At 38.0% G+C, this 72,089-nt stretch overlaps 2 protein-coding genes and 1 long non-coding RNA gene across 28 annotated transcripts; 2 read left to right on the top strand and 1 right to left on the bottom strand.

Annotated features, from left to right (window-relative positions):
- The first annotated feature begins 25,493 nt into the window (after positions 1 to 25,493).
- Positions 25,494 to 31,081, top strand: LOC145072541 (uncharacterized). 26 transcript variants are annotated; one of them, XR_013691065.1, is made up of 10 exons: positions 25,494 to 25,809; positions 25,915 to 25,998; positions 26,072 to 26,125; positions 26,474 to 26,779; positions 26,862 to 26,982; positions 27,122 to 27,210; positions 27,450 to 27,501; positions 28,837 to 29,177; positions 29,919 to 30,032; positions 30,670 to 31,081. It is a non-coding gene; the product is annotated as an uncharacterized LOC145072541 (long non-coding RNA). The 26 variants fall into 26 exon arrangements; XR_013691064.1 differs by having other exon boundaries at positions 25,494 to 25,799; positions 26,474 to 26,530; positions 26,654 to 26,779; positions 27,122 to 29,177; XR_013691055.1 differs by having other exon boundaries at positions 26,474 to 26,530; positions 26,669 to 26,779; positions 27,122 to 29,177.
- Positions 31,082 to 33,025: 1,944 nt separating this feature from the next.
- Positions 33,026 to 35,462, top strand: LOC145072625 (oleoyl-acyl carrier protein thioesterase, chloroplastic-like). The gene is made up of 7 exons (XM_079019082.1): positions 33,026 to 33,539; positions 34,014 to 34,147; positions 34,248 to 34,361; positions 34,457 to 34,552; positions 34,637 to 34,724; positions 34,825 to 34,893; positions 34,979 to 35,462. Exons 1-7 carry the CDS (start codon positions 33,177 to 33,179, stop codon positions 35,261 to 35,263), a joined length of 1,149 nt encoding a protein of 382 aa, XP_078875208.1. The 5' UTR covers positions 33,026 to 33,176; the 3' UTR covers positions 35,264 to 35,462.
- Positions 35,463 to 68,464: 33,002 nt separating this feature from the next.
- LOC145074383 (uncharacterized) lies at positions 68,465 to 70,304 on the bottom strand. Its single transcript, XM_079020770.1, has 5 exons — positions 70,132 to 70,304; positions 69,374 to 69,629; positions 69,237 to 69,294; positions 69,002 to 69,129; positions 68,465 to 68,913 (listed from the first exon to the last, which is right to left on the bottom strand). The coding sequence occupies exons 2-5, from the start codon at positions 69,617 to 69,619 to the stop codon at positions 68,680 to 68,682; spliced, it is 666 nt and encodes a 221-aa protein (XP_078876896.1). The 5' UTR covers positions 69,620 to 69,629; positions 70,132 to 70,304; the 3' UTR covers positions 68,465 to 68,679.
- Positions 70,305 to 72,089: the final 1,785 nt, after the last annotated feature.

Raw genomic sequence — 72,089 nt, 5'->3', positions numbered from 1 at the left:
TAGAGATGCGACACATACCCTCTTAGCACATGGTCGAACCCTCGCAAGGCTGCCACGGATGCCTTACTTCGGACCTAGACCTCGGTCCAGTAAGAAGCTGCAGCAAGCCTTCGCACGCACAGCCCACATGCGATCCCTCCCCTGCGAGCCTCAAATCTTCGCCACCTAGAGGCTTCTCAGACATCCGATCAGCAGCTCCTCCCTATAAATAGAAGGCTGCGAGCCTTTTCGGATATTTTTAAGAAATTGCCATTTTTAGCCCCTTTTTCCATATTTTCTTCATCTTAACATTCCCCAAAGCCCCGGTATCGATTATAACCCCCGGAATACGCCACGAAGTGCCCGTGAAGCCTGGAAAATTTATCTTTTCGGTTTTGAAGCCCGACCCTCGCAGAGCCCAGTTTCTCAATAAAACTCCCGGTTTTATTAGAGACGATCGTTTTAGGAAACGAATTGCTGCCCGATTTTCATTAAATAAAGTGAGTGTGTAGTTACTTTCACCTTACACATAGATATGAAGTATTTTACATAAAATACATGTTGTGTGAATATATATTGTTTGTTTATTTGAGATGGGTGTTAAAGGAATGATTTATACATGTTTTTAAATAATTTAAACTGTATATGTATTTTTATCTACGAAAAATGTTGGGTAAAACATGGGTAGATGAAATAGTGGGTGTGATAAAAGGTGAGTTGGATAGATGAGATGATCAGTGATAGAGATCATGAGTTGAGAGTGAGTGGTGAAATGAGATCATGAGTTGATAGTGACGGGTGAATCCCTTACCCAAACGTGTGGCGTGAGTGGTGAAATATAAGAAAAGCCCTTACCCAAACGTGGCCCCCGTCATTCAGCAGAGTATGGATGACAACCATGGACTATTCTAGACAGTCTGTGGAACGCTAGCAGGCCCGCAACCTGTAGGTGTAATGAACTATATGTTCATTTGTTGTACTCTAAAAACCCATTGACATGTATTGCAGGGGGGAATACCTGTAAATAATATTGTCGATAAATGAGAGCTATGGACTTAGCACATGTTGAATAAACCTTGGCAGCTATGGACTTGGTGTCCGTTGTATAAACCCCGGTGATGATGTGACTTTGTGTCTATTCCTTAGGATGAATCCTTATGAAGGAGTGATAGTTGATTCTTAGGGTAAACCCTTAAGAAATAAATAAGATAATGGGGTTAGGGTGATTCGGTTGATTGATTGTTGTTTAAGCATATTAAATTATATATTGTGGGTTGAAAACCCTATATGCTCACTAGACTTCCAAGCCTGACCCACTCAGGTGTTTATATTACAGGTAGAGGACCTCGAGCATAGTCGAATGATGATGATGAGTTATTTTGGATTATAGGCCAGTAGTTATAAGTAACTATTGTAAGGCTTATAATGTCTTGTTTATGCTTTTGATCTGTATCGGAACATTACATCCCGAGTTTTTGATATAAAAGGAAATTATATATTTCTTAAAGAAAGGTTTTGACAAAATTTTATCATATTTTGTTTTGGGGACCAATTCCGCAACATCTTTTATAAAGATTTCTCTGATTTGATTTTAAAAAGCATAAATTAAATCAGTCTTTTCTGGCCGTGAATTTGGGGATGTCACATCTATACCATTTGTAAGGCCTCAATATCGAACCTTTTTGGTTCATTCTTAGTAGATCTAGGTTTTTTTTTTTGCTTATTTGAGTCCTTTGAAGATTTTGAATGGTCTAATGAGATAAACTTTGCAACTTTATGGCCCATCTAGGTCCCTTGAGCCTTATATCTTGCAGATCTAGTTTTTGGTTGAGATTTGTGGATCTTGCTTGGAATTTAAGGTCATTTCTCTTCATAATGACCTAGTTAAGCAGAGGACATGCATGGGTCATGCATGTCTAAAAAGTTGTCATTTTTATGAGCCACTAGGGTCCCTAGAAGCCTCATGTAAAGTTTAAGCTAAAGGTTTAACAGATGAAAAGCTTATGTAAGTAAGTTGTCTTCAGTCAGTGCCCACAATGTGGCTATCTGGGTGCCATGACGTGGTGGATCAGGGTTTCCATGACTGTTTTGTCTGGAGTGAGCCACGACGTGGCGGCATGTATGCCATGAAGTGGAAATTAGGTTATCCGTGACTGAGTTGTTTGTGATTGATGTTTGTATCAGGCCTGCGTTCATTAGCCATGACATGGCCAAGGTTTGGCCATGACCCAAGAGTCAGTTGATGATGATTTTGACTGTTGACTTTGACCTTAATCGTTTGCTTTTGACCTGGTTGACTTTTGGGAAAATATCTAGTATTAGAAGGTAGACTAAGGGTTTACCTTGTATGGTTTATTAGGAGGTATGTAGCACCCACTTTTCCTCGGTATAAGCTTATAATTGTGGATTACGTCGGTGAGGTGAGTCTTCTTACTATACTATGTAGGATGCTAGTTGTCTTTTTGATACTTGCATGGAAGACCAGGATGTGGCCCCTGGAATATGTATAAAAGACCAGGATCTGGCCCCTGAAGATTGTATGAAACACTAGGATCTGACCCCTGTCACACCCCAAAACCAGAACAGCGGAAACGTTTTGGGGTGGATGACGTCATGTCAAGTATCACAACACATGCATTATAGTAATCAAAGTACAACAAAACATTGCATTAATAGTAATAGTTTTACATGGTTTACTTTACAATACAACAAGGTAATACAAGTAATAGAATAAATACAACGTGGTACTAAGCTATCTTCATCAACGGCTCCTAGAATGTACCTGTCTAATGCTAACCTGAGAATACAAGTTATTTGAAAAGCGAGTATCAGCATTTTTACAAATGCTGGTGAGTTCATAAGCATTTAGTGACGTTTTTATTCAAATAACTTTAATAAAAGTAGTAGTTTAAAAGGTTACAGTGTATTAGAGTTCTTTCCAGAAAATCCTATATTTTCTTTAATAAAAGCAGCCTTCTACCAAGACTGGACAGAGTTACGTGGTAAAAAGTAGTTTTCCCTTAATCGCTATCATTATAAAAATACAGAATTTGATTATTAAAGAAAGCAAGAGGAGTCAGGGAAATACATATGCCTCAGCAGTGAGGACTGCTGACTAAGGCAAAGGAATCATAGACTCCAGGAGAGTATCAAACGAACGACACGCCTGGTTCAGTCTAACAAAAGAAGACACAGACCCTAGAAGGTACCAAATGAAAGGTACAGCTGGTAAGGTCTAAAACAGTTAATACAGACCGCAGACAGTATCAAATGAAAGATACATCTTGCAAGGTCAAAACAGAGAATACAGACCGCGGACAGTATCAAATGAAAGATACATCTTGCAAGGTCAAAACAGAGAATACAGACCGCAGACAGTATCAAATGAAAGATACATCTTGCAAGGTCAAAACAGTGTGACTCTTAAAATGAGTTACCAGCATACAGCGTAAATTGCCGGTGAAATACCGTTACCTTAAGACCATGAATTATAAGGTAACCCGGGATACTCGTAACCATACTAACCGACACTATAGTACCAGACACCCTACAAGTGTCTAGAGAATATGACATTTGTCACCCCTTGGCTTGGTAGGCCGTGGACTGTAGCTAGCAGTCAGGGTGCAAGGGTGTCAATCCCGTATAGATCTATACACACAATGTCTGCTCTCCCTACAGGAGACTCTGGTTACCAACTAGACGACGGAGAAGGCCGTGTCCTGAAGATGCATCCCAAATAATGGGTAGAGACTTCCAAATAGTGGGTAGTGGGTTTCTAATGTAAGTGTTGAACTAGAGGTAGAGACTCATAACTGAACTGACTGAAGTAAACCCATATGTCTATGCTTGTGTACATAGTATATAACTAATGAATCAAACGACCTTCGGATGGACATCCGATCCCACCAGACCACATCTCAACGAAGAAAAGGAAATAGGGCGGACAAGCCTTCCTAAGTCCTTCAATCATTATTTATATGCATCTATACAAGCACAGACATACATCTAACTACGCTTGAGTGTGTATCAAGTGGAATCATATCGTGAAGTATAAGTGTACAGTGTGGAATAACCGACTTGTGAAGTATAAGCGTACATTGGTATATCCGAGTCGTGAAGTATAAGCGTACAGTTTGGGATAATCGAATCGTGAAGTATAAGTGTACCAAGTATAAGTGTATCACGAAGTGGAAACGACAACTGGTGAAGTAAAAGCGTCTATCAAGTATAAGTGGCTACAAGTATAAGCGATATAGAGACAATAACCGGTATAAGCGTATCACGAAGGAAATGCGTTATCAAGTAGGAGTTTTAAATAAGTAAAAGCGAAGCAGCATTAACTAACAAGTAAAAGTATACGTCGTGAAAGGGAACTTCGATGAAAACCTTGGGAAAACCTTTATACTCCGGGAAAATCACATTTGGTATTCTTTGGTAAAATAAGTTTGAAAAACTTTATAAATCCTTGGAACCTTTATAAACCAGTTTAAAATGAATTTAAATAAAACAGTATAAGTAAGAGTTTTGAAACAAAAGAAAACCTTTTTGAAACCATCATAGTATCCTACTCGGTAAAACAGTGTACAGTGTGGTAAAATCTTGTGCATGCGGGTTATCAATCACATATGATTGACATGATAACTGGCATGTTTAACTTGTATTCCCCCCCCCCTATAAAACGTGTAAAAACATTTAAAAGGTTCATTCAGGGGTATGAACTCACCTGGTGTAAGTGGATCCGACAAAGGCGCCGGTTGGGTGCTCGGTGTCAAGTAAAGACTTGGACACACTTAGTGACCTATTTAACATATGATAACATATGTTTACATACAATTAGTACATATAATACTAATTAAACAAGTATACGCACCCTAAAGAGCAGAAAACACTTTGGTTAAGTGTTTGGGGTGTCCCGGGTAACAACTAAGGGCTCAAATGGCTTAGGAATGGAGTTTGTTATCTGAGAGTAAACTCTCTACACTTAGTTTACGGCCCAGGGACAACTCTCCATGAGTTTACGGCCATAAACTCATGGTGAGGGGTTCTAGTGTGTTTTAAGGCTCTATCTTGTTAGTGGAATTTTGCTAGGTCCAAATCCAAAAGGCATGAGTGAGTTTAGGGTCTTTAAGGGCACCATTATGGAGTTTACGGCCCATGAACCATCCCTAAGGGAGGTCACGGCCGTGAACTCTCATTCCTTGAGTTTATTGAAGTTTCAAGCCCTTATTACACTCCTAGCATTTTATAATGAAGTGTGAGGCCATTTAGGGAATTAAAACTAACATTTTGGCATGTTTGAGGGTGTTTACGGCCTTGACACATGTCTGGGCCATAAAATTCTTTTGTCCCCTTAAATATTTGTGTTTGGATGATCTAAACCCGAAATGATAAGCCCCTAATTTATGTATTAAGTCCAAGGGTGTTTTAGGAGTGTGTTTGGGGCATTTTGACAAGGTTTAGAGGTGTTTACGGCCTAAGCATGTGCTTGGTCCGTAAACTCTCTTTTATGCCTCATTTTGATTGTTTTAAATGATCAAACACTCCTAGGCTAAATCCCGAATTAGTTTCCAAGCCTTTAGGGACATTTTCGGGTCATTTTGGCCTTGATTAAGGGGTTTACGGCCTAAGGAGGATCTTAGGCCGTAAACTCCATTCTAACAGCTTCTAAGTCTGATTTTTAAGCTATAAACACGAATCATAATGTTTAGAACAAGCTAGGATAAGCGGACTTACGATTTGGAAGCGTTTGGTTGCGGATTTGGCTCGAAAACGGGTCTAGTGAGAGAGTATAGAGAGAGAGGGTGGAAAAGGCTCCAATGGAGTTTACTCCCCCTTATATATGGGTGGGAGTTGGAGCTCAGTAAAATTCTACCCGATACTGTCGTTTAATGGGGCTTTTGGTCGCACCCGATTTAGTGGTCGTAATAATAAAAACTAACTTTTCCATTTGAATGAAAATGTGTATTACGAGTTTCTATTTCACTTATCACGACTTAACGACATAAAGATATAAATAAATGAAACATTTATTTATTTGACGACCTCTAATTAACGGAATTTTTATACAGTGGAATATTCCGTTAACGGTAACGGGGTAATGTAACGGAATAACTTTGGGTTGTCACATCATCCCCCCGTTAGAGGGAATTTCGTCCCGAAATTCAGGTCTAAGCAAGGAAGTAGTTATGAATGACCACGTAGAGGCAGGAGGATACTCCCTATTCTGTTTGTCCTCGCATTCCCTTGTGAATCTTTGGTCTGCGTTTGTCGTTTCAACAAACCTTCACCTACGGGATGCGGATTTCCGTCTCGGTAGCTAGTGGGTTCCGACTGGTGTATCTACGAGGTTAGGGTTCTCAATAGTCTCTATCAAGATGAGTGGGATACGAAGAGTGACGTCGGGAAATCACATATCAAGTCTAAGAAGTGGATCGATCGGGTGTGATTCTGGTGGAATATCCAAAAGTAGTAGTGGTCTGACGAGGGTTGGACCAAATCTTTGAGGATTCTCAGATGGTCCTAGGCTCTCGGAAGGGTAGAGCCTTTCAGGACATAGAACATAGTGTACTTCTATGGCAAGATCATCACTGGCGTGATCGCCATTATGAAGTTCCTAATGTTCTCACTCGTACTGGATGTGTAGTCTTTCAGGTTGTTTCTTAGGAAGCTCGGGTGGTCTTTGGTTTCACGTTTCCTGTCAACTGGTTGTTATAGACTTTCTAGATCGTCGAGTGGGTTACGTGACTATGGTTATCTATTTTCTATAGAGTGTCTATCTCAAGCTTGTGTAAAACGAACTTGCACTAAAGAATCTTGAGATACGGAAACCCTGAAGGTCGGGGAGATAGGGTTTCACCAGACGAGTGTTGGACTATCTTAGGAGGTGGTTGTACTATTTTTGCGTGAGATAGTATTCGTGGAACACTTAATAGTCCAATGAGTCTCGTGAGACGTGCCCTAATTTCCAAGGCGTTGGTTTATTCTAGTGCTAAAAGCGCATGCTCTTGCATAACCCCTCGACTAACACCAAGGCTGGTGTCAAGTCTATAATCTCTTCGGGATCTGGGTCATGAGGCTCAACGCACTACTTTCTCACTTTGATCAAGTATTCCTGGCTGTGGAGGTTATCCTGTGGTTCTCGGTATTCTAGTGTTTACTTCGGAGAATGAAGTTTATCGTCTACGGGGCGACAACGATTCCCTCCATACGAGAGGGTGGAGGATGATAGGCACTACTCGTCTGTAATAGGGGGGGCAAAGTGCCTGAGTAGTGCGGGCACCTACTGCAACTACTCTTCCGAAGGTTCTGAGTTTTCTCGGTCTAGGTCAAATCTAGTGAGTATAGGTTCCCATCACTCGGAACTTTAATCTTTTCATCCACTCTTCTTAGAGTTTACTTTATCGCAGCTCTCGGATTTCCGGGATATTCGCCGCGATACTTAATTCGGGGGATTAAGCGTGAATGGATGGTCGTAGTCAATGCCCTTGTCTCTTACGATTCAGGTTTCTTTATCAACCGAGGGTGTTAGCTACTAGGTTGGCTCAAGCAGAATGACAACAACTTCGGATTTGTGGTCATTATAGTAGCTCAATCTGTAGGGGTTCTCTTGACTTTAACTCCCGTTCCATGGGATAGGATGAAGGGTCTTTCTAGGGAATCTACTAGATATGCTTCGGGTGGTTATCGTCTTCTAAAATGCATGCAGTGCCTTTCGCTTCGGTTCTTATCTGTCTAAGGAGGGTTGGTTAACAGCGCGCGGTACCCCTCTCCTGGGTACTTCGGAAGGTTTGAGATAAGAGGGACGACTGACGGATCGCATTAAGTTTGATTATTTGTGTTATGTTTTAGGTTCGGAAGAACCTTTATTTGCCGACATGGCTACGAAGAAAGTTCTTTTTACACAACACTAAGGATGAACACATGGCTGCACGAAGTCGAACCATGACCAGTAGAGTCGTCGAAGTTGGCACATTTCGACATGATATATAATGAAGATCGATAGAGTCATGTGCCGAACAGGCACACAAGTCCTAGGCGTCTCGGGTTTCGTCCTATGTATCACTACTGCGGATACTTGGACCGATAGAGTCGACGCGGAACTATAGAGAGTTCTAAGTGTCTGAATAGAGTACCTTTTCATGAATGGATTCTCACGAGGCATTTCTAAATCCACAACCAAACGAGGAACAGGAAATGAGGCGGCATTCACTCACTCTAGGTCTATCCATCTTAACTATACATGGTCGTAACGCATACGTTTAGCCATTATAGTTTTACCTAATGAATTTAAATTTTATAACAGTGCTGCGACTTTCGCCTTAATGGGGAAGTATTTACATTTTGAATTAGTCTTTTAATGTTCTCGGTTAGTTATCTGGGATCGAGAGACATGCCAAAAATCTATCAGGTTCCTTGATGCTTCTCCCTAAGCATTAGAGTTAGACTCCTCTTGTGTCCTTGTCTTTCCCTTCGGTTGGGCAGTCCCTTTTGAAGTGTCCCATTTCACCACATAGGTGGCAAACTGTATGGGTCGCCACATTGGTGGTTGATGTAATGAACTCAACCGGGGTTCTGCAGACGCGAGCAGTATGCCCCAACATGTGGCACCTAGCACAATAGAGCTCCCGGCAGACACCATGATGATGGTAGCTGCACTTGCTGCAATGGGGAAGGTTTCCTAAGTATGGTCTCCTAGGCGTAGGGATGGGAGGGTTGGCAAGGATACTAACTGTCTCAGCTCGTTGCCCTTCGGAAGGTCCTTGAGCCGAGGTACTTCCCTCCTCGATCTTGATCTTTCTCTTCAGTGGATTTGAGTAAGGTTCTTGGGTGGCTGGGTATGCAGGGGTTGGTTGTTGCTGTCCATTGCTAGGATCGGAAATTCCGATAGGGCTCTTACTAACATTGGCATTGTTAGCATTCAGTTGAGCCATGACAGCTGCTACGGCTGCTGAGACTGCAGCTTAGAACGTAGCTTCATCGAATAAAAGAGTAGGTTTCTTGCTTGTGGACTGGTTAGGCTTCTTCGGTGGCATGATTTTTCCTACACGGAAAGGAATACAAGATAATGAGAGATGATGGCTAACCCTGGACATATCTGTCCTGACTGTATTAGGTATAAATTTTCCCGTGCCTCAGGTATTGGTTGTCTGAGTGTCGACCTACATCCCTATGATGTAGTCCTGGTATTCAAGGTAGGAGTGTGAGTATCGGAAAAAGGCTATAAGATGCGAGTCGTTCCTACTAAGTTACCTTTATACTAGGAAAGGTTTCACTCTTCGGCCTGGAGAGATTTGAGAACAGTTCGGAACGAGACTGCGGAAAGAGAGGCTCATGAAAGCTCATGGCTAAACACTCTCAATAGAGGTGCGGGGATCCGCTCTAATCGTGTGACTGGAAACGGGAAACGACGATTTTCCTAACACATAGCGTGAGTAGTGTAACCACTAACTCACTAAATCGTATTATTTTAAGGGTGTATTATCGTGACGAACACGAGGAAAAGACACTTCTCGGGTTCCATGTACTGGCTCCCGCTGTCTGCCTCGTATCTTTGATTGAAGTCGGCGTTGGTTTCCTTCGGGTAGTTACCTAGGGTCCTCTCCCCGTATGGACATATAGAATTTCTACTCCGCCCTCCTTCTGATTCCGACTCTGGGTGTCATCATTTCATGACGGATGACTGTAATCTCAGAAACTTAGGCGAATCTCTCACCACTGTCCCTAAAAGATATAGGCACTTGGCGAATTCAATAGTCCAGACCCAGTTCATTTATTTCCGAACTGGAAATCTTCTCAATGAACTTCTTCGGGGTCGGAATCAACTCTTCTGTCAAGCACTGAAGCGGATAGGGTTTTCTACAGGGTTTGTGCGAGAATTGGAAATGTCTAAAGAATCCTAAGAGATTATTAACATTTCACTGGATGATCCATATCAAGTCCTGCTACGATTACACATGGTATACAAATCATATATAGCTTAGATCCGATAGGCCTTCGAATATGTGATACTACTCTATATCCACATCCCAACGAGGAAAAGGAAGTAGGGCGAAACCACACATTCTTAGCCTATGGGATCCTTATTATATATAACCTTGGGAGTATACCCTCTGTAGTTGTAGGTATATCAATAAGGATCTTTTAGTTCTTCACGCAAGGTTGGTTATGGATCCTAAAATACCCCTATGGTATTTTAATTCTTGTTTGATTCTTATCTTCTGAATATGATTATGGGATTATTGTTAGTCTTTTAGTATTCCAAAATACTCCTATAGTATTTTAAACTTTATGTTTGGCTCTAGCATTCCTAGTTGGTAAGTTTCAGACCTGTTGCAACACCACTATCACTCCCAAGCACACGTTCATCGCATCTCGAATAAATGTAGTTGATCAGGTTACATTTATTCCAACTTACGATTACATAACTGCCCAGGTTTGACGGTAATGCTCAACATCCGAAGACTTTTATTATTGTTCTTCTTGTGATACTTGTGTTCGGGTGTTTAGATTCTGGATGTTATTATACTTTGGTAAAATATGGTTATATTTTAAAGTATAATTCTTGGTCAGAGTGTTTTATCCCTTTGTATTTATAGGCTGTATATCTTTTATGAATTGATATACTTGCTCACTATAAACAATGCTCTGATACCAATCTGTCACACCCCAAAACCGGAATGGCGGAAACGTTATGGGGTGGATGACGTCATGTCAAGTATCACAACACATGCATTATAGTAATCAAAGTACAACAAAACATTGCATTAATAGTAATAGTTTTACATGGTTTACTTTACAATACAACAAGGTAATACAAGTAATAGAATAAATACAGCATGGTACTAAGCTATCTTCATCAACGGCTCCTGGAATGTACCTGTCTAATGCTAACCTGAGAATACAAGTTATTTGAAAAGCGAGTATCAGCATTTTTACAAATGCTGGTGAGTTCATAAGCATTTAGTGACGTTTTTATTCAAATAACTTTAATAAAAGTAGTAGTTTAAAAGGTTACAGTGTATTAGAGTTCTTTCCAGAAAATCCTATATTTTCTTTAATAAAAGCAGCCTTCTACCAAGACTGGACAGAGTTACGTGGTAAAAAGTAGTTTTCCCTTAATCGCTATCATTATAAAAATACGGAATTTGATTATTAAAGAAAGCAAGAGGAGTCAGGGAAATACATATGCCTCAGCAGTGAGGACTGCTGACTAAGGCAAAGGAATCATAGACTCCAGGAGAGTATCAAACGAACGACACGCCTGGTTCAGTCTAACAAAAGAAGACACAGACCCCAGAAGGTACCAAATGAAAGGTACAATTGGTAAGGTCTAAAATAGTGAATACAGACCGCAAACAGTATCAAATGAAAAATACGTCTTGCAAGGTCAAAACAGAGAATACAGACCGCAGACAGTATCTAATGAAAGATACATCTTGCAAGGTCAAAACAGAGAATACAGACCGCAGACAGTATACAGTGTGGTAAAATCTTGTGCATGCGGGTTATCAATCACATATGATTGACATGATAACTGGCATGTTTAACTTGTATTCCCCCCCCCTATAAAACGTGTAAAAACATTTAAAAGGTTTATTCAGGGGTATGAACTCACCTGGTGTAAGTGGATCCGACAAAGGCGCCAGTTGGGTGCTCGGTGTCAAGTAAAAGACTTGGACACACTTAGTGACCTATTTAACATATGATAACATATGTTTACGTACAATTAGTACATATAATACTAATTAAACAAGTATACGCACCCTAAAGAGCGAAAAACACTTTGGTTAAGTGTTTGGGGTGTCCCGGGTAACAACTAAGGGCTCAAATGGCTTAGGAATGGAGTTTGCTATCCGAGAGTAAACTCTCTACACTTAGTTTACGGCCCAGGGTGTGACATCCCCAAAAATCTCGGCCAGAAAAGACCGATTTTCATTTATGCTTTTAAATAATTTTAGAGTAAATCCTTTTGATTTGAAAGAGTTGCGGAATTTGTTCCCAAAACAAAACATGATAAAATAATATTTATCAAAGCATTTCATCAAGAGATGCATTTCATTATATAATAAAAACTCGGGATGTCATGTTCCGATACAGACCATAAAGCATAAACGATAAACATTTCAAGTCATTCAACAAATATATACATATACAGACTTGTAAACAAAACAACAAGATGATCCATCCATCTTACGCCCTTGTGCCACTTCCTGTAATACAAATAAAACTGAGTGGGTCAGGCTTGGGAGCCTGGTGAGCATATAGGGTTTTCAACCCACAATAAATAAGTTATATTTAATTTCACCAACCAATCACTATCCCGATTACCCATTCCCGTTATCCTCACTTTACGTCCCTAAAACAACAACTATCTCAAGGGACCTAATCTAGGATTTTCATCGGGACGGACATCACTGCGAAGGGGTTTCCTCAACAATAGATATCCTAAAGGCAACCATGAGGGGGATAGAGTACACCGGTGAACACATCGTTCACAACACCTACAGGTTATGAACCTGCTAGCGTTCCACTGGACTGTCTAGAAAGAGTCCGTGGTCGTTATCCATACTCCGCTGAATAACTAGATCAACAACAACAACAACATCGAGGCCTCTCATCTGTTTATTACACACCAACTATCTACCCATGTTCTACCCAACATATTAGTAGATAAGAATATATTTTCATACATAGTTTAAAACCTATATATCACTTTCATTCAATATATATATTCCATATAACAGATGAGGCATACCACATAACACGTATTTCATAGAAAGCAATTCAGATCTATGAGATGGAATAAAGTGAATATCCATTCACGCATACAATCACAAAATATACACATAGCAAGTATATCGCATAAAATACTTCATAGTTACTTGTTAGAAGAAAGTAACTGCACCCACACACATATAAACCACAATTTACTTAATACACTCAAACCGCACTTGTATTATTATCGTGTTTATGAAAGGTAGTATACACTCACTTGATCAGAAGATGATCGGACGACACTACGACTAGCAGAAGTAGTAATCCTCAGCAGATCTGGAAGATCTCCACAAAAATCGAACTTCTCGCGGGCAGAGCTTCGACTCGGGAACCGCACTTCTCGGGATCTTCGGGATCTCGGGACTTGCCTCGGGGCTAGAGAATAATACCGGGGCTTCGGGGTACTTCTGGCACGCAAAACGATGTAAAACGGGAGAGAGAAGAGAGAAAATAGCAACCATAAACGGCTGGCCCTTCAAATCTATTTATAGGGCAAATTTGGCCCTTGCCACATCGTGGCAACCTTGTTCCACGTCGTGGGCTCTGACAGTTTTGGGGTTTCGCGCCCCGAACTTCAGAAATTCATAACTTTCACATACGAACTCCGTTTTCGACGTTCTTTATATCGCCGCGAAGGTGAGATTATGCTCTACAACTCTCGTTTAGACTCCATTGGCTAATTTTGACTTTATTTTTAATATATTATAAGTATATTACTTATATATTATCTTTAGTAGGTCGGGACAGGAAAACTCCGTTCGAAATTCATAACTCCTTCATCTGAACTCCGATTCCGTCTGTCTTTCCGTCGTTGCACTACTATCGATGAGATCTTCAATTCTCATTTAGATCACTAAGGATAGTTATCTATCTACCTTAAATTCACTATTTACGTCGCGTTGGGTCGTGCCGATTCTGTCGCGAAACTTCGACAGGTCATAACTTCTTTGTTATAACTCGGATTTCGGCATTCCTTATATATTCGGAAACCTCATTTCGACCACTACAACTTTATGTAAAGATATCGGACTTATCTCATACTTTACTTTTGACGCTTATTTTTATTCTTAATTAATCAAACCACATAATTAAGCAATTAGGCACAAAACACATAATAATCAAATAATATACTTCTATTATTTCAAAACGGGTTACAAAAGTTAACCTAGACTATTACATTGCTAAAAACGGCAAGCCCGGAAACACAGGCGTTACAATTCTCTCCACCTTAGAATGATTCCGTCCCCGGAATCACACATCAACAAACAAATGCGGATAGCGACCCATCATGTCACTCTCCGTCTCCCAGGTGAGATTCGGCCCATTCGTGTGTTTCCATCGGACAAGCACTAACCCAACCATCTTGCGTCACAATTTCTTAGTCTTTCGGTCAACAATTTCCTCAGGTTCTTCAATCAACCTTTTGTTCTCATCAATTCTCAATTCAGAGATTGGAATTATGTCGGGAACTTCTCCTGTGAACTTCCTCAAATAACACACATGAAAAGTGTTATGAATTCCATTCAGTTCTTCTGGTAGTTCGAGCTTGTAAGCTTGGTTCCCAATCCTCTGAAGAACTTTAAACGGTCCAATACACCTTGGACTCAACTTTCCCCTTTTACCAAATCTTATAAGTCCCTTCCACGGCGAGACCTTAAGCAAAACCGAATCCCCAACCTCAAAAGTTATCGGTCTCCGCTTCTTGTCAGCATAGCTCTTTTAACGATCCTGAGCTGCTAACATTCTTTCCCTAATTATTTTCAACTTTTCAGCAGTTTGATGAACCATCTCCGGTCCCATAAACTGCTTTTCCCCAGCCTCAAGCCAACAAGACGGCGTACGACACTTCTGTCCATACAAAGCTTGGTAAGGTGCCATCTTAATGCTCGAGTGGAAACTATTATTATAGGAAAATTCTACCAACGGTAAATGTTCATCCCAATTACCTAGGAATTCCAGAGTACATGCTCTCATCATATCTTCAAGTGTTTGTATCGTTCGTTCGCTCTGACCATCAGTCTGCGGATGGTAAGCTGTACTTAAACACAACTTGGTACCCAATTCCTCTTGTAGACTTTTCCAAAATCGTGAGGTGAAACGGCTATCACGATCCGACACAATCGTTAACGGAACACCGTGAAGCCTCACAATTTCCTTCATGTAAGAATTCGCAAGCTTTTCCATAGACCATTTCTCCTTGGCCGCTATGAAATGCGCACTCTTAGTGAATCGATCAACGACCACCCAAATCATGTCGTGACCATTCTTTGTTCTGGGCAGTTTAGTGACAAAATCCATAGCAATGTCTTCCCACTTACCCATAGGCACAGGTAAAGGTTCTAAACTCCCGTACGGTTTCTGATGTTGTGTCTTGACTCTCGCACAAGTCACACACTCAGCCACATACTTTGCAACATCAAGCTTCATCATCGGCCACCAGTAGTAGGGTTTCAGATCCCTATACATTTTAGTGCTACCCGGATGAATCGAGTACATGGTATTGTGAGCTTCTTCCATCAGAAGATCTCTGACTCCTCCTGTCTTAGGTATCCAAATCCGATCTTGGAACACCTTCAGTCCGTGACTGTTTACACCGAACACCAACGTTTTGCCCAAACGTTCCTCCTTTCGGTCATTCTTTTCAGAAGCTTCCTCTTGAGCTTTCTTTATACTTTCCAAAATAGTCGAGACAACTTCAATTCTCAACGCTCTTGGCCTTTTCCTTTCAAGATTGACTTTCCGACTGAGAGCATCAGCAACAACATTAGCTTTACCGGGGTGGTAAAGTATCTCACAGTCATAGTCTTTAAGTAATTCCAGCCAGCGTCGTTGCCTCATATTCAATTCCTCCTGATTAAAGAGATATTGGAGACTCTTATGATCAGTGAAAAGTTTGCACTTCGTGCCATAGAGGCAATGCCTCCATATTTTCAGAGCGAAAACTACCGCTACCAACTCCAAATCATGAGTCGGGTAATTCTTTTCATGCTCTTTCAGCTGTCGAGACGCATATGCTATCACCTTTTCTCTTTGGGTCAAAACACAACCCAATCCAACCCCAGACGCATCGCTATAGACAGCGAAGTCTTCAACTCCATCGGGTAGAGAAAGTATCGATGCCTCGCATAGCTTCTTCTTTAGCTTCTCAAATGCTTCCTTATGCTTCTCACCCCAAGCATAAGTAGCTCCTTTGTGGGTCAAAGCTGTCAACGGAGTAGCAATCGAAGAAAAGCCTTGGATAAACCTTCGGTAATACCCGGCTAATCCTAAAAAGCTTCGGATCTCCGTGGGACTTTTCGGTTGTTCCCACTTCGTTACAACTTCAATCTTTGCTGGATCAACCATTATCCCTTCTTGGTTGACCACGTGACCCAAGAATTGGACTTCACGAATCCAAAAATCACATTTTGAGAACTTTTCATACAGCTTCTCCTTCTTCAAGACTTCTAACACTTCTCGCAAGTGTCTGCCATGCTCCTCTTGGCTTTTCGAGTAAATCAGAATGTCGTCTATGAACACTATCACGGATTTATCAAGGAAAGGATTACAAACCCTATTCATTAAATCCATGAATGTTGCTGGAGCATTGGTTAGTCCAAACGACATAACCAAAAACTCATAGTGTCCATATCTAGTTCTGAATGCAGTCTTCTCGATATCTTGCTCTCTTACTTTTAGCTGATGATATCCTAACCTTAGATCGATCTTCGAGAAATAGCTCGAACCTTGCAATTGATCAAACAGGTCATCAATCCTCGGCAACGGATATCTATTCTTTATTGTTGCCTTATTCAGCTCTCGGTAATCAATGCACATTCTCATACTTCCATCTTTCTTCTTCACGAATAACACCGGAGCTCCCCAGGGTGATGAACTAGGTCTAATGAAACCGTTGTCCAATAACTCCTGAAGTTGCATCATTAGCTCCTTCATCTCCGTCGGTGCTAATCGATAAGGTGCTTTTGCAATTGGCGTTGTTCCTGTCAACAAGTCAATACGGAATTCCACTTGTCGATCAGGCGGTAATCCAGGAAGATCTTCGGGAAATACTTCCGGATAATCACACACCACTGGAATATTCTGCATCACCTTCTTTTCCTTCTTAGCATCAATCACGAATGCTAAATATGATGTACACCCCTTGGTCAAACATTTTCTGGCTTTCATCAATGAAATGATTCCAGAATTCACTCTGCGTTTATCTCCATACACCATAAACGAATCTTTCCCAGGAGGGTTTACTTTGACTATTTTCTTTTTGCATAAAATTTCGGCGTCGTTGGCGCTAAGCCAATCCATTCCCAATACGATGTCGAAACCATTAAGTTCGATAGGCAATAATTCCTCGTGGAACTTATTCCCATTCAGATCAATTAAGATGTTTTTCATGCGATAGCTAACAGGTACAAACTTGCCACTAGCAACTTCGACTAATAAGGCATTATCTAGTCTAACAACAGGCAAAGCTAGCTTTCTACCAAATTCATGCGATATAAAGGAGTAGTTGGCTCCATAATCAAATAAAATTTGGGCAGGCAATTCGTTAACGAGAAAGGTACCTGAAGCGACATCAGCTTCATCTTTAGCAGCTTCCAGTGTCATCTGGAATGCTCTCGCCTTTGGCTTTGGTGGGATGTTGGGTCTAGCTGCCTCTTTCTTCTTCGGGCAGTCCCTCAACTTATGACCCTCCTCACCACAACCATAGCAAACTTTCTTTGTGAGGGTACACTCATTGGCATAGTGCCCTGGCTTTCCACACTTGTAGCATGTGTTCGCCACCTCACATTTTCCATGATGCTTCTTCTTACATTTGTCGCACCATTTCGCTTCACTTCCACCTCCCCTCGAACCAGACTTCGAGAATTTGTTTTTCTTGTTGGACCCTGAAGTTCCATCGAACTTCCTCTTTTCATCAACATCTATTCTTTCCAGACCCTTTTCCTTCTGCTGGGCCTCCACATTCTTAGCTGCACGAACAACCGTTTTCAGAGTGGTTGCCATTTTGACTGTCGGACCAAAGTCGGCAGGCAGTCCGTTAGCAAACCTCTCAATCTTAGAGAGTTCCGTTGGCACTAGGTACGGAAACAACTTCATCTTCTCAGTAAATGCAGTAGCATAGTCATCTATGCTCATCTTCCCCTTCTTCAAGTTTTGGAACTCATTGTTCAGATCAATTAGATCTATCTCTGAACAATATTGCACCCTTAGTTGTTCCAAGAACTCCTCCCATGACATTTTCAGGGCTTCTCCTCGTGGCATAGTATCTGCCAACAACTTCCACCAACTTAAGACTCCAGTCTTCAGTTGTCTAACCGCAAAGACGGTCTTCTGCTTGTTGCTACAGTCGCAACTTTCAAATACCATCTCCATTTCGGAGATCCAATCCATTATCTCAACAGGCTTTGGGCTCCCAGAAAGACTTGGCGGCTTGGCACCCAAGAAGTTCTTGTACATTCGCCCATCCTTGTTGTTTCTCCTTTCCGGATCGTTCCTTCGTTCCCCTTGAGTCCCAACTTGACTCATCATGCGACTATTGTTCCCTTCCTCCAATTGCTCGGGAATCAATTCGGGTTCCTCAATAGGTATGATAGGTTCATCCCTATTATTATGCAACATTTGTCGCATCTCCTCCCTTTGTTCGGCTAGCATAGCCCGAATCATGGCTTGCACCGCAGCCATTGTTATTGGTTCTGGTGCTGCTGCTACAATAGGTATCTGCTCAATCACTGGCGGTTGATTCCTGTTTTCATCCGCGTTTCCAACGCCACTCCTTGTTCTCACCATTTTGATCTACACACCGAATAAGGTGAAATTAGATCCTTATTCACGATAGGTATTCAAATCATCCTTATCACTCCGAAACGTTTACATGCTAGTTCTAATAATGTAGGCATACGCTTAGAATCCTACACACATAAGGTTTCCAGATCCGGTCGGCAACAGACCGTAGATCCAAACAAATAATATCATATATGGCAACATATAACATTTAGCACATAAAAGCATTTTAGGCAACTTTCCTAAAAATAAGCTAGTGCTTGTGTCCAAAATCCAACAGACACACATCTCAAAATTCCACTTAGCATTCTAAGTTTAAGTCTAGAAATCCTACAAATTCCTAGTTCGCTTAAACTAATGCTCTGATACCAACTGTGACATCCCCAAAAATCTCGGCCAGAAAAGACCGATTTTCATTTATGCTTTTAAATAATTTTAGAGTAAATCCTTTTGATTTGAAAGAGTTGCGGAATTTGTTCCCAAAACAAAACATGATAAAATAATATTTATCAAAGCATTTCATCAAGAGATGCATTTCATTATATAATAAAAACTCGGGATGTCATGTTCCGATACAGACCATAAAGCATAAACGATAAACATTTCAAGTCATTCAACAAATATATACATATACAGACTTGTAAACAAAACAACAAGATGATCCATCCATCTTACGCCCTTGTGCCACTTCCTGTAATACAAATAAAACTGAGTGGGTCAGGCTTGGGAGCCTGGTGAGCATATAGGGTTTTCAACCCACAATAAATAAGTTATATTTAATTTCACCAACCAATCACTATCCCGATTACCCATTCCCGTTATCCTCACTTTACGTCCCTAAAACAACAACTATCTCAAGGGACCTAATCTAGGATTTTCATCGGGACGGACATCACTGCGAAGGGGTTTCCTCAACAATAGATATCCTAAAGGCAACCATGAGGGGGATAGAGTACACCGGTGAACACATCGTTCACAACACCTACAGGTTATGAACCTGCTAGCGTTCCACTGGACTGTCTAGAAAGAGTCCGTGGTCGTTATCCATACTCCGCTGAATAACTAGATCAACAACAACAACAACATCGAGGCCTCTCATCTGTTTATTACACACCAACTATCTACCCATGTTCTACCCAACATATTAGTAGATAAGAATATATTTTCATACATAGTTTAAAACCTATATATCACTTTCATTCAATATATATATTCCATATAACAGATGAGGCATACCACATAACACGTATTTCATAGAAAGCAATTCAGATCTATGAGATGGAATAAAGTGAATATCCATTCACGCATACAATCACAAAATATACACATAGCAAGTATATCGCATAAAATACTTCATAGTTACTTGTTAGAAGAAAGTAACTGCACCCACACACATATAAACCACAATTTACTTACTACACTCAAACCGCACTTGTATTATTATCGTGTTTATGAAAGGTAGTATACACTCACTTGATCAGAAGATGATCGGACGGCACTACGACTAGCAGAAGTAGTAATCCTCAGCAGATCTGGAAGATCTCCACAAAAATCGAACTTCTCGCGGGCAGAGCTTCGACTCGGGAACCGCACTTCTCGGGATCTTCGGGATCTCGGGACTTGCCTCGGGGCTAGAGAATAATACCGGGGCTTCGGGGTACTTCTGGCACGCAAAACGATGTAAAACGGGAGAGAGAAGAGAGAAAATAGCAACCATAAACGGCTGGCCCTTCAAATCTATTTATAGGGCAAATTTGGCCCTTGCCACATCGTGGCAACCTTGTTCCACGTCGTGGGCTCTGACAGTTTTGGGGTTTCGCGCCCCGAACTTCAGAAATTCATAACTTTCACATACGAACTCCGTTTTCGACGTTCTTTATATCGCCGCGAAGGTGAGATTATGCTCTACAACTCTCGTTTAGACTCCATTGGCTAATTTTGACTTTATTTTTAATATATTATAAGTATATTACTTATATATTATCTTTAGTAGGTCGGGACAGGAAAACTCCGTTCGAAATTCATAACTCCTTCATCTGAACTCCGATTCCGTCTGTCTTTCCGTCGTTGCACTACTATCGATGAGATCTTCAATTCTCATTTAGATCACTAAGGATAGTTATCTATCTACCTTAAATTCACTATTTACGTCGCGTTGGGTCGTGCCGATTCTGTCGCGAAACTTCGACAGGTCATAACTTCTTTGTTATAACTCGGATTTCGGCATTCCTTATATATTCGGAAACCTCATTTCGACCACTACAACTTTATGTAAAGATATCGGACTTATCTCATACTTTACTTTTGACGCTTATTTTTATTCTTAATTAATCAAACCACATAATTAAGCAATTAGGCACAAAACACATAATAATCAAATAATATACTTCTATTATTTCAAAACGGGTTACAAAAGTTAACCTAGACTATTACAAGCCCGGAAACACAGGCGTTACACAGGGACAACTCCCCATGAGTTTACAGCCGTAAACTCATGGTGAGGGGTTCTAGTGTGTTTTAAGGCTCTATCTTGTTTGTGGAATTTTGCTAGGTCCAAATCCAAAAGGCATGAGTGAGTTTAGGGTCTTTAAGGGCACCATTATGGAGTTTACGGCCCATGAACCATCCCTAAGGGAGTTCACGGCCGTGAACTCTCATTCCTTGAGTTTATTGAAGTTTCAAGCCCTTATTACACTCCTAGCATTTTATAATGAAGTGTGAGGCCATTTAGGGGAATTAAAACTAACATTTTGGCATGTTTGAGGGTGTTTACGGCCTTGACACATGTCTGGGCCGTAAACTCCTTTTGTCCCCTTAAATCTTTGTGTTTGGATGATCTAAACCCGAAATGATAAGCTCCTAATTTATGTATTAAGTCCAAGGGTGTTTTAGGAGTGTGTTTGGGGCATTTTGACAAGGTTTAGAGGTGTTTACGGCCTAAGCATGTGCTTGGTCCGTAAACTCTCTTTTATGCCTCATTTTGATTGTTTTAAATGATCAAACACTCCTAGGCTAAATCCCGAATTAGTTTCCAAGCCTTTAGGGACATTTTGGGGTCATTTTGGCCTTGATTAAGGGGTTTACGGCCTAAGGAGGATCTTAGGCCATAAACTCCATTCTAACAGCTTCTAAGTCTGATTTTTAAGCTATAAACACGAATCATAATGTTTAGAACAAGCTAGGATAAGAGGACTTACGATTTGGAAGCGTTTGGTTGCGGATTTGGCTCGAAAACGGGTCTAGTGAGAGAGTATAGAGAGAGAGGGTGGAAAAGGCTCCAATGGAGTTTACTCCCCCTTATATATGGGTGGGAGTTGGAGCTCAGTGAAATTATACCCGATACTGTCGTTTAACGGGGCTTTTGGTCGCACCCGATTTAGTGGTCGTAATAATAAAAAGTAACTTTTCAATTTGAATGAAAATGCGTATTACGAGTTTCTATTTCACTTATCACGACTTAACGACATAAAGATATAAATAAATGAAACATTTATTTATTTGACGCCCTCTAATTAACGGAACTTTTATACAGTGAAATATTCCGTTAACGATAACGGGGTAATGTAACGGAATAACTTTGGTTTGTCACATAACAATTGTATGTAAGACCAGGATCTGGCCCTTGGCATTTATATGTAGGATGCTAGTTGTCTTCGTGATACTTACATGGAACACCAGGATGTGTCCCCTGACACTTGTTTTTAAGATCGAGATTTGGCCCTTAGCATTGCAAGGAAAGACCATGATTTGTCCCATGGTAGGAAGTAACTGCAAGACAACGATTCAACCCATTGTATTCACTATCTTATGTATGCTATGTGGTATTTTGGGGAACTCACTAAGCTTTGTGCTTATGGTTTATGTTTAAAATGTTTTTAAGTACATCTGGTTCCAAAGGAAAGGGTCTGGATTGATCGCACTGCATCCCCTGGAGATTTATTCTGTATTGGTTGTTTTTTACTCTACTATGATGTTTTGAGAATGTTGTTACTCTTATTGTCTTTTGAAACAAATGAATGAATGGTTTTGGTTTATTTAAAATGAAATTTTTACTCAGTATTTTTGGGATGTCATAAGTTGGTATCAGAGTCTTGGTTTGAGAGATTTGGGTACACTCTCGGGCGTGTCTAAACTTAAACTGAGGAGTTAATAAAATCTTTTAAAAAGAAAATGAGTTTTCCAAACCGATTTTAAGAAAAATGGGGTGCGATGCATGCAATGGAGGATGGAAAATGAAAGAGCCTTGATCTTATAAAGGTGTTTAAATAGTGTCCAAACCCTAAAAATTAGGGTTTGGCACTCTGCTTATTACGTTGGGCGTACTCACCTAGGCACGTGCCTTCCTCCATGCACACATGGGACGAGCTTGCCAACTTTTTCCACTAAGGTCCATTTCTGCCATTATTTCAAACTACTCTAACTTCCTCATCTTTGGTCCGCTTCCAACGAACCTTATATCTACGGAAAGGTGGCGAGAAGCCCTACGCTCCTAAGAACACACCATAGCCTTAAAACTTCCCGAAAAAACCCAAAATCCATAAACGATCGAGTTATCAATTTACGATTATACCCTTGGCCTCCAAAGGCACCATTGAACACTTGGATCACTTAAACCATAACAATTGTTGGATTAAGTGTCTAAGCCCATAACTATAATTGGTATGTACTTGACCCGAGAGTAGCATGGTCCATTTCGGGTTGCATATCACCAGGACAATTAGGATGAATACTTGAGTAAGAGGTTACTTATGATTTATTAATATATTAATATGAAATCATATTATTTATTTAGTATTGATCAAAAGTTAGTTTGAAATTAATTATGTGATCAAAAGAGACTAATTAAATATATGAGGATTGATTTGGTAAATCAATGATTTTTATAGTGTGGGTCAATTGTTATTTAGGATGGGCTAAACCAATAAGGTAGTCTATGGATAGTCCATGGAGGTTTAACCCATGGAGCCAAGTAATATGAAAGGTCATGGACATTAGGGTTTGCATGGATGTAACCATAGACTTTGCCACACTATAAAAGGACTCCCTTAACACCCAAAACCGCCACTAGAGTTCAGGTTAGCTTCAATAAATTTTGTAATTTAAGTAATTAACTTTATAATTTATTAATATTTGCTTATAGACAATGTAACACAAAAAAATATATTTATATGAAAATTATCAAATGGTTTTGAACTCAAATTGTTTATTATATCCTTCAAATATTATTAAAATAAAAAACATATTGTTGAAAACATTTAAAAGAAATTTATGTTGAATAATATAACTTAAAATAAAGTATAAAGTGATTTGAAGATGAGGGTCCAGTGTTGTGCCATACATCACACGCACATCAATTTTAAGTGAGAAGTATTCTAAAAAACAAACATCCGCGAAATGTCAAGTGTTGAGTGTACTGTGCGGCACAACTAAAAGTGGTTTTTATTGAAAAAGAAAAAAAATAAAAATAAACAAACAACCCCTTATACCCCCTCGCCTCCAAGATCCATCGGACCAATGCAACCAATAGCTCCAACGAATTTCGCATTCATCACCAAAACATTGTAGTCGTCATCACGCTAACATCCTTGTCACGGTTGCTTGTTCAGACTTCGCATTGTAGCCTTCCTTCTCTTTGACTATATGCAACACGTAAAATAATATGTTTCCTTCATAAAAAAAATAGAACAATGGATAATACCTGCAAAATACTTTTTTAAACAAAATTAAGTTGGGAAATTAAAATAAAGTTATGATTTGTTTTGGAAATTAAAGGCATTATTTTTTTAAATAAAATGGTTTCCTTCACGTAATTAAACCAGTGTTTTAAAAACCGGTTCGAACCGGCCGGTTGAACCGGGAACCGGAAGTGAGGACGATTCAATTTGGACCGGTTTTATAACGATTTCCTAACCGGATTAAACCGGCCGGTTTTGATAAAAAACCGGTTCAACCGGCTGAATTAAACCAGAATGGACCGGGTTGAACCGGACATTCTTGGATTTTTGTGTTTATTTTGAACTTCTTTATTTGATTTTGATTTCTATAATGATTGTTTTTATATGTTGGATTCTATTTACGTTTGTAATACTAAAAAGATGAAAAATTTTGTAATCAATGTATGCAAGATAATTAAAAACATATAAAAATATAAAATCGGTTTAACCATCCGGTTGAACCGGTAAAACGTCACCCGACCGGTTCAATTAAAAAAACGGTTTTTAAAACATTGAATTAAACTAAAGACGTTTGTTTGACAAAGTTAGGACAAAAGACGATACATTTTAATTTTAATTTGTCAAATTGTAATCTTGCTTACAATCGAGATCTTCTCCTTCCAAAAATAAAGACATGCTTTTTTGGAAATTTGAATACTTTTTCATACGTTTGATTTTATATTGACTTGTTTCGTTGTTAATTTCTTGTTACTTTGACTTTCATGTTTTTGGATTTTTTCTCTATAATTCTCAAATTGGATGCTGATCTTAAATGTGTTTCACCAATTGCTCGGTTTGAATGATATTTTTTATCTGTTCGAATGCCTTTTTACCTCTTGTTATTTTGGATTCTTCATATTCGTGGTTTTTTTTTTTTTTTTTTTTTTTTTTTTTTTTTTTAATTGGAAACTACTTTATAATGGGGTTCACCACAAATTGGAATTGGAACTTAGTAAATGTTAATCAATTTGAAGTTGAATCACTTCATGATGTCTGCAATTTTTGAGCCAACCTCTTTCCTATAGTTGATTATGAAAATATGGGTTATTTAGATTCATTATGAAATATTTTTGATTTTGGTTGATTTTGGAGTTATTGTTATTGATTTTAAAATGAAGTAATTATTTCGTTCTTTACCCCCATTAACTTGGAAATTTTGCAGGTTAATAGGCAAAAGAAATCATGGTTATGTCGATTTTATTTAGGATGCAACATATCTTTACTATATTATTATTAATATTGCCTCTTTCTTAAAAATTAAAAGGTACAATAGTTACAGCTGCCGTCGAACCAAATCGCATCCTTGCCCTACGGAAGCTCCCTTCATACCAGAAACCGATTCTCCACCTCAAAGCGAAGCTGAAGATTAGGGTTTTTTCTCGCTAATTCGAAACTCTCTTACACTGATTTTTCCCAAAGCTAGCATTACTCAATGCCACCACATGGCCACAATGTCGCCTCCATTTCTTCATAGGATGCTCCAGATTCGATGGTAGGAGCTCTCATATCACCGACTAAATCCTGATCAATGATGAAGGGGGAACAATGACCAAGGTTATTTAAGGTTCAATACTCCAGTCTTCATTACTATCACTCCTTTTCTTTTTTGGTATGAAATCCATTCAACATAGGCAGGTAAGTATAAACGTATGGATGCCTGTTGTTACAGATCCATATGAATTCAATCTTTCACAATTACGGGCTATCTCCGGTTCATTTAGCAAAGATCTGAACAGTAGAAGCCTGTTGGCAGGTAAACTTTTATTTTGCCTAATTACTTATATCAAACATTAATTTGGTTTCATATGTATACTTGCTATGTTTAGGATTAGTTCAGACAAACAATAGGATCGCCATAGGTGCAACAATCTCACAAATAGGTATAATTTTTTTTCTTATTCTTTTTTTGCTTCACGCCTGCAATGCAATCTCATCTTGTGTTGATTTAATATCATAATCACAACATTTCATGAGGTTAATGAAATAGTTAGTAAATATTGTTGCATTTTCCAAACCGTTAATTTCAGAGAGAAATGCCAAAAATACCCCTGTAGACTTAATTTTCTATAATAACTTCCTTGGGTTTCTTTTGTTTGGCCATTATATGTATGTTATATAGCTTGGATATTACTATAAACTTTCCATTTGGATTCATGACATGATTTCGTTTTTGCATCCTTGATTATAGTTATTAGTTACTGATCAGGCATGATTTCGGATGGTTGTAGGTACAATTAATTCGGATCCAACAAAGAGTGTCAGAATATGGTTGGACTACTCAGAAGGTCTTTCATTTCCTCAATTTCTTGGTTAATGGGGGTCTGTATTTTTGTTATCTTTTCAAAAATGCATTTAGAAACTCTGGCATGTTTTGATTCTATTAGTTTTAGAGTATTCATGTTTTACAGGACATCATGTTTCAGTCTTGAAGAATATCAGACTGCCAAATTAGCCTTTGACGTTGGCTCTACATTTGCCCCAGAAGATACAAGATTCACAGATTGGATTACATCTTAACTTATTAAGCTTTAAGTGTACTGTACATCTACATGCTATTGACTTTTTGATTTTTTACTTTTTTGATATATGATATTCACTCTTAATGTTTTCTTACAGTGTGTTGGTGAAGATATAGAAGATTTGGAATATACACCAAAAGCTGAATTTGAAGGATACTTTAAAGTGACAAATGTGATACATCGTGGTTCCCACCATCTTCTCCTGAAGGCCTTGAAGAGTATTTCCTTTTTTGGATCACATATATTTTTTTATCTTAATATAAATCTTGACAACTTATGGAAACATCCATCAGATGTCTTGTTCTAATTCTCTCAATCTTTTTATCATTTTAAAATCTACATCCAACAATGTTGCAGGTAAGACAAGATTGAGAGGTGAAAAAAGGGGCTATTTGCTACAAGATCACCACAACGTCCATTCCCAAATTGGTCGTATAGTCACAAAAGTAAGTTAAATCATGTAGTCTGTCTTTAATAATCATTACAAGATACTAAATGCAATGATTTTGGTTCACAAGATTTTTTTTCTTTAATTTTATATTTTTGATGTAAAATATCACCACATTGTGTGAATTCCATTATGCATATACACCAACCCCTAAAACTAAACTAGGAATAAAACCTCTTTTAACAGTTTTTATTAAGGGGCTACTTAGATTTATGACAATTTTTTTTTTTTTTTGAGGTGACACAATTTTGATGGCATAATTGGGTTGAGGCTCAAGTTGAAAGAACCGGTGATTTCTTGTTGCTGATTGTTTTTTTAATAATTATTAATATGACAAAAAATAACATGAATATTGTTTGAGCATGCTGCGTTGACTAAGTTTTGTTGTCAGTGGTGGTATGTCCAAGCATGTTGGAGGTAACAATTATACATTATAATATGAAAAATCTCATAAGGCTTGGATTTAACTATTATAATGTTGTAATATGGTTATTTGTCAATCATATTTACAAAAACTAAATGAAACTATTTTGCTATTTCATGCATTTAATTTATTTAGATAACCTGCCATATAAATACATAAAAGAACAACTTTATACAAAAAAAAAACAGTTTTTGCTATTCTCAAATACCTTTTAAAATGGGTCAATATTGGACAAGAAAAGTGTGTTTTATTTTTATAATTAATATATATTAAAATTATAATAAAGATTTATCAATTAGTCCATGGTTTTTAGCTGTCATTTTTTTTATCTTATTTTTACATGTTTCTTGATAAATTTTGTATTAAACTTTTATTAAGTTTAATTTTTTTATTTATAAAATTAAATACATTGCTATATTTTGGTAGACATAGAAAAACAAATCGTTTTGATTTTTTGTATACTATTTAAAAAAACGTATTTGTCTTTTTGTATTAAATCTATTTAGGTTGTAATAAACTTTTAAATTAAATTATGTTTTTTATTTTTTAAATTAAGTTCAATTTTTATATAATTAACAATTTAACCCTCTGTTAGACTTTCATTTTTTCCAAATTTGCTATGATCTTTATTCTGATTTATGTATGCTATTTATTATGATACTTTTATAATCATTTGATGTTTAATGCATTTTTTCAAAATTGCTATGGTTTTTATTCTGATTTTTGTATATGCTGTTTATTATGATATTTTAATAATCATTTGATGTTTAATGCATGGCTACCAATATATAGATGCATCAACTTTTATGTATCATGTTCTAAATGAAAAAAGTTGTATGATTGACGATTGTTGTAACTTTTGTATCGTAAAATCAAATATTAACTTTCAAGTATATATTAAACTTTTAATACAATTGTATATCCATAGATAAGAGATGAATTTACTTATCAATAGCAATATACATATTCTCCATTTGGTCTAATGCACCGATTTCAATTTTGGTTTCTAAGGACGATTTGTGTCCCACTGCATTGCATGTGATTTCAATCGCCCTGGGAAAACTTGTCTTAGGAAACTTGAATGGAAGTGGCATTGAGAGACATAAACAGCAAAGAGAATGTACCTTATTTACGAATTTACCCCTCTATTGTAACTTAATTTACTAACAGTTATTTATTGATTTTAAATTTGGGTATTAGTGATTACTATCATTTGAAGAGGCAAATTCAATCCAAAGTTGTTGATGGATTCAAATCAAAGTCTTTCCTTGAGCTGCCTAAAGTGGATCAACAACTGAAGCTGAAAGCACGTTTAAAGAAATACTGCCAAAAGCTTTATAATTTTTTATGTTATAAACTTTAAATTTTATGTGACATGACATGTCAGCATTATTTACATAGCATTTTGTGATGCGTGTTACAGGCGTATAACAGAGTGCTTGAGAAGCCAACTCTTGAAGCTAGAGAAGCAGGAGTTACAAGTAACATGCACTTTTTTGATTCAGATGGCATGAAAAAGAAGTATGACACCCCTGAACAAAGTAAGAATATCACAAAATACAATATAAATTGATGTTTATTTGGTTTATTGACTGTTTTACCCCCTGTTAAGGCTCATGGTTAAGTAAATATACAAGAAATGATTGTTTTAGACTTTTTGGTAAATTTGAGCATTTTGGTTATTTTTTTTTTCATTTAGACGAGTTAAAAATGAACAAAAAGAACTTTATAACGATATGAAAGTCTTATAACATAATATATAATTATTTTATAATTTTCTACCCATAACAAATTATGCGTTCAATATCTATCTCTAAGAATTCATACAATAACACTCATGAGTTCATAACAAAATAGGTTTTTTTACTATTACTTTCCACAATTATTATTTATGGGCTTATATTTTATTATTTATGGTGCAGAGCATTATATCATGCATATGAAGAGGTGCACAAAAGAATTCTTTTTTTCCTGTAACCGTTATAGCCCAAAAAACCGAAATATGTGTTTTCTATAACCGTTTTTTAAACTGGTCCAATTAAATCCTAACTGGTGGTTTAATATAGGTTTTTCAAAAAATTGAAACTTTTTTTTTTCCAGTTTTTCTAAAAAAACTCGATTCCTTTAACCAAGAAAAACAGATTTTTTTGACCTAATTTCACTTCTTAAAAAACCGAACTGATTATAACCGAATCCAATTTTAGTATAACATGCTTTTTTTTTTTTATATTTAAATTTGGTTTTCAGAATAACCAAACATGTGTAAACCGTTATTTATGTAGGTATTGGAGGGGCTTTTGAAGGAAGGGTTGTTTGAATAACAATGTACTTACATACTACCAACACTACTGTGGTTTTGGTCCATGTTTAAAGTGCAATGCCCTGATTGGCTAAATGTAAGAAATAGCGATTTACATACATTTTTTGTGTAATATAACATCATATTTTAATTACTTAACTTTAAACTTTTTTAAATATGTTTTTGTTTTTTTTTTTAAAAAAATTGAACTTTAATTTCAATTTTAGTCATGCAGTATAATCATAATTAAGATGCTATAAAAAAAAGCATATAAACTTCGTTTCCATTTCTTGCATTTTTTTCCACACTTTTAGAACCTAAAGTGTCCACCCCGAAAAGAAGACAATCGCGAAAAAAAAAAACAATTTCCCGAAACGATACTATCAACGCCATCGTATTCGCCATCTGACTCCGTCTCACATTAAATATATTTTCTGCCAAACTAAAAGATACATTTCCATCATCAAATTTCAGATTTCAAATAAACATTGCTGATAAAAAAAAAACTAATTTACGAAACAAACTATTATTCATCACCCGTTGCTTAGCACGATTAATATCGACGATGAATTCTATATATCAAATGTGACGTATAAATAAGTGTTGGACGATTAATAATGCACAATCAATCATATGTTCATGTACATTTATAAATAATCCTAACTTTTCATTTTTAATTCTTATTGATTTTGAATTTGCTAACATGACTTTTATTGATAATTGTTTAAATGTAGGAACCTATTTGCGCAAGAATAGTAATCGCCTCTAAGAACTAATTTCTGAAAGAATTTATTCGCACCCGTCGCTTAGCACGGGCAAACGGATAGTGTAAACAAAAGGGAATACAACCATACAGGTTTGATTTTTAAGAAATTAGAAATAAGGTTGTTAAAGAATGTATTTATTATTGGTATCCAATCTGTGTGTGTGTGTTTGTGTGGTATCCAATCTCGTGGGCTTGAGGGCTTGGGGTGTCAAGGCGGGACAAACTTCTTTAAAAGTTGCTACATGCAAGGTCACAAAACATGAGAAATTATGCATAGAAAATCTACACATGTTCATACCCTTTGTGATTGATACATTTGGTTTCCTCGCGCCGAATGTGGTGAAACTTCTTAATAGAGTACACCGGATCATGCATATCAATGTTATATCTCTAGATCTAAGGATGTAGTATTCAAAAGAATTGGTTTTACCATACAAAAAGGCTTAACGGTGCAATTTGTTGCCCGTTTGCCTTTTCACTTGGTGTGTTGTGATCACTAAATTGTTTCTTCTAAAAAAGAATAAAGTGAAAAAAAAAAAATTTCAAACAACAAAAAGCCTTAAAAATACCATTTTATTGGGTTGTGGGATATTAAATGTGTAATAGTACAAATTTCAAACATTTTTTTTTCATTTTTAAGTTCTCAAAACATAGTTCATAGCATCAATCCATGCCAAAATGTAATTGTCAAATACAAGTTATCATGAAACAAAGTCATAATACCCCCAAATCCTCAAATATCCGATCACCAAAAGAATGTGTACAATCATGTTGGTGTCTTCCCGCGATCCTGAGATGTACCTGAAACACATTTACACCAACACTGTAAGCACGAAGCTTAGTGAGTTCTCCAAAATACCACATACACAAATAATTAACCTATCATGGCTTAGTCTCAATAAGGACCCTCCGGTCTCACATCTCGGTATGGACCCTCCGGTCATAACTCAATATACACACAGAATAATATAACAACATATTCACAAAGACAGGATGCATAATAACACATATCTTAGTATAAACAAATAAGACCCTCCGGTCAATAACACAAATAAGACCCTCCGGTCAATACATGCATCACCACTCTGATAAGTATAGTGAGAAGACTCACCTTTCATAGAAAAGCAAGTAACCTCTCACCCAAACTGTCGGTCTAGACTCCTCTTAAACATGCCACATATAACTCTAATTAATAATAATATCAATAACCCCAAATTGTTATACCAAGCCTCTCAGCTAAATCTTAGAAGGGTAAAAGACCATGCGACGGGGATTCTCCACCCTACGATGCGCGTAGTTGGGATTACGCATGGCGTACTCCTCAGTATCCATTTTCTCACTTCTTTTGGTCTTAACTCGTTAAGACAAACATTCCAACCGTTGATCTGGGCTAAATAAGACCTATTCCTTCATAAAGTTACGAACTTTAAGCCTTTGCATGGCTAGTCAAGACCCAATCCCAAAAACTCCATTTTTCTTACACAAAAGGTCATACAACTCATGCATGGAAAGATAAAAACGTCCAAGCACTCATTTTTTATGGACTAGAACACTCTAATACACCTAAAAGGACAGAAGAATAACTCATGAGCTCACCAAACTCACAAAATTCCAAACTTGGGACCTAAAACGCTAAAAAGGACCCAAAACAAGAACTAGAACATACAATGAATAAGTTTTGAACTTGATACCTCTGGAAGATGCACAAACTGAGGTAGAGTTCAGACCCACAAGCTAGAAGCACAAGTTATCCTTCCTTCAAGGTTCCTTCTTCATCAAAAGCTTAACAACAACACTCAAATGAGCCACAAACACTCACACAAACTATGGAAACGGGATTAGGGTTTGGAGGAGGTTGGAGGCCGATAATGATGGCTAGAAATGAGACCATCATGTTCTTTAAATAGAGACACAAAAAGATATTAGGGTTTCACTTTGAGCCTAGTACGCCCAGCGTACTAGGTGGCCTCCGCATCCATGATACGTGCATGAGTATGCTGAGCGTACGCCCTGCGTACTCAAATGCCACCTTTTTCACAATAAGGGCTAAACTTGACATACACATAAAAGATTAAGGTTACGAAGTTATACAAACAAAGAAATAAGAAGTTAAAGTGAACTTTAAGATAAAACACAAGAAAAACATAGAACAAACACACGAGTTCCTGTAAATAAAATAAAAATAAAAAGATTAATGTGAACAATAAAAAAAATTATAGAAAAGATAATAATAATAAATGAACGATCGGACAACGCCAAAACCAAACAAAACAAAACACTAGTAAGTACTCAAGATATGTTCAATTTGATTTTATTTTATTTTGAGTAAAGCCGTCAAGCCGAGTAAAATCCTTTGACAATTACTTAAGTACCCCCATCTTCTTCATCTTGGAAACAACGAACCAGAAAACCCTCCCCATCCGTCACTATCGGAGAAATTTTGTGTGGACGTTGACGTTGGAGAGAAGAGCAACTATGTTATCGAAAGGAGCACCAGCGGTGGCGACGACGTACAATGCCTCCGGCAAAGACATCAATTTTGCCCTAACTCGTTCCCGATCCATCGGTTTCATCTCAAACCATAGACAATACAACGTCTTTTTATGCAATTCATCGGCGAGGAGAGTTTCTCCGTTACTGGCCGTAACAACTGGGGAGCATTCGAACAACGTTGCTAGTTTACTTGAGGCGGAGAAGGAAAAGAGCCTGGGGAATCAGCTCCGGCTGGGGAGCTTGACGGAGGATGGATTATCGTATAAGGAGAAGTTCGTTATTAGGTGTTATGAAGTTGGAATTAACAAAACTGCTACCATTGAAACAATTGCCAATCTGTTGCAGGTTAGGTTTTACTCTAGCCACTAGTATAAAACTATAAATCATAAATCGATTTGTAATTTCGCCCCAATTATCTTGCTTGTCACACCTATTGAATTAGTCAATGCATGTCGCTCCATATTAGACTTGTGGAAGCTTGTTAATTAGAGGTACTTGTAGTACTCTGTGTACTAGTATCATTTCAGTGCAGTATATCAGCATTGATTTGAAGATGCTAAATTGGATCATATTGTAGATTTAATTGATGAGTGTATTCTACTCTTTTTCATATACCTGAGTGCTAAATCGAAGCTCTTCTCTTATTGTTGCTTGTTTGTTCCATACCTGAAACCCTGCACAGTAGGCTACTGCCACCAGTTATACCCTCCAGGCTCCATGCAAACTTGCTCTTCGAACATGAATATTCATATAATATGTAGACACTGCCGTTTGATGTTACTCTAACAGCCTTTCCTACAAATTCCAATTAATTTTCAGGAGGTTGGAGGTAATCATGCTCAGAGTGTTGGGTTTTCTACTGATGGATTTGCCACCACAACCACTATGAGGAAGTTGCATCTCATATGGGTTACTTTACGAATGCATATTGAAGTATACAGATACCCTGCTTGGTAAATCTGTCACCAAACTCTTTCATCATAACTTTCACAGTTTCACCTTATTATTATCATTTTTTTTTTTTCAATTTGAAGTTTTATTTATGTGTAACAGGAGCGATGTGATTGAAATTGAGACTTGGGTTCAAGGTGATGGAAGAATGGGGACCAGACGTGATTGGATCCTCAAAGACTATTCCAATGGTGAGATCATTGGAAGGGCTACAAGGTGTGTGTGTGTGTGTTTTAAACTTCTTTTCTTCTCTACCTCCTTCATCTCATATGTTTTTTTTATTAGCTAAATCTAAATGATTAAATCTGCAGCAAATGGGTGATGATGAATGAGGATACTAGAAGAATGCAGAAAGTCAGTGATGATGTCAAAGAAGAATACTTAGTTTTTTGCCCAAGGACACTCAGGTATTCATAGCCTTCATTTTTGCCATTATTTCAGTTAAAAAATCTATAAAAATGTTGTTACAGTTTTGAGCTTATGGCTTCCAGATTAGCATTTCCTGAAGAGAACAATAACAGTCTGAAGAAAATAGCAAAACTTGAAGATCCTGCTGAATATACAAGACTAGGACTTGTTGTAAGTTCCACAATCTATAAGCTCTATTCTTGTGGTGACTCTTTTTATATATTAACAACATTCATCTAATAAGTTATATTATATTATATATACACAACAGCCAAGGAGATCTGATCTGGATATGAACAAACATGTTAACAATGTTACCTACATTGGATGGGCTCTTGAGGTTAGTGATTTTATATGAACCTGAGACAATATTTGCAATCAGTTCATGTTATGATGGATTTTGATACTTTTTTTTTTTTGAAAAGAGCATTCCACCAGAAATCATTGACACACATGAACTGCAAGCTATTACTTTGGATTACAGACGTGAATGCCAACAAGATGACATAGTCGATTCACTCACTAGCTATGAATCAGCTGATGATGAACAACACCTTTCAGAAACCAATGGATCTGTTGTTTCCTCTGAAACTCAAAGAGATGGACAAGAAGATTTGAGCCGATTCTTGCATCTATTAAGATCTTCGGGTACTGGTCTTGAAATAAACAGGTGTCGCACTGAATGGAGAAAGAAGCCGGAAAAAAGATAAGCTTATTTTATATTTAATTTACCTTTTTACCCTCTTCCATTCGAGTTCAATATCTGTCTTTTGTATGTGATTTTCTGGATATATGTTATTATGTGCTCTATCTGATGATCTTATGTGTGTAGAGTGATATTTATATATTTATCGGTAATCTGTTGTGGAAAAATAATGTTTCAGGGTAGAAAGATTTGTGTTTTTATCAGTTTTTGGTTATTATATATATATATATATATATATATATATATATATATATATATATATATTGTATTATGATATATGATCAAATCAAAATGATATGGAATATTGTGAGTTGAATTATCCAAAATTATAAAATCACTGACTTTACATAACATAACCTCTGTTTATTTATTCATGTTATAACTTCACTGCACAAGGTACAAGTCACCATAGCAGCCAAACTAGAACAAACCTCACTAGACAAACTCTTCTAAAACACAATAGGAGCTGATTTTATTCATTTGACCCAATAATAAGACTAGGATTCAATCATGTGGATTGACTCTTTTGCCCTTCTTCACCTCCTCAGCTTGACCTCCATAACCAGGGTATCCTCCACCACCTCCACGACCGCCAGCACCACCATCACCACCAGGTTTGTTACCTGGCCCTCCACCGCCATAACCGCCTGGATTTCCATCATAACCACCTGGATAAGGATAACCACCATAACCTCCTGGAAATCCACCATAACCACCACCTGGAAACAACCCCCCTCTGAAACCTAGTGGAAACCCAAAAAGGCCACGAGGGAACCCGAAAATGCCACGAGGGAATCCAAAGATGCCACCTGGAAAGGGGTACCCAAAGTAACCTTGTGGGGGCCCGCTGTAATCGAGAGCCCCATTTAGACCATGAACCATCTTCTCATCATCTTTCTCACCTTCTTCCATCTCCTGAAAACCATCGGCAAAAGCGTAAGGATATGGAATCCTTGCTTGATCTTTTTCACCTTTTGCATGAACATGAACCTTGCCTTTTTTGACACTTTTTGCATTTTGATTCTTGAAATTTGGTGTTTGGGGATTGGTTGAGGTTGTGAGAATGAAAGAAGCAATGAGAAGGATAAGAAGCAAGAGAAGTGATGTATGAACTTTCTCCATTGGCTTAAAGAAAACGATAGATAGTGTCTGTTTTCTTTTCAGTGACAAATTATGTTTTCCGAGCCTGTCTTTTTATAGTGCATTTTGAGGAGACAATACTGAATACACATAGTAATACACACACAAAGACACACAGTATTTGATGTACAACTAAGCAACCAGATTTGTTGATCGAATTCATTTGGTTTACTAATTACAGGGTCTCATAAAGTGCGTCTCTGCATGGGATTTTTTTCTCTGATTGGAGTGTAGTTATCGGATATTAATGACACCAAATTGTATGTATGTCTACAAGTCATGAGGAAATTTTTCTCAATTTGGCAAACCTAATGAATGAGGCATTTGTAAAAATGTTCTGTTTTTAGATTATATCGTGTGAAAAGTATTTGTTGAAATTAAATTGTGTAGTTGTCGATTTCTAATGCAAAATTGAAATTTATTAATAGTTTGCAGTACAACTTATTTTTATTTATGTGACTACTAATGAATGGTATAAATGTTTGAAAAATCACGTTTTTTTTATTAAATTTCTGTCTTTTTTTCTAAAAAATATCTATCATATTTATGCTTATTATACTTTTATTTAAGAATTTTGAGCTTAACAAGTTTTATAATGCTTAATTTGTAAATAAAAAAATTATTCGGTATAATTAAATGATATACATACATGGGAGGGGAATAAGAAAAGATCTGTTACATAATCCAAGTAAAAATGATATTTTGTTAATGAAAATCATCATCTATGAGATCAACTTCTGTCTACCCCATCCAATTGCGTGACCAAAGATCGCATTCGCATGTAGACTTTATTATGTTTTATTTTTTTTTAATAGGAAAACTAATGGAAATGTAAATGTAGGCCCGCCATCTCCTAATATCAGTAAAGATAGATACATTATCCAAATCAAAAAGATAGAGCTATCAGAAATCTGAAATATAATTATAGATGAATATGAAAGATGAGGCATGAATGCTAGAAGGGGGACTCGGGTGTTTAGGATTGTGATAGGTCTAGATCACAACAAGGTCTTTCTTAGGGTGAAAGATAAACCGCATAGATAATAATCGATTAAATTGTGATTGTCCCTCATTTATTCTCCATACATCTAATATAATAATGAGTTTAAGTTAAGTTTTTTTTTAAAAAAAAAAAAGCTAACTAACAAACACCCTAGGAGATTGAGATAAACTATAAAATATATATACAAGTTAAAAAGAAGCTATCTCATCTTCAAAGATTTTCCAAATCACTATATGAACTTCATTCTTGTAAGTTTGATGCAACTATTGCCACCGTTGATTCGCTTCTCCTTCATTTATTCTCTCTTCCATTTCTTTGTACATGTAATTATCATTTCTACAAATATTTATAAACATAAACACTGTTTAATAAAGTACTACTCGATTAAAAAAAGTACGGCCTAATTGCACTCAAAATGGTATACATGATTTACATTGCGAAACTTTGTCAAAACCAAAAACTTTTTATTAATATTTTATAAATTCAAACTATTTCTTCATTTTCACTGCACAAGATACAAGTCAACCATAGCAGTTAAACTAGCACAAACCTCACTAGAACCTGAAACAGAACTCTTCAACAACACAAGAAAACCGAAATCTTCTCTAATTTATAAAACTAGGAGCTGGTATTATTAATTTAATCTAATAATATATAACAGAAGAACTCAATCACATGGATTGACTCTTTTGCCCTTCACCTCCTTAGCTTGACCTCCATAACCAGGGTACCCTCCACCACTTCCATGACCACCAGCACCACCACCACCACCACCAGGTTTGTTACCTGGCCCTCCACCGCCATAACCACCTGGATTTCCGCCATCGCCACCTGGATATCCACCATAGCTTCCTGGATATGGATAACCGCCATAACCTCCTGGAAATCCACCATAACCACCTGGAAGCAACCCCCCTCTGAAACCTAGTGGATACCCAAAAAAGCCACGAGGGAACCCGAAAATACCACGAGGGAATCCAAAGATGCCACCTGGAAAGGGGTACCCAAAGTAACCTTGTGGGGGCCCATCGTAATAGAGATCCCCATTTAGGCCATGAACCATCTTCTCATCATCTTTCTCACCTTCTTCCATCTCCTGAAAACCATCAGCAGAAGCATAAGCTGGATACGGAATCCTTGCTTGATCTTTTTCACCTTTTGCATGAACACGAACCTCGCCTTTTTTGACACGTTTTGCATTTTGATTCTTGAAATTTGATGTTTGGTGATTGGGATTGGTTATTGAGGTTGTGAGAATGAAGGAAGCAATGAGAAGGGTAAGAAGCAAGATCAGTGAATGTGATGTATGAACTTTCTCCATTGGCTTAAGGAAAACGAGATAGATAGTGTTTGTTTTCTTTTCAGTGACAAATTATTGTCAGAAGCTTCGTCTTTTTATAGTGGATTTTCAGGAGATATCACTGATCGAATACACATAGTAATACACACACATTACACATGGTACAACTAAGCAATAATCAGATTTAGTGATCGAGTTCTTCTAGTTTACCACTTTTGGGGCATCATAAAGAGCTGCATGGGGAATTTTGGTGTGTTTAGAGTGTAATTAATGACTTGAAACTGTATCTGTATGTCTACAACTCATGCCACCCTGTGTCAAACACTCACACACTCGTATGGATAGATAATGGATTTGGCAAACTTAATGAATGTGATATGGGTATAAACGTTCCGTTTTAGATGTAGAAACAGTAGAAGGGAAGTCGATTTCTTTATTGATATCCAACTAGTATCTGTATGTGTACTAGAGGTACAAAATTAATTAAATTTTTATAATAAAACTCAAAGTTATTAATCAATTATTTTAAACAAATTGTTAATTAAGATATATCTTTTTAATTATATAAAGTTATAATCGTTGATTTAAATAAATATTTGACCTTATATAATCTGAATTAATTTTATTTTAATTTTTATTCTAATGTTATTAATTTAATGTAATTAAAATGAGAAATTTAAAATTGAAAATCAATAGATTAATAAATAACATGACATTAATTAGAAGACCTGAAGAGGTGGCACAAGATAAAAAAAAGAATAAATCAATTTTTTTATTAGGATAGAGATAAAAAAGATTTGTACCAAGATGGAATGAAATTTCGCACTATAACAACGCATTTTAAGTTGCCAATATTTGATACGGATAACAAGATTTGTACTAAAGGGCACATTTTACCAATATTTGATACCCTTATGCTATTATATATCTATTTATTTATTTTTTATATTTATATATGTTACAATTGATGAATTTTTGAATTATTATTGTAATATAATCATTTTGATTTGAAACTCTTAACTTATCAAATTATGACCTTATTTAATTTATTTAATGTAAAATATTATTATAAAATTAATAGTCTATTTGAATTATTATTGTAATATTTATTTGTCTAAAAAATTCAGTCTTTGGAGAAGGTTTGTTCTAATTCGTATTTATATATTTTCATATATATATATATATATATATATATATATATATATATATATATATATATATATATATATATATAAAAGTTATTTTAATTTTAACTATTTATGCAGCAAAAGCGGAAGCTCAACGTGAGAAATTATGCAGAGCCATAACGGCGAAAATGATAGAGAATAAAGCGGAAAATTATGTAGAAAGTAAAAACGGAGCAGTAAAAATGCGAGTTAAATTATTTAGATGATAAAAAATTTTATTGTTATTTGAATAATTTATGAATTAGGATTCTGTTTTTGTTATAATTTTATTTAAGTTTGAAACTAATTTAAGTAAGTATAATCTTTAGTTACTTTTATTTACATTTTAAGTTTAAAATGGGTTAACACGAATTTAGTCCATTTATTTAAATGTTGGGTTAAGAATTACACAAATAGGTCAATTCGATGACAACTTATTTATCTAAGAGGTGGGTTTGAGTTGAAAATATCAACTTGTTTAAATAAACATGTTGAGTTGTATTGAGATCTTCAAACTTAATTAATAAATACATTGAACCCAAATCCAATCTACGTCGACCAATTTACAAATATAATATAATATACTTAATTTATTTATTTAAATATGGTGTTAAATATGAAACCTAAATTGAACTTTTGGATTATCAATATAATATATGTACTTTCTTAATTTAAACTTGATATTAAATGCAAAACCTAAATCAACATATCAAATAAACTTAAAAAATGATCAAATATAAATTTACAAATATAATATAATATACTTAATTTATTTATTTAAATATGGTGTTAAATATGAAACCTAAATTGAACTTTTGGATTATCAATATAATATATGTACTTTGTTAATTTAAACTTGATATTAAATGCAAAATCTAAATCAAAATATCAAATAAACTTAAAAAATGATCAAATATTTTTTTCATGATAGCTAACATGTAAAAATATGTTAAATATAAAACTTAAATCAAAGTTTCAAATTAAACAAAAAATATCTAAAAACCAATAGTTATAATAATCAAATATTTCCAGAGTGAGATTGAACTCTATTAACAAAAATAGTTAAAAGTAATATAAAGTTATAAATTATATTACGTTATCTTACAAGTAAATCGCAGGCATAAGCTATTGAGTAATGTGATTTTAACAAATGTTTACCCGGCTGGATGAATCCCATAGTGTATTATGAATTTTTGATAAACAAACTTATTATTATATGTTTTGTTAAAATTGTAAACTCGACTTGATCCTGATCTTGTATAACCTAATTTTGTTGTAAGATGATAATGACTTGTATGATGGTTAATATGAAATAGTCTCTTTTGTTAAAAAGAAAAAAAAAATCATCTTGGAGTGTACTTTATTTTTAGTCGGGTGTTAAAAAATAGGTAAAACCATAGGAGAAGTCTTGACAGGTTTTGGCAAATTATTGTTCAAGATATATTGCACGAGAATATATTTTACTCCCAAAAGATATGTTGAACTTCATTCCAATGTGGGCTATGAAATGTTATTTGATGATTGTGTGGAGAATATCATTAGATATTGTGGAGAATATCATTAGATATTGTGTAATAGAGCTTCTGAAACACAATTACATCAAGGTGTGACTATAGATCATGTCAGCAAAAGTATCTTTAGAGGGACAATTTGTTGGATGAAATCGAATGACGAAAAAATAGAATGAACATTGTAATTAAATGATCAAGAAAACTAAGGTTTTTTTGACTCTTACTCTGTGTTTATATATACACATAAAGAATATTAATCCTACATAACACTAAATATATATATATATATATATATATATATATATATATATATATATATATATATATATATATATATATATATATATATATATATATATATATATAGGTTCAGGTTCATTTGAGACCATTCTAATTTTGTGAGACCGTGAGACCAAATCTAAAAATAATTTTAAAATGCAAAATAAATGGAAAAATCCAAAAATTCTTTTTTTAAATGTTATTTTCGGAACTTGAATTAACTAAAAAAAATATTAAAAAAATATAAAAAAATAAAAAAAAATCCGTTTTTTTTTTGAAAAATACGTGAAATATTCTAAATAGAATATTTCACTGACATATTCTAAAAAATAATTTTAAAATGCAAAATAAATGGAAAAATCTAAAAATTCTTTTTTTAAATATTATTTTCGGAACTTGAACTAACTAAAAAAAATAAAAAAAAAATAAAAAAAAAATTCTATTTTTTTTGAAAAATACGTGAAATATTCTAAATAGAATATTACACTGTACATATTCTAAAAATAATTTTAAAATGCAAAATAAATGGAAAAATCAAAAAAATTCTTTTTTTAAATATTATTTTCGGAACATGAATTAACTAAAAAAAAATAAAAAAAAATAAACAAATGCGTCTCACGGTTTCACAAAATATAAGTGGTCTCAAATGAACCTAACCCTCTATATATATATATATATATATATATATATATATATATATATATATATATATAAGGATATGTATTTACTATTTAGTACTATTTATTACACCATAAGGAATGAGTGATTGAAGGCTTACGACTGCTCAAGAAGAGAATGAAAACTACAATTTTAATTTTGATACCATAAATGTATTTACACCATGAATATTCTTGTATACTGATCTCCATATTTATACATATTATAAGATAACCAACAATTTTAATTATAAAGAAAGTCAATATTATACAACATATACATAAATTGTTATACTTTATTTTAGAACAACCACTAGCAAATGTGATTTGGTATATAGATAAATTATTGAAGTTTATCCAGTGGCGAATCTAGAACAAAAAATCACATGGTTCTGAAATTAAGTGAAGCCAATAAAAAATCAACAACACTTTTGGGGTCGGGTCGGGTCGGCTCATGTACCTTGTGCCATCGATTAATTTTTTAAAAAAAAACCAATTTAAATAAAACTGAAAAAGGCGTACGGTTTAACGAAAAACTAGTTGATTATTAGTCTATTGATAAAACGGCGAACGGAGAGTGAGAGTCTTTTGCATGTGAGCTTTCATTTTATTAGAACAACTTATTTTTTATTAATATTTTGAGAGTGCCGATTAAGAGTAGTTAACTTTTTATTATCAATCTCATAATTTAAAATAACAAATTGCCCCTAATAACTTATATTTTTCGTTTTCTAAAATGTTTTTTTTAAAATTTTTTTTTAAAAATCAAACTCAAGATAGGTCCTCTATTTTTTCTAAGGTAGTTCCTAATTTTTTACTATACACATTGTAAATTAAATTGAGAACTTAGGTAGGTCCTAGGACCTACCAAAGGACATGGTAGATACACCCTTGAGTTTATCTATTAAAATTTATTAATTTAATATTCTGTTACCTTGTTCATTTAATAATTTCGTTCATTCTATTTCTTCATCGTTCCAATACATCCGATAAATAAAATTTTGATCCATATTTTACGGTATAGGGATGTCTTTCTTAGCATTATGTAACACCCTAATCCAGGTACTTTCTTTTAAGTCCTTGCAATAAAATCATAATAGAAAATGAGGTTCCTCCGTATGTTGGGCGTACGTATAGGTACACTTAGCGTACATGGGCATATTTGATCGGGCACCTGAGCCACGTACGCAGGGTGTACGTAGCCAAAAGCTAAAACCCTAATTTTAGAGCATGAGCCCTATTTAAGAACACATATGACTCTAGTACCCTCACCCCTATCAGCCTTCACTGCCTTTAAACGTCCCTAAAACACTAGTTGCCATTTTGAGTGATATTTGAGCTTGAAAGTGGCTTTAGTGGCCTTTTTGGTGCGTTTGCAAGAAGAAGAAGTTAGTGAGCAAGCTTTGGACGTGGTTGAGTTCAAGGTCCTGAATCTACAACATCTTAGGAAGCTTTTGGAGGTAAAAAGCTCATACCTTGCTAATCCTTTTGATTGTTGGAGTTAGGGTTTGTTTATGAGTTCTTTTGGGTCTATGGATTCTGTTTTGTGAGTTTGGGCAACTCTAGAAGCTAGAAATGTTTGATCTCAATCCTTATGATGTGTTAGAGTCATAAAAATATCATCTTGGAGGATGTTATGAAGCCATGCATGAATCTTGGTCATTAATGTGAGTTTTGATGAACAAATATGAATGTTGGACTCCTATAAATCATGTTAAGGCATAAAGTTGCCAACTTTATGCCTTAGGACCCCTCTAATAATCGAAATCTGGAGGTTGAAGTATGTGGCTTGTAGCACTTGATTCTTGGACTCGGCGAGTCCAAGGGTTCTGTCCCATATCTGTGAGGGTCAAAAGGACCAGTTGAGTGTAGAAAGGTTTTAGGGAGTCCCGGGGAGTGACCCAACGTCCTGGACTAAGCAAATTGTTCTGGAAATTCATGGTACTCGGCGAGTGCATGAATGGACTCGGCGAGTCCAAGGCAATCTTCATAGAACTCGACGAGTTGTTCGTCAACTCGGCGAGTCGAGGACAGAACGTGTTCATCGGATGAAGATTAACTCGACGAGTTGTTCATACAACTCGGCGAGTTGGATGAAGGACCATTGAGTATAAGTTAGGAAGTGAACTCGTCGAGTCAATGCCTAACTCGACGAGTAGAGGCGGGAGTAAAGACAACCGACTGGATATGGACTCGACGAGTTGACAAGCCAACTCGGCGAGTCGGGTCAACTGGAAGTTGACTTTGACTTTGATTTGACTTTGGTTTGGAATCGGTCAGGGGTAAAATAGTCAGTTTACCCTGGGAATAGCATCGATGTCTGATTAAGTGTTTTATGGAATTATAGTTGGGGGATCACCGGAGCAGTTGTCAGACATTTGCGGATCAGCTTTTCAGCAGCCGGCCTTTTGTGGTGAGTTACCTTCCAGTAGGGGTGGGTCCAAGGCCACAATGTCGGCCCACCAATGAGGGGTATTTAGAAGATGATTGTCTCTGTGATAATTATCTTGGTCTGATATGTGTTTGGTTATGAGTTATATTTGTATGATATGTTATGTGCATGATAGGGATAGTTTCCCTGATAGTGGTCCTTAGGACCAAGGGGTAGGTCAGTACCCGGATATGCCTGATTGTATGCTTATATCTTGTTATTGTATGTGTGACATCCCCAAAATCACGGCCAGAAAAGACCGATTTGTTTATGCTTTATAAAAAAAAAATCAGAGTACTTCTTTAATAAAAGTATCGCGGAATTTGTCCCCAGAAAAACATGATAAATACGTTATTAAAACATTTTCGAAGAAACGTATTTTATTCATTTTAAAACGTTTGGGATGTCATCGTCAATACAGGAACATAAGCATAAACAGAACTTACATTCATTTACACTAATGATTTACATCTCCTTTATTCTCTCAGTGAATTATGTCTTCGTATTGATACCTGTGATACAAAGAAAACTGAGTGGGTCAGGCTTGGGAGCCTGGTGAGCATATAGGGTTTTCAACCCACAATAATACAATTATTATATTCAACCATCAAACAATCAACTCAATTACTCATCCCTATTATGTTTCTTAGGATTTTACCCTAGGAATTCAACTACTCGTCATTCCTTCATTCCTAAGGATTGACCTAAGGGATTTACACAAACTTCCATTGCTACATAAGGCGCATCTGCCAACATTATCCTTTAAGCGCCTCTGCCAGGATTACGTCATACACTATGAGGCGCGACTGCCAGGTTTATGACATTCTCTTTTAGGCACATCTGCCGACATTATCTTATAAGCGCATCTGCCAAGATTATCCTATAAGCACATCTGCTATTGTTATGACAATCTCTATTTGGCGCATCTGCCAAGATCACGACATTCACTACTTGGTGCATCTACCAATACTATACATTAAGTACATCTACTAGTATTATGACACTTTCTCTTTGGTGCATCTACCAATACTATGCTTGAGCGCATCTGCTAGTATTATGACATTCTCTAATTGGTGCATCTGCCAATATCATTCTTGATCATCTTACATACATCATCAATCTACCACATACCAACTATCTCATCTACCCATGTTCTACCCAACATATTTGTAGATATGGAATACATATACAGTTTAACTCATTTAAAAACTATATAAGACATTCATTCCATACTCATCTCAAATAAATAACAATATATAAACACATAGCACGTATTTTATAACAAATACTTCATATTTATGTGTTGGAAGGAAGTAACCACTCACTCACACGTATAAACAACAATATACTTAATACACTCGAACCCTACTTGTATTATTATCGTGTTTGTGAAAGGTAGTATACACTCACTTGCTCAGAAGATGATCCGACAGCACTACGGCTTGCAGATGTAGCGCCTCTCCGCAGATCTGGAAGATCTTCACAAAAACCGGGCTCCTCGCGGGCAGGGTTTCGGCTCGGGAATAACGCTCTTCGGGATTCTCGGGGCTTCGGATCTCCCTTCGGGGCTCGGGAATAATACCGGGGCTTCGGGGTATAAATGGTACGCAAATCGAGGCAAAAGATGAGAGAAGATGAAGAATTTGTAAAAGAAAAGAAGCTGGCCTCACATCCCCTTTTATAGTTGCTGACCCTCGCACGTACGCGGGGCGTAACTTCGGGGTACGCGGGGCGTACTCTTCGGAGGTCGTCAGCGCTTACGTCATCGGCCCTCATACGTCATTGCATACGACTCTCGACTCCGTAGAACTCGAGTGCCCTACGCTGTACGCGGGGCGTACAGCAGTACGCGGTGCGTACTTCGGATGGACCGACTGATCTTTCTTCGGATAATATCGTATGTTAATTAAAAATAAATATTAAATATTTATTAAACTTCAAAAATTCATATCTCCTTCATATGAACTCCGTTTTCGACGTTCTTTATATCCACGCGAAGGTGAGACTACGCTCTACAACTTTCATTTAGACTCCGTCGGCCAATTTTGACTTTTATTTTTATTAATTATTTTTAGGAGGTCGGGACAAAAAATTTCGTTATAAATTCATAACTTCTTCGTCCGACGTCCATTCTCGCCTAACTTTTCATCATTTCGCTACTAACAACGAGATCTTCGATTCTCATTTAGATTGTTTCGGCTAAAAACCGCTCGATCTCAAATCGAGTATTCGGGCTGCATACTGCCGCGTCGAAACTTCAGAAAATCATAACTTCCTCATACGAAGTCAGATTTGGGCGTTCCTTTTATGCACGCTCTCAGTTTAACGAAATCTACGACTTTCGTTTAGATCGCTAAGGCTAAATATCGCTCTAACTTAAATTCATATTTTACGTCACTCGGCGCCGTGCCGGTTCTGTCGCGAAACTTCGACAGGTCATAACTTCTTCGTTATAACTCAGATTTTGGCGTTCTTTATATGTACGAAATCCTTGTAACATATACTATAACCTAGTTAAGATTATTCATTCTAAATAATCTTCTATCAGAAACTCATTTTTGACGCTTATCGTCTTTAAATTGACTAGCCCTGATCTACGGGCGTTACAATTATCTCCCCCTTAGGATGATTACGTCCCGGAATCATCAATGAAATAGGGCTTGCATAATGATTCCACACGTTATTTCTTCATCCTTGGTAATCACCGTAACTTCTATGTCTCCTCGAAAGAGTATTTAACTCTATGGCTTTCTTGACCGCAGAAGATGCCCAATCTAGTCTCTGCTTATCGTACTATGTTGTACTTTCAATCGTAACCTTCAAGTTACCAAATAAGTCCTTTATCATGGACTCCTTCTTCTTCTCAGGATAAATACTTTCATTTATCTATTGTAACAAACCGATGGGTCGTGCTCTACTGACCTTTCATCGCACGATGCAACGCTTAGACTCGGTCTTTAATAAAGTTATATTTCATTAATGGAATATATCTTCCTTCATCTTCTAATGTGATATAATCACATTTCAGCATGTAGCATTTCTACCTGCAAACTTCTTTTAACAATGAGAGCGACACTATCAATCGCATTAACTTCAACCTTCTGACTTAAGTCAGATGTTACATCTAACTTGGTCCTCTAGACCACGTAACATACTCCTCGTAGTCGAACTCAAATTTAAATATGACCACTAGGGTCGGAATAAGAACCATCTTACTAGTCATTACCGAAACAATGGTAATGACATACCAGAATAAAGTGGAATCAATCACTAGCTTCTTGGTAACCTTGTGACTTTCCCTGATCCAAGTGCGAGTCCTGTGCTTCCGGTAGTATATGCATCTACTACCTTTCACACCTATTCATACTCGTCCCAAGTATTGTCTCGTAGTCGACCAAGTCACCATACAAGAAAATCAGACAATCATTCAACACATCAGTTAACAAAACTAGGGTTTATATTAATTCCTTGAAACGGTTACACAAAAGTTCAAGTTCACCCTATACTATGCCTCTAATAGGCTACACCACATGTTACTTTTCATATCGCTACTTTATAACTTGATCTTTAGATATAAGATCCTTATTCCTGATTCCCTGCATTGCCATCTGCTTCATCAAGGATCATTTGAAATGCTCTTGCCTTTAGCTTTGGCGGCGCCTCTAGCCTTGCTGCTTGATTTTTCCTCGGGCAGTCTTGCTTGAAGTGCCCCTCTTCGTTACATTCGTAACACACCTTTTTGTTGAAAATACATTCATCGGCGTAATGCCCATGCTTTCCACACTTGAAACATGTCACTTCCACGCCACATTTTCCTGAGTGCTTCTTCTTGCACTTATCGCACCACCGTGCCTCATCTCTCTCTCCTCCTCCAGACTTCGAGGATTTTCTTTTCTTATTAGAACCTGAAGTTCCTTCCAACTTTCTCTTCTCGCCAACTTCAACCTTACTGTCAGCCCTCCCCTTGATCATATTCTCAACAGACTTGGCAGCCCAAATAGCTGCCTCTAAGGTAGGTGCCTGACGCACTGGCACCGCATACTCCCAAGGGAGTCCCTTTGCGTACCGGTCGACTTTTGTCAGTTCGTCTGGGACGATGCGTAAAGCAAACTCCATCTTGTCTGTGAAGGCATTAGTGTATTCATCCACTGACATGCTGCCTTTCTTCAATATCAGAAACTTATTCTCCAACTCCAATAGATTTTGAGCAGAGCAGAACTTGCGCTTGAATTGTACCAAGAACTCTGCCCAGGTCAGTTGCAGTGGCTCATTAGGACTTAGGATCTTCCCCAAAGTGTTCCACCAACGAACAGCCCCACCCCTGAACTGACGTACTGCATAGATAGTTTGCAACTTGCCTCTGCAGTCACAAGTCATGAAGGCTAACTCCATTTCGGAAATCCAATCCATAACTCCAATCGGATCCTCCTTTCCATTGAAGATCGATGGTTTGCAAGTTAGAAAGTCCTTGTACTTGCATCCCATTCCATCATTCCTTCCACCATGGTTGTCTTGCCTAACTATCGGTGGGTTGGCTTGACCAACAAACCCACTGAAGTTTCCACCTTCCGAGTGCCCTTCATTTAATTCAGGCTCCTCCACACGAATTGACAGTTCTTCACGATTCTGTTGAAGCAACCGTCTAGTTTCATCCATCTGACGATCCAACATCGTCTGAATCATCATTTGCACACCAGCCATGGTTATTGGCTCAGGTGCTGCTGCTACGACAGGTACTTGTTCAATCACTGGTGGTTGATTCCTGTTTTCATCAGCATTTCCAACTCCACTTCTTGTCCTCACCATTTTTGATCTATACACCGAATAATTTCACCTTATTACTCCAAACGATTACATGCTAGTTCTAATATCGTATACATACGCTTAGAATCCTAAACACATAAACCTTCAGATCTGGTTGGCAACAAACCGTAGATCCGAACAAATAATATCATATATGGCAACATATAACATTTAGCACATAAAAGCATTTTAGGCAACTTTCCTAAAATAAACTAGTGCTCGTGTCTAAAATTTATCAGACACACATCTCACAATCTCCACTTAGCATCTTAAGTTTAAGTCTAGAAATCCTACAAATTCCTAGTTCGCTTAAACTAATGCTCTGATACCAACTGTGACATCCCCAAAATCACGGCCAGAAAAGACCGATTTGTTTATGCTTTATAAAAAAAAAATCAGAGTACTTCTTTAATAAAAGTATCGCGGAATTTGTCCCCAGAAAAACATGATAAATACGTTATTAAAACATTTTCGAAGAAACGTATTTTATTCATTTTAAAACGTTTGGGATGTCATCGTCAATACAGGAACATAAGCATAAACAGAACTTACATTCATTTACACTAATGATTTACATCTCCTTTATTCTCTCAGTGAATTATGTCTTCGTATTGATACCTGTGATACAAAGAAAACTGAGTGGGTCAGGCTTGGGAGCCTGGTGAGCATATAGGGTTTTCAACCCACAATAATACAATTATTATATTCAACCATCAAACAATCAACTCAATTACTCATCCCTATTATGTTTCTTAGGATTTTACCCTAGGAATTCAACTACTCGTCATTCCTTCATTCCTAAGGATTGACCTAAGGGATTTACACAAACTTCCATTGCTACATAAGGCGCATCTGCCAACATTATCCTTTAAGCGCCTCTGCCAGGATTACGTCATACACTATGAGGCGCGACTGCCAGGTTTATGACATTCTCTTTTAGGCACATCTGCCGACATTATCTTATAAGCGCATCTGCCAAGATTATCCTATAAGCGCATCTGCTATTGTTATGACAATCTCTATTTGGCACATCTGCCAAGATCACGACATTCACTACTTGGTGCATCTACCAATACTATACATTAAGTACATCTACTAGTATTATGACACTTTCTCTTTGGTGCATCTACCAATACTATGCTTGAGCGCATCTGCTAGTATTATGACATTCTCTAATTGGTGCATCTGCCAATATCACTCTTGATCATCTTACATACATCATCAATCTACCACATACCAACTATCTCATCTACCCATGTTCTACCCAACATATTTGTAGATATGGAATACATATACAGTTTAACTCATTTAAAAACTATATAAGACATTCATTCCATACTCATCTCAAATAAATAACAATATATAAACACATAGCACGTATTTTATAACAAATACTTCATATTTATGTGTTGGAAGGAAGTAACCACTCACTCACACGTATAAACAACAATATACTTAATACACTCGAACCCTACTTGTATTATTATCGTGTTTGTGAAAGGTAGTATACACTCACTTGCTCAGAAGATGATCCGACAGCACTACGGTTTGCAGATGTAGCGCCTCTCCGTAGATCTGGAAGATCTTCACAAAAACCGGGCTCCTCGCGGGCAGGGTTTCGGCTCGGGAATAACGCTCTTCGGGATTCTCGGGGCTTCGGATCTCCCTTCGGGGCTCGGGAATAATACCGGGGCTTCGGGGTATAAATGGTACGCAAATCGAGGCAAAAGATGAGAGAAGATGAAGAATTTGTAAAAGAAAAGAAGCTGGCCTCGCATCCCCTTTTATAGTTGCTGACCCTCGCACGTACGCGGGGCGTAACTTCGGGGTACGCGGGGCGTACTCTTCGGAGGTCGTCAGCGCTTACGTCATCGACCCTCATACGTCATTGCATACGACTCTCGACTCCGTAGAACTCGAGTGCCCTACGCTGTACGCGGGGCGTACAGCAGTACGCGGTGCGTACTTCGGAAGGACCGACTGATCTTTCTTCGGATAATATCGTATGTTAATTAAAAATAAATATTAAATATTTATTAAACTTCAAAAATTCATATCTCCTTCATATGAACTCCGTTTTCGACGTTCTTTATATCCACGCGAAGGTGAGACTACGCTCTACAACTTTCATTTAGACTCCGTCGGCCAATTTTGACTTTTATTTTTATTAATTATTTTTAGGAGGTCGGGACAGAAAATTTCGTTATAAATTCATAACTTCTTCGTCCGACGTCCATTCTCGCCTAACTTTTCATCATTTCGCTACTAACAACGAGATCTTCGATTCTCATTTAGATTGTTTCGGCTAAAAACCGCTCGATCTCAAATCGAGTATTCGGGCTGCATACTGCCGCGTCGAAACTTCAGAAAATCATAACTTCCTCATACGAAGTCAGATTTGGGCGTTCCTTTTATGCACGCTCTCAGTTTAACGAAATCTACGACTTTCGTTTAGATCGCTAAGGCTAAATATCGCTCTAACTTAAATTCATATTTTACGTCACTCGGCGTCGTGCCGGTTCTGTCGCGAAACTTCGACAGGTCATAACTTCTTCGTTATAACTCAGATTTTGGCGTTCTTTATATGTACGAAATCCTTGTAACATATACTATAACCTAGTTAAGATTATTCATTCTAAATAATCTTCTATCAGAAACTCATTTTTGACGCTTATCGTCTTTAAATTGACTAGCCCTGATCTACGGGCGTTACAGTATGCTAGTGGTAAGGGGTGGAATAGCCCCTAGTTACCGGTTGAAAGATACCGATGACGATTACCGGTTGAAAGATACCGATGGTATTGTATGGTATGTGGTATGTTGGGGGGAACTCACTAAGCTTTGTGCTTACGGTTTCAGTTTTTGGTTTCAGATATCTCTTCGTCTAAGGGGAAAGAGCCGGCGGCATAGCATGACATCACACACACACACATCTGATTTCCGCACGGTGTTTCTGGGATTGTACTCTGATATGATCTTTGTTTATGTTTTGGGTTTCAAACATGATACTTGATTTTATGAGATGACGTGTTTATACAATATTTTCTAGTGAATGTCTTATGAGTTAATTAATTGAAAATGAAATTTTTGGACTTGAATTTTGGGACGTTACAAGTTGGTATCAGAGCCCTGGTTTGAGGGATTCGGACACACCCTCGGGGGTGTCTGGACTCAAACCGAGGGACTAAAAGATTTTTTTTGAAAAATGGTTTTCTAAAATCTAAAATGGGAAGTTTTAAGAAGACAGAGTGTGTGATGTGTGCGACCGGCCGGGCTCAAGTAAGTTTTCCCTAAGATACCCATACTTGTTATGTTATGTTGTATGGTTTTGATTCAGAAAATTGCGTGCTAGAATAGGACTAAGGATCTAGGAGGATGCCTTGTGTGCTTGATATATGATTTTGAGAATTTCATGCTAGCTAGGGCTAAGGATCTAGGAAGGATGCCTTATGTGCCTATTGTATGAGCTGTATGCTAGGACTGTTTAGTCAGTAGGATGGCTTGTGTAGGTTATGCCTGGTTTGGTTACTCAACGCACGAATGCTACTTGCTTTGCGCTATAGGGGGTTCTGGCCAACTTCGACTAACTAGTGAACAGATATGTAACGGTATCCGCAAGCTATTTAGGGGGACGCGGTAAGGACTCCTAATGCAGCTGATGGCGGGGATTAGGTCTGAGAGTTTCCTAGGGAAGCCTAGGATGTGATTAGTGGAAAGAGCATCGGTGAAAGGGACCTGGTGAAGTCGAGGCAATCCTTAGGGAAAGTACGGATAGATGTGGAAGGTAGTATGAGCCCGTACTACTAAAAGCAGAGGATCCGTACTCAATTCAAGGAGGGCTGAGATAGAACCTGGAACTTGGAGAGTGTATGAGACCCTTCGGGGGTATATGTGATCCTGACAATTGTATTATTATTTTTTCAAAATGGTGGTCACACGTCATGGAGCAGGGGGATCAGGACTTGGTTCGGGATCGGGTTCGGGACCGGGACCCGAGCATGTTGATGATGGGTTACGCGAGTTCATCGCGTCTGAGATTACGAGAGGTATCCTTGAGGCGACCCCGGTCATTTTCGGGTCGATCAAGGAAAGGATTATCGTGCTGATGGAGGATCGCCTCCGGGCATTCAGCAGTGATCTGGCGTCTAGCCAGGTGGGTACCCATACGCTGTCCTTAAGGACTTCCGCGGGAGTGGTGCACCGAATTTTCATGGGGTGAAGGACCCCCATCGCTGCTAGGAGATGGATCGCAGACATCGATTCCGCGCAGCTGACGAGCTTCTGCCCGGAAGGGTCGAAGGTCCGTTTCGCTGCAGGTTGTTTGAGGGATAGAGCCAGGGATTGGTGGGAGTTGATTGGCAACACGTTGGGACCCCCAACCATTGAGGCTATGACATGGTCAGATTTCGTGACCCAATTCAGGGCTGAGTTTGTACTAGCTGTGGAGCTTCAGCAGCTGGCCAGAGAGTTTTTGGATATGAGACAGACTACGGAGACTGTGGCGGAGATCACCGCCAAGTTCCGGGAGAGGGCCTTGTTGGTACCCCAGTATGCAGGGGATGAGGATATGAGAAGGACCCGATACCATGACATGCTACGAGTTGGTATTCGGGAGCATGTTAGTTTCTCTGTTTTCCTTACCCTGGAGTCCATGATTGCCAGGGCTAGGGAGAGAGAGATTGATTTGGAGCACATACGGAAGAGGAAAGCCGTTGAGGGGCAGATGTTGGGGGCTTCGGGGAAGAAGCCCAAGGGACCCGATGGTAGGCCGAAAGGCCAGACGGGGAGGGACCGCTGTGGGAAATGCGGTCGGGCACATGAGGGAGTTTGTCGCACTAGGCCAGCTTCAGGATGCTATAAGTGCGGCAAGGTTGGGAATTTTGGCAGAGATTGTACCGCCCCTGCTTCTGTGATTCGGACATCAGACCTAATTTGCTTCCATTGCAATCAGAGGGGCCATAAAAAGGCCAATTGTCCCAGGTTGACAGCGCCAGCAGCAGTAGCGCCGACAGTGGCGCCAGTGTTAGCGACAACACGGGTTATGGATGGCCGGAAAGTCAAGTGGGAGGCTCCTGTGGTTCGGAGCCGAGCATTTCAGCTGACAGCCGAGGAGGCACGCCCTGCACCTGATGTGGTGACGGGTATGATTCTTTCCCTCTGATTTATTTGTGTGATATTATGATATTGATATGTGCCCTGTATATATGTGCTTAGGATCGTTCCATGTGAACGGTATCCCAGTTCAGTTGTTGTTTGATTCGGGTGCTACCCAATCATTTGTCTCTCTTGCGCTTAGCAAGAAGTTTCCTGAGTCTTCGGGCATGTTGGACTGCCTTCTAGAGGTCGAGATTGCAGACGAGCGATCAGTGCGAGCATCAGAGGTCTACCGAGATTATGTTTTGAGACTGTTCGAGGAACGTTACCTGGTAGAACTGGTTCCCATACCGTTGCGGGGGAACAAGGTTATTATAGGCATGGATTGGTTGAGCCCCAATAGGGCAGTGATAGATTGTGCACATCAGTTTGTACGGATCAGGACCCCAAGTGGGGGAGAGTTGGTAGTTCAGGGCGAGAGGCCACAGCGAGGACCAACTGTATGTTCAACGGCGAGAGCCAGGCGCTACCTTCAGCAGGGTTGCACAGGGTATATCGCTTATGTTATGGACACCCGGGAGGCGGGTAAGGCGACAGTGGGCGATGTACCCGTGGTGCGGGAGTTTATGGATGTATTCCCTGAGGAGTTGCATGGGATACCTCCGGAGAGGTAGGTGGTGTTTAGGATCGACCTGGTCCCTGGCGCGGCTCCGATAGCCAAGGCGCTGTATCGGTTGGCTCCTCCTGAGATGCAGGAGTTGTCTACACAGCTATAGGAGCTGTTGGACAAGGGATTTATTAGACCGGGCAGTTCACCCTGGGGAGCCCGAATTCTGTTTGTAAAGAAGAAGGACGGGTCGCATCGGATGTGTATAGACTACCGGGAGCTGAACAAGGTAACGGTGAAGAACCGTTACCCACTCCCGAGGATTGATGACCTCTTCGACTAGCTTCAGGGAGCATCTTGGTTCTCCAAGATTGATTTGCGATCAGGGTATCATCAGATGAGGGTCAGAGAGGAGGATGTGCAGAAGACTGTTTTTCGTACATGCTATGGTCATTACGAGTTTTTGGTGATGCCTTTCGGGCTCACCAATGCTCTTGCCGCGTTCATGGATCTCATGAATCGCGTGTGTCGGCCGATGTTGGATCGGTCCGTGATTGTTTTCATTGATGATATATTGGTTTATTCTAAGACGCGAGATAGGGGTGTTCAAAACCGGATATCCAAAAATTCGGATATCCGAAAATTCGAATAGTTGATTATTGATATCCGAATCCGTATCCGAAATTTCGGATATCCGAAATTTCGGATACGGATTCGGATATTAAAACGGATATCCGAATTTCATTAGTTTTAAATAAAGAAAATAAACCCTCCAAGAACAAGAACGTTTCCGTGCATTTGTTAGGTATAATAAGACTTCATTTGGTCCGTTTAAATGCAAGTTACCTCATGATACTTGAAGATCTTGAGAAATCAAACTCAAATTACTAAAATCAACATAAAAAATGTAACATTTATACCATCCTCACTTTGCATACCAAGTAAAAATGTTAATAATTTGTCTTTTTGAATTTCAAATGAAAACAACCAATGCATTAAAACTATTTTTAATAATTTTTTATATTATATATTTCGGATTTCGGATATCCGAAATATCCGAAATTTTCAAATTTTAATATCCGTATCCGAATCCAAAAAACCGGATATCTAAATTTCGGGTATCCGAATTTTTGGATATCCGATTTTCGGGTATTTTCGGATCGGATTTTCGGATTTTTCGGATCGGATGTTCGGATGCGGATATTTTTGACCACCCCTAACGCGAGACCAGCATAAGGAGCACTTGTGTGAGGTTCTGAGTACTTTGAGGAGGGAGAGCTTATATGCTAACTTCTCCAAGTGTGAGTTCTAGTTGCGTGAGGTGCAGTTTCAGGGGCACCTTGTCAACCAAGACGGGATATCAGTGGATCTGGCCAACATGGAGGCCGTGATGAGACGCGAGGTCCCGAGGTCTCCATTCGAGATTCGGATCTTCCTAGGATTGGCGGGCTACTATCGGAGATTTATTCAGGACTTCTCCAAGATAGTCGTACCTCTGACCAGGCTGACGAGGAAAGTCGTGGTTTTTCGTTGGGGGCCCGAGCAGCAGGCCGCATTCGAGACGTTGAGACAAAGATTGTGCGAGGCACCAATCTTAGCCCTGCCAGAGGGCATGGAGGATTTTGTTGTGTACTGTGATGCATCCATCTCGGGTTTGGGCGCAGTGTTGATGCAGAGAGGGCATGTTATTGCTTACGCTTCGAGGCAGCTGAAGCCTCACGATGAGAACTACCCGACGCATGATTTGGAGCTGGGGGGTGTCGTGTTCGCCCTCAAGATTTGGCGTCATTACCTCTATGGGGTTCGTTGTTCCATTTACACAGACCACAAGAGACTGATGTATCTCATGGACCAGCCGAATCTGAACATGAGGAAGTATCGGTGGCTTGACGTGGTAAAGGATTATGATTGTGAGATTCTTTATCATCTGGGGAAAGCCAATATGGTGGCTGACGAGCTTAGCCGCAAGGCAGCACCAATCCGAGATATCTGCCTGAGGATGACAGTGGTGACTCCGCTTTTGGAGCAGATTCAGGAGGCCCAACAGGAGGCTATGAAGGAAGAACACCGGAAGAGTAAGCAGATTGTGGGGCAGGTTTCCTCCTTCGACTATGATAGCTGAGGGTTGTTGACTCTTCACCTAGATTCCCAGGACCGCGCGGGGATTGGATTCGATCTGGGTCATCATCGATCGATTGACCAAGAGCGCCCACTTTATCCCGATTCAAGAGAGCATCTCGACCGAGAAATTGGCCGATATTTATATCAGGGAGGTGGTGGTGCAGAATGGAGTGCCAGTTTCGGTGATTTCGGACAGAGATGTACGGTTTACTTCCAGGTTCTGGAAGAAGTTCCATGACGGGCTGGGTACTCGTCTGCATTTTAGCACTGCTTTTCACCCGCAGACAGATGGTTAGAGTGAGAGGACCATCCAGACTCTAGAGGATATGTTGCAGGCATGCGTGCTAGACTTCGGTGGTAGCTGAGATACCTATCTTCCTTTGGCTGAGTTCTCATACAACAACAGCTACCACGCGAGTATTGACCGTCCTCCTTTTGAGATGTTATACGGAAGGAGGTGCATGACCCCGATATGTTGGGGCGAGGTTGGCCAGAGGGTCATGGGGAGCACCGAAGTAGTGCTCAAGACGACAGATAAGATTCAGCAGGTCCGGAGCAGACTTCAAACTGCTCAGAATCGGCAGAAAAGTCATGCCGATAGACGTCGATCAGACCTGGAGTTCCAGGTCGGGGATATGGTTCTCCTAAAGGTGTCGCCTTGGAAGGGCGTCATCCGATTCAGGAAACGGGGCAAGCTGGGTCCCAGGTATATTGGACCGTTTAGGGTTGTAGCCCGGGTGGGCAAGGTGACATACCAGCTGGATCTGCCACCCGAACTCAGTCAGATCCACAACACTTTCCACCTCTCTCAGTTGCGGAAGTGCCTGGTGGACGACTCAGTAGTGGTACCCTTGGAGGACATTCAGGTTGATGATAGCCTGAATTACATCGAGCGGCCTGTAGCAATGCTCGATCGAAAGTCGAAGGATTCGATGAACAAGAGGTTTGAGCTGGTAAAGGTGCAATTGCAGCACCGAAAGGGCTCGGAATGGACATGGGAGCCGATGGATGAGATGATGGAGCATTACCCATAGTTGTTCCAGGATCGAGCAGCAGACTTCGAGGACGAAGTCTAAAATAAGTGGGGGAGATTTGTAGCACCTGGTTCTTGGTACGTATTCTGTTATTTAATCTTCAATTATTTTGCATTTTTGGCCTTGGACTCGGCGAGTCGAAGGACTAACTCGTTGAGTAGAAGCGGGATGAGATATGGAGTTTAAGTTGCGGACTCGGCGAGTCGGGCCCCAGACTTGGCGAGTAGCCGTTGTCTGGACAAAAAACCCTAATCCATGGGTTTGCACCCTATTTAAATGACCTTATGCAGCCTCCATTCCCCCTTTATGCTCCCAAACACTTCTCATAGCAAACCCTAGCCGTTCTTGAGAAAATCTAAGGCTTTAGAGTGATTCTTATGAGTTTTGACCTCAAGGAAGAAGGAAGGGCATAGAAGGATCAAGAGGAGAGTGAAGGATTCGAGTTCGGTTCATCATTTGCAGCCTACAGAAGGTATAAAGCCTGAACCTTGATCATTCATTTGTTAGATCCTTCTTTGAGGTGATTTAGGGCATTTTTATAAGCCATTTTTGGTGGCCAACCATGTTTGCAAACATGGTTGGAGGTTTGAGCTTCTGGATCATGTCATTATTAGAGTCACAAGACAGATCTGGGCTGCTTTTGCACCCAAGGAAGGCCCCATGCCACAAAAGAACCATTTTAGAGCCTTTTAAGCTCAAAAGTCTCATGCATGCACGTAAAGTTTGTAACTTTACGTGCTAGATCGAGTTTAGGGTCTTAGATCTATCTTTTGGACAAGTGTTATACATCAGAAATCGAAGTTTTAAGGAGGGGATGTGACCGACTCGACGAGTCCATTCCTGGACTCGGCGAGTCCAAGGGTTCTGTCCCATATCTGTGAGGGTCAAAAGGACCAGTTGAGTGTGGAAAAGTTTTAGGGAGTCCCGGGGAGTGACCCAACGTCCTGGACTAAGAAAATTGTTCTGGAAATTCATGGGACTCGGCGAGTGCATGAACGGACTCGGCGAGTCCAAGGCAATCTTCATAGAACTCAACGAATTGTTCGTCAACTCGGCGAGTCAAGGACAGAACGTGCTCATCGGATGAAGATTAACTCGACGAGTTCTTCATACAACTCGACGAGTTGGATGAAGGACCATTGAGTATAAGTTAGGAAGTGAATTCGTCGAGTCAATGCCTAACTCGAAGAGTAGAGACGGGAGTAAAGACAATCGACTGGATATGGACTCGACGAGTTGACAAGCCAACTCGGCGAGTCGGGTCAACTGGAAGTTGACTTTGACTTTGATTTGACTTTGGTTTGGAATCGGTCAGGGGTAAAATAGTCAGTTTACCCTGGGAATAGCATCAATGTCTGATTAAGTGTTTTATGGAATTATAGTTGGGGGATCACCGGAGTAGTTGTCAGACATTTGCGGATCAACTTTTCAGTAGCCAGCCTTTTGAGGTGAGTTACCTTCCAGTAGGGGTGGGTCCAAGGCCATAATGACGGCCCACCAATGAGGAGTATTTAGAAGATGATTGTCTTTGTGATAATTATCTTGGTCTGATATGTGTTTGGTTATGAGTTATATATGTATGATATGTTACGTGCATGATAGGGATAGTTTCCCTGATAGTGGTCCTTAGGACCAAGGGGTAGGTCAGTACCCGGATATGCTTGATTTTATGCTTATATCTTATTATTGTATGCTAGTGGTAAGGGGTGGAATAGCCCTTAGTTACCGGTTGAAAGATACCGATGATGATTGATACCGATGATGATTACCGATTGAAAGATATTGATGACGATTACCGGTTGAAAGATACCGATGGTATTGTATGGTATGTGGTATGTTGGGGGAACTCACTAAGCTTTGTGCTTACGGTTTCATTTTTTCGTTTCAGGTACCTCTTCGCCTAATGGGAAAGAGTCGGCAGCGTAGCATGACATCACACACACACACACAAACATCTGATTTCCGCACGGTGTATCTGAGATTGTACTCTGATATGATCTTTGTTTATGTTTTGGGTTTCAAACATTATACTTGACTTTATGAGATGACGTGTTTATACAATATTTTCTAGTGAATGTCTTATGAGTTAATTAATTGAAAATGAAATTTTTGGACATGAATTTTGGGATGTTACATGGCTGCATGGATTAAACACCAAATTGGTTAAGGTGCTGAACAGCGCAGTACACTGAGTGTACTAGGATGTACATAGCGCGTACTGCATGGCTCTCACGTACGCTGAGCATACAGGGAATTATGCCGCGCGTACGCCCAATGGGCTTTTGGATGTTTTTTTGGTCTTTTGGTCATTGGGCCCTATTTGGCTTTGGGACTTAATCTGTTTAGAGTAGGTGGGCCATTAGACTTCTGCGAATGGTCCTTAAGTGATGTAGTTGTGCATTTTGGGCCTTAGAGTCCGTTATTACATTTGGGCCAGGAATGGTTAGGCCCATTAAGGGAAAAAGCGTTTGAGATCTTCTTTTAGGAGTTTGGACTTAGGGCTAAGGACCATGATTTAGGATTGTGACCTAATTCTGATTAGGTCCAATTGTTTGTGTAGTGTGGGATCTTCCTGTTTAGCAGATGAGCATGTTGTTGCTTCTAGCAGATGGAGGTGAGTTTTCTCATTGTATCAATTGGTCGAAGGCACCAAGGCCGACCCATTATTTGTTTTATACGATATGGATTACTTGTGTGTTAGCACCTGTATGAAGGACCAGGATCTGGCCTCTGGCTGTTGCATGAAAGACCAGGATTTGGCCCTTGGCAACTGTATAGAAGACCGGAATTTGGCCCTCGGCAAGAATTATAGGTAAGACTATGGTTTGACCCATAACATTAATTTGTATGTTGGTATGTGGTACTTTGTGGAAAAATTACTAAGCGTTTGTTTACAAATTGTGTTTATGGTTTCAGGTACTTCCGGTACTAAGGGGAAGGGCCCAGCGTGATGGCACAATATTCTCTCCCGTTATTTCCGCATTTTGATATTATAATTTGATGATGTGATTTTCATACATTATGATGGTTTTGGAACAATTTTTATACTTGTAGTACTTGTTTTAAAAATGAAAATTTCGATCGTGTTTTAGGGTCGTTACAAATTGGTATAAAAGCCTTGGTTTGAGGGATTTAGACACATTCTCGGGTGTGTTAGAACTCAAACTGAGGAAATGATAACATTTTCAAAAGAAAAAAAATAATTGATTTAAAAAAAAGGTTTTCTTAATTAAAGCGGGAGAGTGCAATGTGTGCAATAGGACGAGCTCAAGTAAGTGTTTCCCAAATTACCCATGCTTATGTATTACGATTAGTATGTTTAATATATGAATTGCATGCTAGAGTAGGGCTAAGGATACCTTCACGAATTATGTGATAGCATTGCCTGATTTGTGTGATGCCTTATAGTCTAGGAGAATTGGATGTCATGTATTACTTGGAATCGGTGTAAACTCTGTTATTTGCTATGTGTATGCTTTCAAATTTATATATGATCAGGAATGCATAGCCCTAGAATGATGGATTGTGCCTCATTTCATGTTCCTTGTTTGGTTGTGGACTTAGGTAGAAACTTTATTTAACAATCTATGTGATCCTATTTGTGTATAACTTACATGAATAAGGTAACCTATGGTGTTGATTGAGGTTTCTGGTTATGTGAGGATTGAAAAATCCTAGAAGAGTGTAGTATATGTGTGCGTTGTGTTGTATGAGTTATGTTTCTGAGTATAGTTTGGTGAATTAGAGGAATCAAGTTTGACCTTGAGGAGGTACAGGTAGGTTTGGAAGGTAGTATTGGACCCGTACTACTGGAAGCACAGGACTTGTAATCAAGACGAGAGCAGACCTAGAAACTCTAAGGAGTCCGGTGAGGAGGAGTCCCCTCAAAGTTCTTTATCGATTGTTCTACGTTATATTTTCATTTTGAGGATGGTGATGGCTACACGAGGAGATTCAGTTGGGTCCCCAATTTATTGGTCCATTCAAGGGTTCTGCCCGTGTTGGTAGGGTTGCATAGAGGTTGGATCTTCCTGATGAGCTCAGTCAGATCCATAACACTTTCCATGTCTCTCAGTTGCGGAAATGTGTAGCCAGTGATTCTGCAATGATCTAGTTAGATGATATTTAGGTGGATGAGCGCCTGAATTATGTGGAGAATCCCATTGCGATTCTCGACGGGAAAACTAAAACTCTTCGTAACAAGATGGTGAATCTGGTGAAGGTACAATGGAAGCACCAAAAGAGCTCTGAGTAGACGTGGGAGCCGGAGGACGAAATGATGAAGCATTACCCAAATTTGTTTTCGGCAACAAACTTCGAGGACGGAGTCTAATTTAAGTGGGGAAGAGTTGTAACACCCTAATCCAAGTACTTTCTTTTAAGTACTTGTAAGAAAATCATAATGGAAAATGAGGTCCCTCCGTACGCTGGGCGTACATATAGGTTCGCTTAGCGTACATGGGCGTAGTTGATCGGGCACCTAAGCCACGTACACGGGGCATACAAAGCGTACGCGGGGCACACTTAGCCAAAAGCTAAAACCCTAATTATAGGGCATGATCCCTATTTAAGCAGACTTATGACTCTTGGACCCTCACCCTTATCAGCCTCCACTGCCTTTTTGTGACACCCCCATTTTCACGGCCAGAAAAGACCGATTTGTTTATGCTTATTTAAAAATCAGAGTATCCTTTTTGAAGAACAATATTGCGGAATTTGTCCCCATAAAAACATGATAATTATATATATCAAAGCATTCCCGAAGAAATGTATTTTATTTATATTAAAACATTGGGATGTCACTGTTAATACAGAAACATAAGCATAAACAGACCTTACATTCATTTACATTAATGATTTACATATCCTTTAATCTCTGAGTGTAATGTATCTTCGTATTGACACTTGTGATACAAATAAACGAAGTGGGTCAGGATGGGAAACCTGGTGAGTACATAGGGTTTTCAACCCACAATAATATTGTTATTATGTTTAATCATCAAGCAATTAACCCAACTTCCCATCCCCATTATCTTATTTATTTATTAAGGATCTACCCTAAGAATCATTTATTTTTCATTCATTCATTCCTAAGGATTGTCCTAAGGAATAGGCACGAAGTCCATCGTTGCCAGGGTTTATCCAATAGACACTAAGTACATACATGTCGATGTTATCTATTAGGCACTAAATACATAGTTGTAAATGTTCATCTATAGGGCACTAAATCCATAGTTGCCAACGTTCATCTATAGGGCACTAAATCCATAGCTGCCAACATTCACTTATAAGACACTAAGTCTATAGCTGCCATGGTTTTTAGAGTACATCTGGTGAACACGTAGTTCGAAAACACCTACAGGTTATGAGTCTGCTAGCGTTCCACTGGACTGTCTAGAATAGTCTGTGGTTGTCATCTATACTCTGCTAGATGACTGGATTATCACTAAAGTCAAGGCTTCTCATCATCTTTCACCTCTCATCATCTATGTCATCTTTCATTTGCCATCACTCATCTACTCAACTTTACCCAACATATTTATGGGTATGGAAATACATATACAATTTAAATCATTTAAAACATGTATAAATCGTTCATCTAGCGTAGATATCAGGAACACAGATAATAAGCACATATAGCATGCAATAATATTAAATAATTCATATCTATGTGCAAGATAAAAGTAAATATGCACTCATTTGTTGAAGTGATGACTCGAAATTCGGGTAGCGCTTCGCTTCTAACAATTTTCTTTTCCTTCAACGAAACCTAGTATTATCATTACAAGATTTTAGTCTAATATTTATTGTAAGTAATTATTAGTCTAGATTTATCATTAACTCAGAGTCTATTTTTATGATGTATCAAGTAAGGATCAGCCTGGTAGGACAGATTGGAGGCAGGACCATTTCGGCATATAGTTTTTCTGAAATCCAGCAACCAAGCCAACATGACCATTCTAGACACTTCTCCCGTAAGTAGATCAACTAGTATAACGACTTTGAATCACTAATAAATCTTATTTATAGGTTCATAATAATGATAATGAACTTAAACATAAGTTATACTTAAAGTAAGGTAAACACAACTCACTTACAAGGTGGTCTAGCGAGGAACCGGACTTTGCTGGGGCAGAACTTCTGAGCCGAAAGCTCTTCTTCTCGGAGCCTTCTGGCGCTCCGGGACTCGCCTCTAACACTTAGGAAGTGCTAGGGAATGGAAGAGAGGGTTTGGGGTATTCGGAGAGATTGGTAAGAAAAGGTGTGAAGAAAATGAGAGATTTGTGCCTCTATTTATAGGTTGGGCGGGGGTCGAACGCGGGGTGTACATATTGGGTACGTTGGGCGTACTCAGTACGCTAGGCGTACCAAGCCTTATGTTGGGCGTACCAGCGACACGTGTCGAGATTCGATGCACAACCGTGGGGAGGAAGGTACAATTGAGATTTAGCCACGTATCACCTCCGAAGTTTATTAAGAAAACCAATTATTTTCTAGAATTTGTAACTTTCGCATACGAGCTCAATTTTTTATGTTCTATATATTCACGCGTAGGTAGCGATGTGATCTACAACTTTCATTTAGATACCGTCGGCTAATTTTGACTTTATTTTTAAAGTTGTATTTTAACAGGCTTACACAGTTAAAGTCCGTTAAAAATTCATAATTGTGTCATCCGATGTCCGTTTTCGTATGTCTTTATATCGTTGAGCTCTTATTAACGAGATCTTAGATTGTCGTTTAGATTGTGTCGGCTAAAAATCGATCGATCTAAAATTTGATTTTCGGGCTGCATATTGTTATGTCGAATCTTAGAAAAATCATAACTTTCTTTGACGAAGTCATATTTTGGACGTTTTTTATGTGCACGCTCTCGGTTTAACGTATACTATGACTTTCGTTTAGATTGTTAAGGCTAAAAAATATTTTATCGCAAACTCACTTTTTACGATACATAGCGTCGTGTTAGTTTTGTCTCAAGACTTCGACGGGTTATAACTTTTTTGTTATAAGTCGGATTTTAGCGTTCCATATATCCCCGAAATCCTTGTTACGACTACTTCAACTTTCTTCATAGATATTAAGCTTATTTATTCTTTATTTTTGACGTATATTTTTATTATTATTTTATTATATCGTTAAAAGCATGTATATTGCACATAAATCACATAATACTCAAATAATTCATCTTCATTACTTCAAAATAGGTTATGATTTTTTACCCTAACTATTACATCATCATACTAATACTTAGCCATAAACGTGGGCGTTACACTTTGAACGTCCCAAAAACCCTAGTTGCCATTGTGATTGACCTTTAAGCTTGAAAGTGACTTTAGTGACCTTTTTGGTGTGTTTGTAAGAAGAAGAAGTTGGTGAGCAAGCTTTGGACGTGGTTGAGCTTCAAGATCCAGAATCTATAGCATCTTGGGAAGCTTTTGGAGGTAAAAATCCTTGCTAATCCTTTTGATAGTTGGAGTTAGAGTTTGTTTATTAGCTCTTTTAGGTCCATGGAACCTCTTTTGTGAGTTTGGGCAACTCCAGAAGCAAGAAATGCTAGATCTCGGTCCGTATGATGTGTTAGAGTCATAAAAATATCATCTTGGAGGATGTTATGAAGCCATGCATGAATCTTGGTCATTAATGTGAGTTTTGATGAACAAATATGGATATTGGACTCCCATAAATCATGTTAAGGCATAAAGTTGCCAACTTTATGCCCTATGACCCCTCTAATAATCGAGATCTGGAGGTTGAAGTATGTGGCTGCATGGATTAAGCACCAAATAGCTTAAGGTGATGAACAACGCGGTACGTTGAGCGTACTAGGATGTACGCAACGCATACTGCATGGCTCTCGTGTACGCCGAGCGTATAGGGAATTACGTCGCCCGTACGCCCAGTGAGCTTTTAGACGTTTTTTTGGTCTTTTGGGTCATTGGGCCCTATTTGGCTTTGGGCCTTAATTTTTTTAGAGTATGTGGGCCTTTGGACTTTTGCTAATGGGCCTTAAGTGATGTAGTTGGGCCTTTTGGGCTAAGAATGGTTAGGCCCATTAAGGGAAAAAAACATTTGAGCCCTTATTTTAGGAGTTTGGACTTCAAGCTAAGGCCCATGATTTGGGATTGTGACTTGATTCTGGTTAGGGCTAATTATTTTATGTAGTGTAGGATCTTCCTGTTTAGCAACCGAGCATCTTGTTGCCTCCAACAGACGGAGGTGAGTTTTCTCATTGTATCAATGGGTCGAAGGCACCAAGGTCGGCCCATTATTTGTTTTATAGGATACAAATTACTTGTGTGTGATGTGTATGGAAGACCAGGGTTTGGCCCCTAACACCTGTATGAAAGACCAGGATTTGGCCCTTGGTAGCTGCATAAAAGACCAAGATTTGGCCCCTGGCAAATGTATGGAAGACCGAGATTTGGCCCTCAACAAGAATTATACGTAAGACTATGGTTTGGACTATAACATTAATTTGTATGTTGGTATGTGGTACTTTGTGGAAAACTTACTAAGCATTTGCGTACATATTGTGTTTATGGTTTCAGGTACTTCCGGTACTAAGGGGAAGGACCCAACGTGATGACACAATATTCTCTCCCGATATTTCCACATTTTGATATTGTACTCTGAAGATGTGATTTTCATATATTAAGATGGTTTTGGAACAATTTTTATACCTGTAGTAATTGTTTTTTAAATAAAAAAATTTATAGTGTTTTGAGGTCGTTACACATTAAAAGTGCATAAACCGAGTATGTAGTTGGGATGTGTTTCATAGTATTAGAGAATGGGTTTTGCTACAAATATCATTTTGATTCGACTTAAATACAAACACCACCTAATTTGACTTAAATAAACTTATTTTGAATTTTGAGTTAAATTTTTTATCATTTTTTCTTTGTTTTTTTTTTTTTGTTATTTGTTTTTTTATTGTCTTTTATTATTATTATTATTATTATTGTCTGTTGTCTTTTGTTTTTTTTAAATAAAAGTTTCATTTAAACTGTAAACTTAATTAAAATATTGAGACTTTATTACGTATTTATTTAGTTTTAATTATTATTATTATCATTATGTAATTTTGTTTTAATTATTAGTCTTTTAGAAAATATTCGTTAGATATACTTGTATCTTTATTTTTACATCGTACTATTTTTGTGCATCTTTTTGAATATTTCTATTTCGTTCGTTCAAATTCAGATTTTATTGGGAAAATAATCAGATTTATTACTAATTGATAAACTAACTAATAGCTGAAAAAATAACTATTAAATAAAAAACTAACTGATAACTAAAAAATTAACTGGTAAAAAATAACTATTGATAAAACTAGTTGAAATATATAAAATTATATAAAAAGACATTTAAGATGATATGCTTCTATAATTAATTAAGAAATACATTTGAAAAAAAATTTAAAAACTCATAAAAAACTTTTAGAAAGCTAACTTATAAGCTATTTTTTGATTTGCCAAACACAACATAAAAAAAAACTCGAAAAACAAGCTAGTTGTAGCATGCCAAACACAGACTAAATCATGTTCAACTCGAAAAACAAGCTAGCTCATCAGCTAGTTGTGACGTGCCAAACACGGCCTAAATCATGTTCATCAGATACTCTACACAAACCTAAGACCAGATTTTTGTCCAGATACTATCCTTAAAAAACACCCACAATTTCCATCAGCAAATCAATAATTTCTTCCCTAAATCCATACAAATAGGGTCCAGCTTTTCCAGAACCTACTCAGTTCATATACAACAATGTGTATTAATCAATCAAAGCTCTTAACCAAAGATCTTTAAAGCAATTTTATCAGAAACGCCCAAGTCCAACAATAGGTTTATGGTTTTCCTAACATTGTTGCAAAACTTGTGATCCGTGTTACAATTCAGTAACCTTTAACAATTAATGAGATGTAACAGAAACCGATTTCATATCAATACCCATAAATCTCAGATTTCCACTAAATTTAGTTAAAACCAGAACCAATTAACTGCACAGATTACCAGCTAACAAGAAGAAGAAGAAGAAGAAGAAGAAGAAGAAGAATTCAGACACAAGGAGATCAAATAGAACTCAAGTGTGGTTCAGAAACACATTTGAGAAGTTGACATTCCTACCCCTCAACACAACACAACACAGCACAAAAGAACCGCAACTAAAAAACCCAGAACAATTCTTCTACTTTCTCTTTCTCACTCATTACCTGTTTAACTCCACCATCTCCTTTACATATCCATAGACACCATTAATACACTTGCAACTCACTTTGCAGTGGGAAGGTAAACCCTAATAATATCTTTGTTTGTGACTTTCCGCCTACATGTAGGACATTTAGACTGAGCCTTAATTGCAGCCTTGATACACGCCTTGCAGAAAATATGACCACATTTTGTTGTCACCTCCTCAACTAATGATCCCATGCAAACAGGACAGCTGAAGGTCGGCTCCGGTGGCGGCGGCGGTGGTGGTGGTGGTGGTGGTGGTGCTCTCACTCTCTGCAATGAATCATACAAGAGTTAACAAAAGCTGTATAGAAAAGTACAATGCTATTACCAATAAATAAAGTACAATGCTATTTACTACCATAGAACCGCTGCTTCCTCCTTCCAAATTGACATACATCTCACAATTGATAACTGGTGGAATTCCAGCACCTCTTTTCCGTTTGTTTCCATGGTTATTTTGACCAATGATCCTAGCAGAAACCTCTTCTGTGAAATGATATGAGTCAGATTAAGTAATGAACTAAGAATAGAACAAAAAGAATTGAAGAAAATTTTATGCATTTGTTGATGGTGATGTTAGTAGTAGGATATACCAGATTCCACATCAACCACCAAAGGCCTTTTTCGAATTCTTTGTGATTTCTTTTTAGCCTGAGGATAAAGTAGAATTTTGAGAATATATGAATTCGGTTTTATATGAATAAAATAAAAGATAGAAAAGGAGGTTTACTTCTTCAAATGCTCTAGGGGAGGATATAACAACATCATCATCCAATTCCTCAACATCAATGGGAGCAGGTAGTGCTGATCCTGGAATAGTCGGAGCAGTAGTTATGGAAGTCTGAGATACTGAAACAGTTGGCCCTCCTGCTTGTTCTTGGTTTTCATTTGGAGGAGGAACATTCAGATCCAGCCCTCCTTTCCTTTGTCTACCACCACCTCTTGCATACTTCACAACTGGCGGCTTAGTGCTCATGCTTTCTTATCTACAGAATAGTCATGCAAAAGGAAACTTCACTACAAGTGTCTACCATGCCTGGACATTCAACCACCATACTCACACAGACATGAAAAAGGAAAAGACGAATCCATGAATCACTTACTAGTAAACAAATTTTTAACTTTCATGTACTTTACTATGCCCTAACCGACCCCCACACACACATACATGAACCCTTGGTTTGAAGTCTAAATTCCGGATTGAGATCCAAAGCAATCAAACAGTTTAATTAACATATATAAGTAAAATGATACGTGTTCAAACATAACCCCCAAAAACCAGAAACTTTGTGATCGATCACTGATGCAAAATTAACGATACACATGCGAGACGAAAGAGAAAAACTAAAGAAACCGTAAGAGAACAGGATAACCACAGGAACTCATCCCCAAGGTTTAAAGAAAAGAAATTCAAAAATCAAGTGATTGATCACAATGAGGATCGAAAACTTGAATAAGCGTAAGAAATGGGACAAAATTAAAACTTACCTTTTGCGATTACGGACCGATCGAGAAGCTAAAGTGATTGTAAGATGAGATAGAGAAAGATAAAAAGAGGATTTTGAGTTCTGTAGCCAGTCTAGGGTTTGCGAAGAAGGGGAATTGGTGTGGAGGAGGATATATGAAGAATAAAACCTAAGCGGTTACTTCCGTACAAACCAAACGGGTCGGATCGATGGATGTTCAAAAGAAATACACGTCTCTCTTCGCATTAGCGCCATTCGTCACTGCAAGTTTCGAAATGTGCTTTTCTACGGGCCCAATTTAGCGCGTGGATTTCAACTTTCAACCCAAAAAGAATAGTCTAAAAAACCCGCAATATTAATTGTTGTTTGAAACACAAGAATATTCATAAATATTCGATACGTATTGTTTTAGATTGGTAAAATATATGTATCTTTATAATTTTTTATTTTTTTTTATTTTTATAAGTAATCAAACATAGATAACTTTGGGATTAAGCAGCGAACATAAGTATTAACTAAGGATGACCAATGGAACTAGGTATCCGGTTTCGGAATCGAAACCGCCAAGGATCCATTACTTACTGTTCTTATTTTTACGGAACTGATACTCGCTATGTGTAAAAAACTGTTGTGTACGAATCACTATATATATATATATATATATATATATATATATATATATATATATATATATATATATATATATATATATATGGAAAAGTGAATATACCCTTAAAGGTATATAAGCTTAGCACCCAAACTCACCATATTATGTCATTTTTTTTATCATATAATACATTCTAATTGTCTAATGTTCTTATAATTAACTTCTATCTTGATTTACTTCCATGATTTTTATAGGTTGCATATTTATCTTCCTCTTACATAATTTTCAGTTTCAACTACAATATATATAGCCTAATAGGTGTTCGACAAAAAGATGTGATGCAAAAGAAAGATAATAGTGAAATTTCGAAAATTTTGAAAGTATATCAAGTTAGGGGTTGAAGTTTAAAACATTATAATGAATATATCAAACAAAATGACGTATTATGTTATGTTTGGGTACCTAAACTTATATACCTTTAACTATATATATATATATATATATATATATATATATATATATATATATATATATATATATATATATATATATATATATATAACCAAAAACATTGATAACCCTTATTCAATGGATTAAATTAACGAGGGTTCACAATTAATGTAAACATGTTGTCAAAGTTGTAGAACAATTTATTATAAATATATAACAAATTAGATACATGTGAATACACAAAAACTAAAAAAACGCATAATGGTCTCACTTCGTGAATAATTACTGAAAATTTAATATATATATATATATATATATATATATATATATAGTACTAATCAAATGTATGCGTGTTAAATAACAAATCATTGAGTATATTATACATATTAATCACAGAGTTGACTGAGTTTTACAACACTACTAAGTTCAGTAAGGGGCCAATCGGGAAGTACTCGGGATTCTGTAACTCGCCTCGGTAACGAGTCGAGTAGCGAGTACTCGGAGGAGTAATCGGCCAACTCAGCAATTTTACAACACTGTATGTTGTACATGAAAATCATATACCTGGTAAAGGCATAATAAGGAGAAACAAATTCGATTTCTTATTCCATCTATCACGTTCAAACGTCAGACACAAACACATGTTGCAATACGTCAGGATCAGGAATGAGGAGGTCGGGAATGCAAGGGTACTTCACTCTGCTAATCGATTATCGAAAAACTCGATTTGGACTCCACCGTGGTTGTCGAAATCGACCACCGCCATCCCCACTGATGTCGGCGTATATGGTTGCGCAAGTGGGAAAATTCCCCTCCCTTGTGCTCCTAAAAGATAAGAAAGAACAAGAAAAGGTACAAAGGAAGTGGCCATGGATGAGGGAAGATTAATCAGCGACATTCTGGTCACCGACGAGCCCTAGGTG

The sequence above is a fragment of the Lactuca serriola genome, chromosome 9 (assembly GCF_051521515.1).
Source record: "Lactuca serriola cultivar US96UC23 chromosome 9, Lser_US96UC23_V15, whole genome shotgun sequence".
Classification (NCBI taxonomy): Eukaryota; Viridiplantae; Streptophyta; class Magnoliopsida; order Asterales; family Asteraceae; genus Lactuca; species Lactuca serriola.
Note: the sequence above shows the minus strand (reverse complement) of the source record. Positions and strands in the feature narration are given on the sequence as shown.

Coding starts and splice junctions, on each gene's coding strand:
- LOC145072625 (XM_079019082.1), top strand. CDS start 33,177: ATGTTATCGAAAGGAGCACCAGCGGTGGCGACGACGTACAATGCCTCC. Junction 34,362..34,456: donor ATCATTGGAAGGGCTACAAG/GTGTGTGTGTGT, acceptor TTAAATCTGCAG/CAAATGGGTGATGATGAATG. Junction 34,725..34,824: donor ATACAAGACTAGGACTTGTT/GTAAGTTCCACA, acceptor TATACACAACAG/CCAAGGAGATCTGATCTGGA.
- LOC145074383 (XM_079020770.1), bottom strand. CDS start 69,619: ATGAGCACTAAGCCGCCAGTTGTGAAGTATGCAAGAGGTGGTGGTAGA. Junction 69,130..69,236: donor GGTGGTTGATGTGGAATCTG/GTATATCCTACT, acceptor ATCATTTCACAG/AAGAGGTTTCTGCTAGGATC. Junction 68,914..69,001: donor GAGGAAGCAGCGGTTCTATG/GTAGTAAATAGC, acceptor GATTCATTGCAG/AGAGTGAGAGCACCACCACC.